The 72,089-nt window shown below is 34.2% G+C and overlaps 1 long non-coding RNA gene across 1 annotated transcript; it reads left to right on the forward strand.

The window, feature by feature from the left end:
* The first annotated feature begins 25,724 nt into the window (after positions 1–25,724).
* On the forward strand, positions 25,725–34,839 carry LOC134808264 (uncharacterized). Its single transcript, XR_010150853.1, has 3 exons — positions 25,725–25,839; positions 26,227–26,303; positions 34,348–34,839. It is a non-coding gene; the product is annotated as an uncharacterized LOC134808264 (long non-coding RNA).
* Positions 34,840–72,089: the final 37,250 nt, after the last annotated feature.

The raw sequence follows: 72,089 nt of genomic DNA on the forward strand, positions 1-72,089 counted from the left end.
GTTTTGTAGCACCTTCTGTTTTTCTTTAAGGAGTCGCAGGCTGTCAGAAATTACCTTAGGTCTTGTCATGTGGGCACTGAGTGGCAACAAGACAGACTAGGGAACAGTCGCAACACGACAGACAACTGAGCAGAAAAAGAAAAACTTACTACAGTCCCCACTGTAAAAATGGATAAACTGAGGCACCATGCAGTTTAAAAATTCATGTTACATAGAGTTGGGCTCCACAGCTCACTCTCTTAACCATCCTATAATTTTGCTGAATCTATGCCCAGTCACTGAAGTACCTGTATGGTACCTCATGGCCCCCTTAGAGCTTAGAACCTGGGTTTCATTCCTGCTCTACAGCTATATAATTTAACAATTTTCCTCTGAATTTGTTGGATTCTAACCCTATATTTCTAAAATTTTATTAATATTAATCTTAAAGGGAGCTGTGATGTCTTTAGTCTTTAGAAATATTAAATCTATCAACAAAGGACTATATGAAGTTAAACTGTATTCAAATTTCTACATGCTTTAAAACTTAGAGGCAACGTATTGAGAAACACACCTAAGAAACTGCAACCAATCTACTCTGGACAAAAACTTAGATACTAACTCTTCAAAATAAGCTACCTAGTGGTATTTATACATATTCTTCCATATACCAACAGTATCTTACATGCTCATAGCCTTAAAAATAACTGAAGTGTCAGAATTATAGGCATTACACATTTCTGTTGGCTTGAAAAATGATACAAAATGCATACACTTCTAGAGTGATCAGTTTAATAAAAGAGTTCATACCAAAGGTAATAATACTAGGAATCAAAGAGGGCTAAACACTGCAGGTTCTTAAAGGTGAAAGTTAATAAAACCTTGTTTTTGGTTGTGAATGTTTGCCTTACAACATTATACACATGATTCTCCCCCCTTCTTTTTCCTCTTACAAAGATGTGATGATGAACCCTTTGTTCATGCAGATGACAATACTCTTGAAAATGGTGGCAGAAAAAAAAAATGAAGGGAATATAGTTCACTTAATCATCTCATAAATTAGAACTTATTACCCCTGTGACTCTTGCATAGCTCCAGAAAAAAATGTGAGAGAGATGAAATGGCTGTTTGCTACCAACATTTTATGTGATGCTTCATTTTTTGATTCCTTGAATAACACAACACATTAGTCCATTTATGCCAGAGGTTGCAATTTTTTGAATTTTTGCATAAGTGAAAAATCAGACCTTTTTGATGACATTTAACAGTAGGATATAAGTAATTTCCACATGCTTAGCATGGAACACTAGGCATAAATGGGTTAACACAATTATGAAAGCATAGCTATTCAAGTAACTAATTATACAACTGATTTTTTTTCCTCATCTCTAAAACATAGTAAGGGATCAGTTATTTAAAAAACACAACAGTGACAAGTATTTTATTTTTAACTCAGTTTTAGTGGTTAAGGCCATTGCTTGGCATAAGAATACAAAAACAGGAGGAGAAACAAGAATACAAACATGAAATAGAAGCAGTAGCAAAAGAAAATGAAGAGGAACAAGAAAATGAGAAGAAAACACACAATGGAAGAAAGGAAAAAGAACAGGTGTGGGAATTAGAAGGCCTATCATATAATACTTTTTATCCCCTCCTCGATTCATAAAATTTGAGTAACTCCAAGAGTATCACAACAAAAAACAAGCAAAAGGATACACAAATAGTCACTAAATTTTGTTAAGAATGAGATAATGCTGCCACTCATGCCTAGCTCAGGCACCAGCAGGAGGAGGGCATACTCCAGAGATTGCAGGAGAAGGGGGAGGAATCCTCTTTGCCCTAGGTGTACCACCACCACTGCCACTGAGACCTTCGTTACAGCACCCACAGGTTCCTCCCCACCCCAGAACGGGATGGGCCCTGCAGTGCTCCTACTCCCCCTTCCCGGCCCCCAGACTTCCTACTGCTACCACCACTAGCACCAATGCCAATATAACCAGTCACCCTCAATGTACCAGCCCACTCTACCAGGCTCCTACCACCAAGCCCCCGTGGGTGCCCTCCTACCGCTCCATTCGAGCTGTGGTCTCCATCTCCACCACCAACTGCATGAGGCAAGCTGCAGAGCCACGTCATCTGCTCAACCGTACCACAGGCGAATCCTCCTTCTCCTCCTTCAGAGTGGCTTGGAGCAGCTGGGCAGGCAAAGCCAGACAAGCCCAAAACAGGACTCAGGGATTGGAACCATTAGAGCCTCACCTCGTTATGCTGGTGACTGGGTGTCAGGGATCAGTTTCATTGAAAGCACTCACACCCACCTTCCAAAGTCCAACCTCTTCTTCTGGCAAAAGCTGGCCAGGAACTGGGGCCTGGGGTGGGAGTGAGTGCCTTCACTGAAACCGGCCCTTGGCCAAGTCCAGCTGGCCAGGAATTGCTGGGCCCACCAAGGCTGTCCTCCTCCGGGAGCCTGCGTAGGAGAAACTCAGACCCAGCCAGCCCTCCCCACCAAAGGGCTGGTTCCCATTCCTGACACCTCCACCAACAGTGCCCTGTCTCCCACTTCCCCCATGGTGCCTACTACTCCCTGCCCGGTAGTCCCAGGTGATCTTCACAACACAAAGCATGAGGGCAGGCTGGGAAACCACAGTGGGTGTGGAGGCCCTACCATGTAATCCAGCTCGAGCGGAAGAAAATCGCCTTCTAGAGTCTGGAGTCCGAGAAGAAGAAAACCATACCTTACTTGGAGGCTACGAGAAGAAGGAGGCCACTGCTGTCACTGCTGCTGCCACCTCATCAGCACGCCAATGCCACTGGCAGTGTAGCCCCCATGGCACCCCTAATCTGCCCCCGCCACTAGCAGTGTAGCCCCCAGATAACACATCCAACACACCCTACAGTTTCAGGCAATGTAACCCCAATAGCCCCCCACAAAAGCACTCCCCCCACACCTCAGGGAGCATACCACCCAATAGTGCCCACAATCTGACCCAGCCACAGGCAGTTCAGCTCCTAATGGTGCACCCCTCCAGTGACAGACAGTGTAGCACCCAACAATGCCCCTAAACCACCCCCCCCCCGCCAGCATTGTAGCCCCGGATAACTCCACCCAACCCACTCCCTGCTGCGGGCAGTGCAGCAGAAAATAGCGCCCCAATCCTTCCCCAGCCACCAGCAATACAAGCTAGTGTACACAATCTGCCTCCCCCCACCACCCCTGCCACCACAGGCAGTATACCCCCAGATAGCCAGGCAACCTGCCCCACCACCAGCAATGCAACCCTGGAGAGTGTCCCCAACCAGACCACTGCCACAGGCATGGTAGCCTCTAGCAATGAGCCCCAATAGGACACCCAACCCTTGCCCCCAGAGGCATACAGGGCAGGCCCGGAAAACTCACCTACCCCATCACATTTCTACCACTGTGGCTGAGCTGCAGTCTCCGATGTCACCATCAACCACAGCGAGGTGAGCCATGGTGGCACGGGTTCCAGCCTCCAGCATGTGGCAGTGCCTCTTCCTTCTAGTCCTCCAGCCTGGCATGAGAAGCTCCTGCTGCTGAACGCTCTCCTACTACTCTATCGCCACCACCAACTGCAGCGAGGTAGTGACCCAGGCTCCAGGCTCCATCCATCCTACACCCTCCAGCAGGCGGAAGGTTGCGGCCTCTTCCAGTCCTCTAAGCTGGGCACAGAGTTGCTCCTCTACTCGACACAGAAGAGCCTGAAATGACCTGACGCCACCTCAGCATGCTTTATATATGAGGTTATGCAAATGCAGTTCCTGGACTACATGTTCTGATTGGACGAGAAAAAAACCTCTAGGCCTACTCTGATTGGACTTTATTTTCATGCTGTGATTGGTTGTGTTAAGACTTGCTCTCATCCAATCAGAACATGATCATAAAGTCCAATCAGAGTAAGCCTGGAGGTTTTTTTTCTCATCCAATCAAGACATGCAGTCCAGGAACCTCCGTGGGCACTACAGCAGTATATAAATGATGCTGAAGTACGGTAACGTTTTTTCAGGTTCCTGTATCTTCATGTCGAGTTGCTCACTGCCCAACGTAGAAGACTAGGAATCAGGATTCGGTGGCTATATGCTGGAGGCTGGAGCCGCGGGAGCGTGGCTCGCCTCACTGCGGTTGTTGGCAGTGATGGAGAGATAGCATCGCGGCTGGAGAGGTAGGAGAAGGAAAACAGTTTTGGGATAGATAGAGGGGAGCAAAGAGGGTAGTTAGGGCCAAAGGGAAAAAAGGATAGCTTAGCCAGAGAACGAGTTTCAAAAAGATGGTGGTGAAAAGATGGTGGGGAAAAAAGGTTTTGGGTAGATAGAGGTGTAATAACAGGGTGGGGAGTGGGAGGGAAGGAAGGTTTTGCAGAAAGATGGTGGGTAAAAGTTTAAGGGTACATGGAGGGGGAAAAGACGGTGGCAAGTGGGCGGAGGAAAGAGAGGGAGGTGATGGGGGAAAACGGGGGTAGCAGTAGGGAGAGAAGGTTTTGTGAAAAGACAGTGGGGAGAAAATGCAGTGGGGGAGAAAAGTTTTTGGGTTGAGCAAAAGAGGGTAGCAAGTGGGAGAAGGAAAAAGAGGGTAGCCAGCAGGAGGAAGACAAAGTTTTGTGAAAAGACAGTGGCAGCAAAGAAAGACAGTGAAGAAAGAAAAGACGGTAAGTGAAAAGTGTTTCGATAGATGGAGGGGGGAAAGAGGGTGACGAGGAGGAAAGAGGGTGGCGAGAGGTAGCAGGGATGGGGGTTGGGAAAACAACAGAAAAATAGTTTGGGGTAGATGGAGGGGAAAAAAGGGTGGCAAGCAGGGTAGGGGAAAAAACAGCACTAGTGGTAAAGGGGGGAGACTTTGAAAAGGTGGTGGGGAAAGTTTTGGTGTGTAGATGGAGGGGGAAAGAGAGAGGTGAATAGGCGTGGGCAGAAGTCTGTGAAAAGACGGGGGAAATGTTTTTGGGTAGATGGAGAAGGGAAAGAGAATGGCAAGGAGGAACGGGGGGAAAGACGATGAAGAAAACAGTTTTTGGTTGGATGAAGCGGGGAAAGAGGGTAGCGAGCAGCAGGAGTGGAGAGAAGGTTTTGGGAAAAGACGGGGGAAAATGTTTTTGCTTAGATAAAGGAGCAAAAGAGGGTGATGAGAGCGGGATGGGGAAAAAGAGGCTGGCCAGGGATAAGGGGAAAAGACAGTGGGAAGAAACTGGGGAAAGGGTTTGGGTAGATGCATGGGGGAAAGGGTGTTGAGCAGGAGAGTAGAGGCAGCTTTGTGAAATGAGGGTGGGCAAAAAATGATGAAGTTTGGGGGCAGATGGTGAAAGAAAAAGGGTGGTGAGAGGGAGGGGGCCAAAGGCCGTCGGGAAAAGAAGGTAGGGAAATAATGGTGGGGGACAAAGGTTTGGGGTATATTTCTTTAATAAGATCATTTGTATGTTTGCTTTTGAGTAGTTTGAGTTCTTTATATATTTTGTGTATGAACCCCTTGCCTGATGCATGGTTTGCAAATATTTGCTTCCATTATCTGGGTTGTTTCATTTTTATTAAATTTTAATTTAATTTAATTTTTTTTAGACAGAGTCTCGGTCTGTCACCCAGATTGGTGTGCAGTGGCACGATCTCCGCTCACTGCAAGCTCTGCCTCCCGGGTTCATGCCATTTTCCTGCCTCGGCCTCCCGAGTAGCTGGGACTACAGGCGCCTGCCACCATGCCTGGACACTTTTTTTGTATTTTTAGTAGAGACGGGGTTTCACCATGTTAGCCAGGATGGTCTTGATCTCCTGGCCTCATGATCGGCGCACCTCAGCCTCCCAAAGTGCTGGTGGGTGTACAGGCGTGAGCCACCGCGCCCGGCCTGTTTTTTCATTCTACTGATTGCTTCCTCTGCTTTGCAGAAGCTTTTTTTTTTTTTTTGAGACGGAGTCTCGCTCTGTCGCCCAGGCTGGAATGCAGTGGCATGGTCTCAGCTCACTGCAAGCTCCGAATCCCGGGTTCACGCCATTCTCCTGCGTCAGCCTCCCGAGTAGCTGGGACTGCAGGCACAGGCAACCAAGCCCGGGTAATTTTTTGTATTTTTAGTAGACACGGGGTTTCACCGTGTTAGCCAGGATGGTCTCAATCTCCTGAACTCGTGATCCCCCCACTTCGGCCTCAAAAAGTGCTGGGATTACAGGCATCAGCCACTGAGCCCGGACTGGAAACGTAACTTTATTTTTTAGTGTTGTATTTGTATATGTACTTTAATAGCCCTGAGTTTTAATAAAGTTGCTTTTAAAATATGTATCTTATTTTTCAGAAATATACCCTAAGGCATGTGATTAGTTGGGTGGCATGTTCTGTAGTTTTTTCAATTGAAGGATTGTCATTCCTTTGTACAAAAAAAAAAAAAAAACCGTGAATTTTTGTCATATACTAGAGGAAAGAAGGCAGATACTAAATAATAAATATCGTATGCTTTCATGTAAATAAAATTTGAAATTATATAAAGACAGAATGCATTAAACCTTTCTGGGGTTGAAGTGGGGAATTCATTGGCAAAGGTCGTGCAGTAAATGTGTAGATGAAGGGAATATTCCATATTTGATTGTGTAGGTGGTTATCTAGCTTTATAAATTTGTAAAGCTGAACTGGACTAAAATGTGTGCCTTATACGCAGATTATTCTATAAAATTGATTAAAACTAGTTAGGAGAGAATCAGTCAAGGGGAAAAGAAAGAAAAGCCACGTGAAAAAATAATGAAAATGAACTAGAATTATCTTTGATGACATTAAATATAGCCTGGTCTTCTCTTAATTCTTTTTAAAATTTTTGTAGGTTTCTCAATCCTTTGATACTTTTTCCTCAACACATCTTATATTCTCATATATGTTAATGTATGGCTACATAAGGGAGGGCTCTCTTACAGTTGGACTGGAACAGCTTGATATTTATATCTAGAGATGCATTGGAAGCATAACACCGACCCGTGAGCAAGATGAAAATGGCATGTGCTAGTGATTCATAATATGTTGCTTTAAGTTTAGTGCCAACTGGTCTACATCGTTGAGAATGTTTAGTTTGATGGTTCACACAACTTGGCTTAAGTATATGACCAACAATGTATGAGGGAGCCTGCTATAAAGACTTTTCTGCACTTCCTTTAAATTATTATAGTAAGCTCAAATCTTGAAGGTTTATAATATACAGATAAAATGTGTCCATGAGACTGAGAAAGGATCTTTAGGGAGAAAGGCTCTGTTCCTGAAAGACAGACTTTCAATGATTTCCTGCATTTTATTTCTGTTGTACTTTACCTTTACCTTTATTAAACACTAATAAGGTGGTTCTTATAGGGCCTCATAGGACTTTTTAGTTTTCCAACCTATTCATACTTGGTGCAAACCTAGTAATTTTTTGCGTGATAGTATTGGGATTTTATTCTGAGGCTAGGCTTCACACTGTAAAAACAGCTTTTTGGAATTGTATCATTTTCAGTCTTTCCATCGTGTTCCACTGTCCCAGCCACACACCAGACATGAAGACTACAAGCAACCTCAAAAGGTAACACATCTATAGTAGATGTTTTTACCTCTTGTAAAATCTAAGGAAAATATACTAAAAATGAAGGCATCAGTAAAATAGTATCATTTTAGGTTGACCTCCAGTATTTCAACATCAGTCTAGCTTCAGAACAATACATATGCAAGGGGCAATGGGGTACTTTTGTGGTTTTTTACACCTGTTATTTCAATTGAAATTGAAAAAAACTAATTTGAACTGTAACCATAAAAAGAAGGTTTTATCAGTATTGAAATAAAATAACAAAATGCATTTGTGGGTCTGACCTCAGGACGGATTTTCAATAGTCAGTACTACCTCTAACTCTCACTCCCCCTTCTCTGAGCATCAGCTTTATTCTTATTCCATCTTACTTAATTTGGCACTGACAGATACAGACTCATTCTTACAACATATACCATCAGAAGTGAAACCTTCACTGTCTCCAACTCTTGAAAAATCTGAGATGCACTTTGACTATTCTCAGATCATGGGTCTATTACTTGGATCAAAAAGTACTGCACAGGGAAGTAGATACTATAATCTCTGACATTACAGTTTCAAGGTTGGAGTGACAAAGGGATAGCTCCCTAATGAGGGAGTATCATAGAAATGATATTTCCATGGTCATACTTTTGTGAACTAGGCAGACATCCCTTCATGTCAACTACATCTCTACTTTGAATAGATAAATATTCATGCATATACAAAATTATACAGTAATATAAGCATGACTTTTCATTAAAATTTTAACGAAAACAGTCTATTTAGGTGAATAAATACCGATACAGGAGATAGTTCTGTTTGAATGATCTTTACCCTTGGGGAGACATAAAGGAAAGAATGTCATACTTTATTATGAAATGACTGTCCAGCATATTTATGAGTAAACTTTCATAATAAATTTCTTTATTGTCTAAAATAAGCACAAAAATCCTTTTAATTAATATCCCTTTTTAATATACAGAATAAATATAAGAAAATAGCACAAATGGTATTATGCCAGCACACAGAAATACTTTCAGTTAAAAGTCAATCCTATATTTTGAGAACTTGACAAAATCATAATTGAAAATAGTGTGTTGTCTTACATGCAGATGTTGTGTAATCAAGGACATCCAAATCAACTTACATCCAAATGTTTCACAATTAATCTTATTCTGTGAAGTATTATAAAGCCATGCCCTCAGGAATATAAAAGCACAAAGGGAGCCAGGACTCCAAATAGCCATTTATTCATTTCCTAAGGTTAGGTACAATGAGGACTGCATTTTCAACATTATCAGGGCCATAGAGACATTGGAGCTCAAGGATAAGATCCAATTTCATACCAATCTGTAGAAGGATAAGCCAGTGTAATGACCCAAATTTTCACCATAATAATTACATCTTGAGTGATGATGCTATGAATACAAAGGAACACTGCATCTCTAAAATAAACTACATTTATGTGACATGAGACCAATTTGATGGAAAGAAGGCAAACTGTGAATGGTAATTTTGTCTTTTTGTTGTTTTCATTGTGTGTACTCATCTGAAAATACAATACCATATAATTAGAAAAGTTATAACAAAATAAGATTAGAAGTCTTAACTTTTTATATCAAATGTTCTGCACACAAATATAGCCTTTTACTGATGATCTATGGCTCCAAAATATTGGTAGCTATAATTATGCTTTGTAAAACAGAAGCTATGAATGCCTTACTACAGAAAGACACAAAGAATCATTTCCTTACTCACTCACTGCTAGTAGACCCTGAGGCGCAGCATTTCCTGCCCAGATACCTGATTATTAATCCAGTTTTTGTTAGGGGTATACTTACTAACGGAGATTGGTGTTTAAACCAGTTAATGTAAAGAAATGCTGTAGGAACTGAAATATTCCTTTTAAATTAACAAAAGTGTTCTTTCTAGATAGACAAAGTTACATGAGGACCCAAATGTATACCAGAAAATCATTTGATGAATATGGAATTAATAAAAGAATGCTTTGTTATATGGTTTTAGTATTTGTTGGTGCCGGGTTAAAGACATGTGGCCCTAGATAGGATAACTCTACAGAAGAGAATTTAATTTGTTTACCTGCTTCACTAGAAATCCAACAATTAAGTCAGTGACTCTATTTTCCAATATTCATTTCCTCCGTTTTCTCATCTCTTTTTGATGGTATCATTTCGTTATTTTATTTTCTTTGAGATGGAATTCATTTTGGCTAAAATGACTTTTTGACTATTTGTGTGTATATATATATGATTTTAAAATCAAGGAACAGTATTATTTTTCTATTTCCAAGATTATCCCTCTATGTTCTCTAAAATCGATACTGTGAAACAGTCCAGATGTGAGTCTAGGAATGGCAGTATGAAATGCTGTAAAACTGGAAGCAACTTAATAGGTAATCAATAGGGAGAATGAAACTCAATATAATTGACTCTAGTTAATGTAATGATGCATTTATTTTACATTTTCTTGCATTCCTGAGATAAGTCCTGCCTGGTTATAGTATATTATATGTTTTATGTTTTGCTGGATTTTGATCATTAGCATTTTGCTGAGGATTTTTTCCATCTATTTTTGTTAAAGATATTGTTCTGTGTTTTTTTCTTTTTTTTTTTTTTTTGATGTTATTGTCTGGTTTTGTTATTAGGGTAATACTAGCTTCATAGAATAAACTGGGAAGTGTATTCTCTTTTTTTTTTTGCAAGAGTTTGTAGATAATTGTATTAATTCAACTTTGAAAGTTTGGTAGAGGCATTCTTGGCTAGAAGATTTTGTTGCTGTTGTCATTGTTTCCTGAGGTGGTAGTTTTGATTACTAACTTAATCTCTTTACTTGATAAGATTTTATATTTCTCCTTGACTCATTTTTGCTAATTTGAATCTTTCTTAGAATTTGTCCAGTTCTTAAAAAATATCTAAATTTTAGATATAATTTTTCGTAGGTACTTTTATAATAATTATTTATTTCTTTAAGTTTAGTGTCCTTTTAAAAATTTCATTAATACTTGAATAGTTTCTCTTTCTTGTTGATCAGTCTGTCTAAATTGTGGCCACTGCTGATGTGTTCAAAGAAACAATTTTTGGCTTTGTTGAAGATCTCTATTGTTTCTCTATTTTCTATTTCACTAATTTGTATATCCCTAATACTTTCTTGTGGTTGCTGTAGTTTTAATTTGCTCTTCTTTTTTCAATGCCTTGTGGTGGCAGGTTAGAGAATGTTATTTTTGAGTATGAGAACTACCTTTATTGCATCACATAAGAGATATTATGCATTCTTAAAGTATTTTATCTTTTTTAAAGTATTTTCTAATTTATCTTATTACTTCTTCTTGGGTCCATTGTTTATTTAATAGCATGTTGTTTAATTTCCACATAATTCTGAGTTTCCCAAATTTTCCTATTGCTAATTTATTATTTTACTCAATTAATGTCTGAAAATATACTTTGTATTATTCCAATGTTTAAATTCATTGAGATCTATTTTAAGGCCTGGGATATGGTATTCCTGGATAATGTTGCATGTGCACTTGAGAATCTACTGTTGTTACAGTGTTCCTTAAATATCTAATCAGTCTAGTTATTTTATAGTATTGTTCAAGTGTTCTATTTCTTTGTTGATCTTCTGCATACTCATTTTATCCATTTGTGAAAGTGAGTATTAAAGGCTGCAAGAAGTATGTTAAATTGTCTAATTAATCTTCATTTTTGGAGGTTTCTACGTCAATGGATTTTGAAGGCTTTTCATCACACACATATATGCTTATAATTATTATTTATTTTTGAGATATTGGACCTTTATTTTTATGAAATATCTCCCTTTACCTCTGTAAACCCTTTTGTTTTAAAGTCTATTTTTTTCTGATATTAATATAACAATTCCAGCTTTCTTGCGGTTACTGCCTGCATCATATAACTTTTCCATCCCTTTTTTCTATGAATTTTCATCTTTGGATCGAAAGTGTGTCTCCTGCAGACAACATGTAGATGGATCTTCTTTATTTAATTTGTTTTTTCTCCAGTCTGACAATCTCTTTTATTTGAATATTTAAATTCATTTTCACATGAAGTTACTAGTACAGTTAGATTTACATCCATCATTTTACTTCAGTTTTCTGTATACCTTATGTCTTTTCATTTCTCTATTCCTCCTTCACTGCTTTCTTTTGAATTAGATATTTTTTATAAAACATTGAATTTGAATTTAATAATATTTTATCTATGTTTTTTCAATGTTTCCCTGAATTGCTACTTTAGGGTTTACTGTAGACATCTTATCACAATCAATTGTAGATGCATAACAACTCTAGTGACATATATGTATATAGAAATTTTACTTTTGTTCACTTTTGTATACTTTGGCTCTCCTTTTTGTGCTATTATGGCTGTACACATTACATCTGTATATGCTATACACCCAATAATTTATTGTTATAACTGTTACTTGATGATATGGTTTGTTGTTTTGTCCTCTCCAAAGTTCACGTGGAAACTTAATTTCAATGTGACAGCATTAAGAGCTGGAACCTTGAGGTTATGATTAGGCTATTAGGGCTCTGTCCTCATGGATGGTATGAGTGTCTTACAGAAGGGCTGGAGGGAATTAGGACCCTTTGACTTTTCATTCTTTTCACCATATGAAAATACAGCATTCATCCCCTCTGGAAGATGCAGTGCTCAAGGCACCTCAGCAGACACCAAACCTGCCAACAAATTGATCTTAAACTTCCAACCTGCAGAACTATGAGAAATAAATTTCTTCTTTACAAATTTCTCAGTCTCTGGTATATGTATGTATCAGCATGAACAGACTAACACACTTGACATAATTTTATGTCTTAAAAAAGATAAAAAGAAACCTACTATGTATTTACAGCTTTTATTATATTAACAGTCTTATTTATTGTTTCAGGTCTTTTCATTTGTTCAGCATTTGAAACTTCTTCCTGACACCAGAGGGGCTCTTCTTAGCTGTCTTTTTCCTGGGTTATTCCTGGTAAACTAGCTGATATTTGTTTCAAAGCATATGTCTCTAATAAAGTGCCAGTCTCTCTTATTTGATTTTTACCATCACTTCATTGTTTTCCAAAGTACCCTTATGGTTGAATTTCCCCAAACTCTTCTTTTGGGAAAAGCTTTACACTCTCTGCTGTATGTTCTGCCCCTTCCTTTGGGCAGAACTTCTGAGCTTTGGCTCTGGTGATTGCAGCAAAGAGAGCAGCATTCTCCTCTTGGAGTGACAGCCCTACTTGGAGACTGGGTCACTGGGATGAGAAGTAGCCATTGGTAATCTCAGCTTGCCACTCCTGGAATGAGAACTTTGCCTTACAGACAAACCAGAAAGAAGGCAATCAGGGCTCAATGTTCTCAGTGTGTTGCACCCAAACAGTCCTCATTCCATGAATTAGAGCTGGTAGGAAGAAGTGACATCCTACTTCTTGGCCACATTCCACAAAAGCTTAATCTCAAGAACAGGTAGTGGCAGTAGGTGGGGGTTGAAATGAAAAATTCTGATGTACTGTTACTCCCAGAAAGATACTATAGCCCCCCAGTGGGGTCTAGTAAAAGTTCTGTGTTCTTGGCTACATTGCCTTGAGTAGAATTTATATCAAGATAGTCTGTGAGAAAGAGAGGTAAGAATGGGTTGTAGATAAAATGCAAAAAAACTCTCACTGTTCTTAGTGAGTTTCAGTAGATTTTCTTGAATAAATACTTCATCATTTTCTATGTACCATTAAGACTTTTCAAGTGACATAGGTGATGGTTGTTGTATAATTTTCAACAATTTTATAAAAGATCCATGGAGCTCTTCACATAGCCATTCTAGAGGCAGAACTTCTGCATTTATTTCTTATTTAAGGAAATTAAGGTTTTCTTTAATTTCTCTCCCTTCTTCTAAAATATGCTTTGGAATCTCATTCTCTACAGCAAATTGGGTCTCAGTATATTTCTTTCTCCAAGAGAAGTCTGCTAGATATGCAAATAATTTTTGTTTTATATTGTTATGTTTGAAAGGTTGTTTTGTTGTTAAAAGACAATAGGAAGATCAACATGAAATCCTCACGCTTATTGTATGAATATTATGTTTTCATTCAGAAAGAGTTACAATATATTTGAGTGCTCATGGAGCTTTAAAAAGAAGTGGATTAAGTAATCAATCTCCCTAGACAGATAAGAAAGCACATGATATTTTGGTATTCCCCAACTTTTATTATTTGACTTTCATGTTCTAGCAAATAACTTTCAACAATTTGTCAACTTACTTGCACAGTCATTTATATTTTATATTATTAATTCCATTATTTATGCATGTGTTGAATAGACTTTAATATATAGAGTAGATGTTGACACACTCAAATTTGTAACAAAATGAAAAATTACTTTGATACATATTTCTTTTTTTCTGACAAAATTCTGAAGTGCTTTTCCATCTCTTCTAAAACAACATAATAGAAAACATGTTTTTTTTCTCATTATTAAATACATGACTTGGAATACAGCAAAATTAATTGGCTGTAAAGCAAACCTTTAAAAGAGAATAGTTTGGTGAAAAATATAAGCATTCTTAGTTATACATAAGATCCCACAGAGCCAATTTAACTTTTTATTCCAGATTTATGTCCCAATTTAAAACTTTAATTCCTACTGTCTAAGCATTGTGGCTAAAACTATGAGATAATTAATTACTCCTGACATCCAACTTTTGTGATCATAGTAGGGACATTCCTTTGAAAAAACTTGAAAATTTTCTGGTAAATGTTATGTTTGTGTATGTGTGTAGAGTTTCATTTTCAAAACAAGCTCTCACATATAAAAGTTAAGTGTTTTAATTATCTTTAAAGACTCTGTCCTTGGATGCTATGCTGTATGCCAATATTTATACATGTTGAATATGCTTTCATTTAACTTACATAGCCATAATGCTTAACTTTAAGCAGAGATTCCTTATTAATTCTGATGAATGTTGCTAGAAAATACGCTGAAAATAAAATATGTTAGAATGATTTTTAATAAAAAGATTAAAGGAAAGCTAGCAGAAGAGCCAGCACCACAGAAAGCAAAGTCACATTCTGGATCTAAGCAATGTTTCCATGAACAAAGAACCAGCAAATTGAATTCACGAGATGGAGCAGAAGCAAGAGAGTGAAGAGGATGTAGACTTTTTTTTTGTTTTTGTTTTTTATTTGTTTTCTCATGAGAAGAGTGTACTAGTAGTAGAAATAACTTCTATGAATGAGACCAGAAAGACATAGGTAGAATAGCTGGACCTTCTGTATAGGGTAGGTAGTTATTGTATTGTGTGTCTGGAGGAAGATTTATATAAATTCAAGTCTACAATATTATCAAGGTCCGTTAAGCAAACATCCATTAGACAGCAAGAAAGACTAAGAGGCTTTCAAACTACCAGTGTCAATAGTTAAATGCGAAGCAAATATATAGACATTTGATACTATGACAAAAAATAATAATGAGAGGTTTATCATAATATAATTTAATATTTTGTTCTCCTGTTTGGTAATTATATAAAGCTACATACTAGTTTTTCAAAACTTAACTAATCCTCTTTAAATATATTTCTATGAAATTTCCTGCTATACTTGGGAAACAGTTTACAGTGTGAACTCATTTTGTAGGATTTTTTTTAAAGAATCATGAAAGAATAGCGATAAATTTAAATAATTTTGCCAGTTGAATCATGTATGTGATAAAAAGGCTTTATATTTCTGATTCCTAAATCAGGGCATGACAGTACGAATCATAAATCAATTATTCTTATGTCCATTGTACAATTATAGAAGAATAATGCCCAAACCTTTTTTGAATGAGGGTATGTCATGAGCATCAAAAGGGGAAAAAAAGTATGAAAATCCCTAAGAGTTTTACTCTGGAGAGTCATATAGATTGTGCGTTCTTTAGCTAACATTTTAAAACAAATATCTGAAATCACTTGCTTAACCCCTTTGAATAATATACTATTGCCCTTAAGAGAGATTCAGTAATCTACTAAAGGTCCTTTTCATATAGCCCTGACTTCTTTCTCCAGTCACGTGCCCTTACTGGTGTCTATGACCCAAACACACTAGTGGTGTCTCAATTTCGCTAAGATGTTCTGCATTCTTCTCACAGCTTTTATGTCTATTGCTGCTTCTTCAAGGCATATTCTCTAGTATTTGCTAGCTACTGTCTATTATGTTGAATCAGTTTAATCGTTTATTTTCGAGGAGACAAGGGCAAATTTTTTGCTGCTCTATATTCCCATAGTATTGTGGTCTTCTCTTTATTAAAAACTCATCAGGCTAAAAATTGTTTGTGATTCCCATTTATTTACCTGCTAGATTCTAAATTCCATGAGGACTGGAAATGCAACCCTTTATTGACCTGTGTATCTCAAACATTGTATTCCTCCTGTGAGATAGTCACGTATTTATTAAAATGAAAGAAATTTTTATGTCTATAGACTGCATTACCAATACCTCTTGCACTATGAAATTTTCCTTAATTTCAAAAAAGCCAAACATTATTTTTTTCTCATTTATATAGTTTGAAATTCTTTTCTGGCAATAATGTTTCACCTATAAAAAGACCTATTAAAATTTATTTAATAATAAGGGGAGGAATAAAATAACTATGCATTTTTTGTTGAAAGCACAATTGTGTCTGATACTTTAATTACACTATCTAATTTAACGTTTCATAAATGCCCAGAATATGAGAATATCATCCAAGATTTAAATACCAATTACCAAAATTTACAGCTATCAAATGGAAGACTCAGGTTTATGTTATGCCACATTTTCTCTTCTTTCCTTTTTGTGATGGTATTCCAAATGGTGGAGAAAGAAAACATTCTATTTGTGATTGCTTCTGCTAGTTATTTCTGCAAAACAAACTACTCAAATTCAGTGGTGTGATGCAATAACCATTTTGTCATCCTCATATATTCTGGGGTCAGGGGGTCGAAAATGCAAAGTGGGGTAACATTTCTGCGGTCTACAGTAATTGAGGCCTCTGAGAATTCCTAGATATCTAGGAATGAATTAAACGTTGGACAATGAAGTCTTCTGAAAGCTTCTTTACATGTTTGGCTCCTGCATTGGTATGACTTAAAGGCTGTGCTCAAAATAATCTCTTAACCAGAGTGTCTGAATATTGCTTCTTCATGTAACTTGAGCTTCCTCACAACATGGAATCATACAGGTAGCTTGCCTGAGTGTTTCAGTTAATGGGTCAATGTATTGCCTTTAATAATCTTGCCTCAGAAGTCACATAGAATTACTTTAATGCTGAGTTGGTTTAAGCAATCACAGCCTGTCTGACTTCAGGGAGAAGAAACTTGATGTCTACCCTTTGATGTGAGGACATTCAAAGTATTCATGGCTATATTTTTAAAAAGCCACAGTTATCTTCTTTTTAAAGAGATGCCATATCCTTATTATCAGCAATAGAATCAGGATTTGAAAATAGTTCTTATGCTACATATGCATTTTTTATAATCATTCTTTCTATTATAATCTTTTTCAGAAAGGGTGAAGGGGTAAGGATTATGTTTCATACTTTCTCAAATTCTGTGCTCTATAAGCATTTTTAATTTTTGTCCATAATAGATTATGGTACAAAGTAACTCAAAACTAGAGTGTATAAACATAAAAACTACAAGTTTTCATATCCAAGCTGTGGATAAGATATTCAAATATAAAAAAGATTTTGAATTTGTTTTAAAAATTAAGTCTTCTAATTTTGTAAAAAGAACAAAGATAATTGTCCACTAATCACTCATTAAATCTCCTCCTTAGTTCTACTTCCACAAAAGCTATTACCATCTATGATTAATTTGGATTTTAGAGGAAGAAAATACAGTTTGAGGAAAATGGATTGTGGAGCAATCTCAATGCTAACTACTATAAAATAGCTAATTACTTGAAAAATGAGGATATTGTATGAATTTTTGCAAGTTAATTGGTAGCAAAAACAACATTTAAGTGATTGTAAATATGTCATATATAAAACTATCTTGTAAAGATGTTACGTACAGAGATATTACATGTTCCTAGCTTCTGCATTCAGAAAAATATCTTAACTGAAACAGGTTTAAGTTGGGTAATTGTAGTGTGTCTAATAATTTTAATACAAGGTAAAAATATTTTCTGTTGAAAATCAGTTTTAATATTGTTAGGTTTTATTTATATTTTGAAAATTTAAGGATTCTTGAATATTCTTAAGTAAATTGCAATTTAATGCAATTGTAGTTATACTCAGTAGTATAGTTACACTTGATTAAAGCCATTATAAAGGAAATGTAATCCCATACTGATTATCTTCACATTTCTTTTGGTTAAAGATCAGTTTATTTCATTGAGATAATAGTTCAGGAGAAAAGTTATTGACTACATGTATCTATAGTATTGTCTAAGCAACAGGAATTTAGTTTGCATGTTTTTTATTTTTGAGAGTACATCAATGTAATGAAATGTATTTAAAATTGTACCCATATATACATAATGGTATATATATATATATATTTTTTTTTAGAGCAGTGTTTTTCCTTGGAGATGATTCAATCAAATTGCAGAAGAGACACTTCTAATTAATTATTGGGAAGTACAAGCTAGGATTATTGTTTTCCTGAACGTTTGTAACTAGCAATGATCTCTTACAGACGTGGGGGTCTGGACACTTGGACCTTAAATTGGAAATGGTTAAAAAATTGTTATCCAAAGAATGACAATGGTTTGTTTGCCAAGTCTTTTTGTTTTGTTGTGTTTTGTTTTTTGAGACGGAATCTGTCACCCAGACTTGAGTGCAGTGGCGTGATCTCGGCTCACTGTAACCTCCACCTCCCGGGTTCAAGCAATTCTCCAGCCTCAGCTTCCTGAGTAGCTGGGATTACAGGCAACCGCCATCATGCCCAGCTAATTTTGTATTTTTAGTAGAGTTGGTGTTTCACTATGTTGGTCAGGCTAGTCTTGAACTCCTGACCTCAATGAATCCATCTGCCTCAGCCTCCCAAAGCGCTGGGATTACAGGTGTATGCCACTGCGCCCAGCTGCCAAGTCTTTTTAATGTTAGTATTGCTATTGAATATATCTGGTGTTTTCATTCAAGAAAATACTTAAAAGCCATTTTAAGGGCCAGGCACGGTGGCTCACGCCTGTAATCCCTGCATTTTGGGAGGCCGAGGCAGGCGGATCACGAGGTCAGGAGATCAAGACCATCCTGGCTAACACGGTGAAACCCCATCTCTACTAAAAATACAAAAACTTAGCCTGGCATAGTGGCGGGCGCCTGTTGTCCTAGCTACTCGGGTGGCTGAGGCAGGAGAATTGCGTGAACCCTGGAGGCAGAGCTTGCAGTCCAGCCTGGGTGACAGAGCCAGACTCAATCTCAAAAAAAACAAAACAAAACAAAACAAACAAAAACAGCCATTTTAGGGTAAAAGAATCTTTCTGATAACTATCACTGTACACATCTTCCTGTTTCACTGATCCCTCTTCTCTCCTTTAGTTTTAACCTTTTGTGATAGCTCTTTATGCATCTTCTCCTTCTGGGGTCATTGAAGATGTGTTCTGTCTTATTGATGTCTGTTACCACTAAGTACTTCTTATCCCTAGACAGGTGGTTTGATTTTATGACCACCCAGACAACTCTAAGTAAGATGCAAGCAATGTGCTACTTTTCCCTACTCTGCACTCATAAACTTCAAACAGTTCCCTCTTGTGTTCTCATCTTCCAATAAGGATATAGACTTAGAACTTTTAAAATCAATAGATAACCACTCTTTACTGCAAGAGTGGAATACTATATTGGACCATGATTATGGGCAAGATCACCTAAACAGAATGGATATCTTTAACTCTACACTGCGTGTAAGTACTCACTAGGCACTCTTCTAGTAGTGTCTCTACTTGATAGAGAAAAGTATTAGAAGAAAAATGAACAGCTTCATTCTCATGATTTCTAATATGTCATCATAAATATGAGGTCCTTCATTTCTGTTAAGTAGAAAACCAATGATGATACTGCTTACAGAAAACCATCTGTCCATGTTCATCTATATCAACAAACTTCCAGGCAATTTGCATGTGTGCAAGCTGTTATTTCTGTCTTTGCCAATGTTTAACAATGTCAGGTGATTCTACTTCTTCCCAGGCAGCATATTCTATAAAATTCTCAATGACATATTTGATACTCTGGAAAGATAATATTTTTATTCTTCACAGGGTAGAATATGCATTACAAATTCTGTAATCAGTAAAATACCTGCAATGAAATTGTTTCAATTTCATGTATGAATAATTATTATGGTTATCTAATAATCGAAAATATTTATATTTCAATTAGTGTTTTACTTAATACTTTGTATTACTTCCTTTTAATCAATCAAAAAGGAGGTATTACCTGTCCAAAGGAAGCTTAGCTATGTATTATGCATTGGAGACTACATTAAGGAATTCACTAGGCAATGAGTTCTAGGTGTTAAAAGGGACATTAATTTAAAAAAGAATATTAAAGATGCAAAATTTTTAAACCCTCTGTCTTAGTTATTTCAGGATTGGTACTGGTAAACTAAAAGACATGTGAATAAAACGTTTAAAGAAGAAAATACTGTGTTGATTGAACAATATTTATTTTTTCCCAAATGACTAAGCTTTCAAATCAGGGACTAATCATGATATAAAATTCCCTAAATGAAAATTATTTTAGATTAAACATGATTTTAATGATCAAGACAACTTTTTTGTTTATAACCAAGTTACATTATATTGCTTATGAAAGTTAGTTTTTTTATATTTTTATTCCATGGATCATGCAAAAAATCATGCTACACAAACAAAGGATATCGTGTTTTCTCCTTTTTGCCTTATTACCGTTTTTTTCTGTGCTTAATTCTGCCTTTGCTATGTAGTTTGGAAATACAAAGAATTACAGGAATTGCTCAGATGTCTTTTTTCAAACCTCCAGGTTGCCAATATATTCACCTCATCACTCTTAAGTGTTTCCCACACATTCCTCTATGATCCTACTGAGCAGTATGTTTATTGTAAAATCTAACAGACCACCCAACTATGGTTTGCAACATCAAACCATCGTGCCTCCTGTACACAATATATTAGAAAGTTGGGTTTTTATATATCAGAGTAGAAATATGTTTCATATATATTTGAGGCATACTGTTATATTTTTAAACAAATTATATTTTATTTAATTGAACCCACATGATTTTTACTATGATGTAATTACTCACTGACCACCAAGTCTACCGACAGCCTCTACCAGAATCAAAATACACATAGGTAAATTATTTTGAATATCTTTTGAAATCTGGCGTGCTCAATTTGGTCCCCTCAGATTACCTTAATTTAGTATACATCTATTGGTCATTGGCATACATTTTAAAATGAGATATAAAATTATACAAATATCTATAAGTTCTCTGCAACATCTTTTCCTAGCAGCATTTTACAGCAGAGGATGTTGCCAGTAGGGAGACAAAACAAAAAATAGAAACACTTCTTAAGCATACTTTTTTTTACCTGTCGTAACATGAATCTACTATCTTTTTTTATTTTTACTTCTGTATTCTGAAAAATTTTAAAATTGGTTATTACCACTGTCTCTCTGTTCTTTCCTAGTAATGTCCTTTTCCTTTATTGTCAGCATTTTAAAAAATATTCTTGATCTCTAACACCTTTCTAGAAAATTCTGCTGACAGGTGGCAACTAGAACAAGAGGAGATTTAAAGAATTGTTGATAATGAAAACAACGAAGTACATATTTGGCATGGGCATGTTGCATGTTGACAGTATATCATTGCATACATCTTTGAAATATTTTTCCCTGTATGAAGTAATTGTCATCAAGATTGAAGCTATTGAATATATTTGCTGTATAACATTTTGTATAAAATATTTATATTGCTTTGAGCTGAACAGATATTTGCAATGAAATTGTCCTTAGCTAGAGATGTTTCGTCCATATTATTTCAATTTTGTCTACTAACTGTCATTGGCAAAAATGTATCTAATACCTTATCTCTTTGTTCTTCTCTTTCCCCAAATCACATACAACTGAAAGATGCTAGATGTTAAGAGTTCTGGTAAAGTAGTTCTCCTTGAAGAGGTCCTTCACGTCCCTTGTAAGTTGGATTCCTAGGTATTTTATTCTGTTTGAAGCAATTGTGAATGGGAGTTCACTCATGATTTGGCTCTCTGTTTGTCTGTTGTTGGTGTATAAGAATGCTTGTGATTTTTGTACATTGATTTTGTATCCTGAGACTTTGCTGAAGTTGCTTATCAGCTTAAGGAGATTTTGGGCTGAGACAATGGGGTTTTCTAGATATACAATCATGTCATCTGCAAACAGGGACAATTTGACTTCCTCTTTTCCTAATTGAATACCCTTTATTTCCTTCTCCTGCCTAATTGCCCTGGCCAGAACTTCCAACACTATGTTGAATAGGAGTGGTGAGAGAGGGCATCCCTGTCTTGTGCCAGTTTTCAAAGGGAATGCTTCCAGTTTTTGCCCATTCAGTATGATATTGGCTGTGGGTTTGTCATAGATAGCTCTTATTATTTTGAAATATGTCCCATCAATACCTAATTTATTGAGAGTTTTTAGCATGAAGGGTTGTTGAATTTTGTCAAAGGCCTTTTCTGCATCTATTGAGATAATCACGTGGTTTTTGTCTTTGGCTCTGTTTATATGCTGGATTACATTTATTGATTTGCGTATATTGAACCAGCCTTGCATCCCAGGGATGAAGCCCACTTGATCATGGTGGATAAGCTTTTTGATGTGCTGCTGGATTCGTTTTGCCAGTATTTTATTGAGGATTTTTGCATCAATGTTCATCAAGGATATTGGTCTAAAATTCTCTTTTTTGGTTGTGTCTCTGCCCGGCTTTGGTATCAGAATGATGCTGGCCTCATAAAATGAGTTAGGGAGGATTCCCTCTTTTTCTATTGATTGGAATAGTTTCAGAAGGAATGGTACCAGTTCCTCCTTGTACCTCTGGTAGAATTCAGCTGTGAATCCATCTGGTCCTGGACTCTTTTTGGTTGGTAAACTATTGATTATTGCCACAATTTCAGCTCCTGTTATTGGTCTATTCAGAGATTCAACTTCTTCCTGGTTTAGTCTTGGGAGAGTGTATGTGTTGAGGAATTTATCCATTTCTTCTAGATTTTCTAGTTTATTTGCGTAGAGTTGTTTGTAGTATTCTCTGATGGTAGTTTGTATTTCTGTGGGATCGGTGGTGATATCCCCTTTATCATTTTTTATTGTGTCTATTTGATTCTTCTCTCTTTTTTTCTTTATTAGTCTTGCTAGTGGTCTATCAATTTTGTTGATCCTTTCAAAAAACCAGCTCCTGGATTCATTGATTTTTTGAAGGGTTTTTTGTGTCTCTATTTCCTTCAGTTCTGCTCTGATTTTAGTTATTTCTTGCCTTCTGCTAGCTTTTGAATGTGTTTGCTCTTGCTTTTCTAGTTCTTTTAATTGTGATGTTAGGGTGTCAATTTTGGATCTTTCCTGCTTTCTCTTGTGGGCATTTAGTGCTATAAATTTCCCTCTACACACTGCTTTGAATGCGTCCCAGAGATTCTAGAACTACAAACCACTGCTCAAGGAAATAAAAGAGGATACAAACAAATGGAAGAACATTCCATGCTCATGGGTAGGAAGAATCAATATCGTGAAAATGGCCATACTGCCCAAGGTAATTTACAGATTCAATGCCATCCCCATCAAGCTACCAATGACTTTCTTCAAAGAATTGGAAAAAACTACTTTAAAGTTCATATGGAACCAAAAAAGAGCCCACATTGCCAAGGCAATCCTAAGCCAAAAGAACAAAGCTGGAGGCATCACACTACCTGATTTCAAACTATACTACAAGGCTACAGTAACCAAAACAGCATGGTACTGGTACCAAAACAGAGATATAGATCAATGGAACAGAACAGAGCCCTCAGAAATAACGCCGCATATCTACAACTATCTGATCTTTGACAAACCTGAGAAAAACAAGCAATGGGGAAAGGATTCCCTATTTAATAAATGGTGCTGGGAAAACTGGCTAGCCATATGTAGAAAGCTGAAACTGGATCCCTTCCTTGCCCCTTATACAAAAATCAATTCAAGATGGATTAAAGATTTAAACGTTAGACCTAAAACCATAAAAACCCTAGAAGAAAACCTAGGCATTACCATTCAGGACATAGGCATGGGCAAGGACTTCATGTCGAAAACACCAAAAGCAATGGCAACAAAAGCCAAAATTGACAAATGGGATCTAATTAAACTGAAGAGCTTCTGCACAGCAAAAGAAACTACCATCAGAGTGAACAGGCAACCTACAAAATGGGAGAAAATTTTCGCAACCTACTCATCTGACAAAGGGCTAATATCCAGAATCTACAATGAACTCCAACAAATTTACAAGAAAAAAACAAACAACCCCATCAAAAAGTGGGCGAAGGACATGAACAGACACTTCTCAAAAGAAGACATTTATGCAGCCAAAAAACACATGAAAAAATGCTCATCATCACTGGCCATCAGAGAAATGCAAATCAAAACCACAATGAGATACCATCTCACACCAGTCAGAATGGCAATCATTAAAAAGTCAGGAAACGACAGGTGCTGGAGAGGATGTGGAGAAATAGGAACACTTTTACACTGTTGGTGGGACTGTAAACTAGTTCAACCATTGTGGAAGTCAGTGTGGCGATTCCTCAGGGATCTAGAACTAGAAATACCATTTGACCCAGCCATCCCATTACTGGGTATATACCCAAATGACTATAAATCATGCTGCTATAAAGACACATGCACACGTATGTTTATTGCGGCATTATTCACAATAGCAAAGACTTGGAACCAACCCAAATGTCCAACAATGATAGACTGGATTAAGAAAATGTGGCACATATACACCATGGAATAGTATGCAGCCGTAAAAAATGATGAGTTTGTGTCCTTTGTAGGGACATGGATGAAAATGGAAATCATTCTCAGTAAACTATCGCAAGAACAAAAAACCAAACACCGCATATTCTCACTCAGAGGTGGGAATTGAACAATGAGATCACATGGACACAGGAAGGGGAATATCACACTCTGGGGACTGTGGTGGGGTGGGGGGAGGAGGGAGGGATAGCACTGGGAGACATACCTAATGCTAGATGACGAGTTAGTGGGTGCAGTGCACCAGCATGGCACATGTATACATATGTAACTAACCTGCACAATGTGCACATGTACCCTAAAACTTAAAGTATAATAAAAAATAAATAAATAAATAAATAATAAAATTTAAAAAAAAAAGTTCTGGTAAAGTATTCTTCTAAAATTCTTTTTCATTTATGTCTAGAGAAAACAAATGTACAAAAATTCAGGACAGATTTTTCTTCAAGGTATCAAGAGTAGAAAATATATATTTTTTCCAATAAATTTCTAAAGCTATATTTTAGAAATCAAAAAAATATTTGCATTAAAACCATTATTCCCTTAAGTTTTTAGAGGATTCTGTTTGACTTTGGCATGAATAAATTCCATTCTCTTATTTGCACTGCTACTAGATATGATGAGTTTTAGCAGAGATCCTGGAACAACTGCTGCCTATCACGGTGTGAAATCAATGACATGGAGTCCTGTAGAAACTATTTACTTTGCTATATCTCCTCAATATATGTATATACAAACAAGATCTTTGGCACTGGCTTGAAATCCACAGCAAGAGGTACACCGGGAAGCATCAAAAACTATTAAGTATATACAAAAATAGTTGAATGCGTACCTCCATTAGCAATGTTAACAGAGTTTGTGTCCCACAACCACTAGATTTTGCTACCCACAATTATCAGACCAAATTAAAGTAATATGAACACAATATCTGCACTCAAGGATGGTATCATTGCAAATATCTGCTCATTTCAAAGCAATATAGATGTTTTATACAAAATGTCACATAGTAAATGTATTTGATAGATTAAATCTTGACGCCAATTACTTCATAAAGGAGCAGATGTCAAATATTTATGTAATGATGTATCATCAATATGCAGCTTGTGTTCCTTTAACATAGTAAATGCTTTCTTCTGAGAGAAAAGGGCCCTTGATTCTTCTATTTACTCATTCTTGCTGGAAAATTTTGCAAATACTGGAAGAAGAATGAATCTAATAATTTTCTTTCTTTTTTTTTTTTGACAGAGTTTTGCTCTTGTTGCCCAGCCTGGAGTGCAATGGCACAATATTGGCTCACTGCAATCTCTGCCTCCTGGGTTCAAGCGATTCTCCTGCCTCAGCCTCCCGAGTAGCTGGGATTATAAGTATGCGCTACCACTCCCGATTAATTTTGTGTTTTTAGTACAGACGGGGTTTCTCCATGTTGGTCAGGCTAGTCTCAAGCTCCTGACCTCAGGTCATCGCCGCTTCGGCCTCCCAAAGTGCTGGGATTACAGGCGTGAACCACTGCGCCCGGCCACACCTAACAATTTTTTAGAACCTCTTTTATGCAAGCCAGACATTGTCCTAAGCATTTTAGAGACACTATCATGTATGTGTTTGAAAAAATTATCTCTATGAAAGCTAATGTTTCTAAACTGTGAAAGATACCTTATTTGCTCCTTCAAATTCATGTGCCACTTTTTCCTTACAATTACCTTTTTTAACGTACATTTTGTCTTCTGGGTCCTCTGACTTTTAAATGGCCTCAGCTCATGGTGAACCCTTAACGGGAGCTGCGAAGGATGAAGAGTTAGACCAATATACTAATTCATCTCGCTTCTTCCCTGTAAGTAGCTACATCTTTAACCACTGATTCAAACAAAGCACAGACCGTACAGTATGTTTTACTTCTGATTATGAGTAATGCACCTTCTCCTTCAGATGTGCTTGTGGTAAGGAAATGGCTGCTAGGAAGTGACAGGTTACTTCGCTATCCTTTGTGGTATCTCTACCCCAACCCTAATCCATCCATTTGTAAATTAACCCTTCAGGAATTACACAAGTCTCCGGGTTCTATGTATACTGCTTATGAACTGACATCCATGTAAACTATTGAGAATTCGAGAAGCTTAACTCAGACAGTGTTTGGACATCTTATGGCAATAGAGGGTGTGTCTCCACATTTCTATGAATATTAAGAGTGTTGATTTTTACTCTGTTGATTTTTAGCTTCTGTGAAGGTAATTTTTATTCTTGTATACTTATTTTTATCATATGACTATTAATTGCTCCCAGGTAATGTGGACTAAAAGGGCTTTCCTGGTTTATGCACACTCATGCACACACATACGCAGATATGTATGCACACATGAAACATTTGCAATTGTAAAACCTACTACGGAGTGAAAAGGAAAGGGCATAGGCAAAATGCCATGGCTTACCTACAACTACAATTTGGGTATCAGATATTTATCTTTTTGTCTTTCTTCATAGAATTGCTTTGACTGCTCAGGCTTTTAGAGGCTCCAAATGAATTTTATAATAGTTTTTTTTTTTTTTTGTAATTCTGTGAAAAATGGTATTCATAGTTTCATAGGGATAGCATTGAATCTGTAGATTGCTTTGGACGATATGGCCATTTTAACAATATTGATTCTTCCAATTCATGAGCATGGAATAATTTTGCATTCGTGTCATATATGAGTTCTTTTACCACTGTTTTACAGTTTTTAGAGATCTTTTGGTATTTTAATGTTTGTAATTATTTTAAATGAGATTATGTTCTTGTTTTCAATGTTACCTTGAACGTTATTGGGGTACACAAATGTGACTGATATTTGTACATTGGTTTTGTATCCTGAAGCTTTCCTGAAATAATATATCAGTTCAGGAGCCTTTTGTAGGAGTCTTTAGGTGTAGAATAATATCAGGTGAAGAGAGATAGTTTTACTTTTTTTTTCCATTTGGATGCCCTTTTTTTTTTTCCTCTTGCTGATTCCTCTGGCTAGCACTTTCAGAACTATGTTGAATAGGAGTGGTGAGAGTGGCCATCCGTATTTTGTTCCAGCTCTTAAGGGAATGCCTCCATTTTTTGCCTGTTCAGTATGATGTCAGCCATGGGTTTGTCATAGATGGCTGTTATTAAGGAGCATGTTTCTTTAATATCTAGTGTCTTGAGAATTTTTATCATGAACAGATGTTGGATTTTATTGAAATATTTTTCTGCATCTCTTGAGATGGTCATTTTTTTTTTGTTTTAAATTCTGTTTATGTGGTAAATCACATTTATTAAATCCCACATGTTGAACCAACCTTGCATCCCAGGAATGAAGCCTACTTGATCTTGGTGAATTAACTGATGTGCTATTCAATTTGTTTTCCTAGTAATTTGAAGATTTTTGCATCTCTATTAATCAGAGATATTGGCCTGTAGTTTTCTTTGTCGTTGTTGTGTCTTTGCCAGGCATTGGTATTAGGGTGATGCTGGCTTTGTAAAATGACCTGTGGGGGAGTCCTTTCTTCTTAGTTTTTTGAAATAGTTTCAGTAGAATTTGTAACAACTCTTCTACATGTATCTGGTAGAATTTGGCTGTGAATCCACTTGGTCCAGAGTTGTTTTGATTAGTGGGTTTTTTTTTTTTTAATCACTGATTCAATTTCAGAACTCAATATTGGTCTGTTCAGTGTTTCAATATCTTTCCGATTCAATCTTGCAAGACTGCATGTTCTCAGGAATTTATTTCTTCTAGATTTTCTAGTTTGTATGCATAGAGGTGCTTATAATAGTCTCTGAGGATCTTTTGTATTTCTGTGCGATTGGTTGTAATGTCACCTCTGTTGTTTCTGTTTGTGCATAATTAGACCTTCCCTCTGTTCTGTTAATCTAGGTAGTGGTCTAACAATCCTGTTTATATTTTCAAAAAATAAACTTTTGGCTTTGTTAATTGTTTGTACGGGTTTTGGGGTCTCAATTTCATTCAGCTCCACAGTGATTTTAGTTACTACTTCTCTTCTGCCATCTTTGGAGTTAGCTTGTTATTCTTTTTCTAGTTCCCCTAGATGGGACGTTAGATCTTTAGTTTGCGATCTTCCTAAATTTTTGAGGTAGGTGTTTAGCTATAAACTTTCCTCTTAACATTGCTTTCACCATATCCCAGAAATTTTAATATGTTGTGTCTCTCTTCACTTATTTCAAAGAATATTTTTCATTTCTGCCTATATTTTGTTGTTTTCCTGAAAGTTATTCAGGAGCAAGTTGTTTAATTTCCTTGCAATTTTGTGATTTTAAGATATCTTCTTGGCATTGATTTATATTTTTTCCTCTGTGTTCTGAGAATGTGGTTGGTATGACTTCTATATATTTAATTTATTGAGACTTGCTTTATGGCTGAGCATGTGGTCCATCTTGAAGTATGTTCTATATACAGATGAGAAAAATGTGTATTTTGTCGTTGATGAATGGAAAATTCTGTACATGTCTATTAGGTCCAGCTGACCAAATGTCAATCTTAAGTCCAGAATTTCTTTGTTAGTTCTCTGCCTTGATGATTTGTCTAATACTGTTGGTGAGTTGTTGAAGTTTCCCACAATTATTGTGTGGGCTATCTAGGGCTCCTTGTAGATCTAGAAGTACGTGTTTTATGAATATGGGTGCTCCAATATTGGGTGCATATGTAATTAAGATAGTTTAGTCTTCTTGTTGAATTGAACACTTTATCATTATGTAATGCCTTTCTTTGCTCTTTTTTACCTTTTATTGGTTTGAAGTCTGTTTTATCTGATGTAGGAACAGTGACTTCTGCACTTTTATATTTTCCATGTGTGTGGTAGATCTTTCTCCAACCCTTTACTTAGAGCTTATGGATGCCATTACATGTGAGATGGGTCTCTTGAAGACATCAGATAGATGGGTCTTGTTTTTTTTTTTTAATGTTGATCATATTTTAGGAAGGTATTGAGAAAATTTGTCTTCCTGACAAATGTCATACTTTAGTAAGTAACAACTTGAGATTCACATCACAGAATTTGCCTTAGAGGTTGAGCAATAATAGCCTTTTTTTGAGTAGTCTTGTAGCTTCTCTAAAAATTCAGAATTTGGCCAGGTGCTATGACTCACACCTGTAATCCCTGCATTTTGGGAGGCTGAGGCAGGTGGATCATAAAGTCAGGAGATAGAGACCATCCTGGCTAACACAGTGAAACCTCGTTTCTACTAAAAAAATACAACAAATCAGCCAGGCGTGGTGGTGGGCACCTGTGGTCCCAGCTACTCAGGAGGCTGAGGCAGGAGAATGGCATGAACCTGGGAGCTGGAGCTTGCAGCGAGCCGAGATTGTGCCACTGCACTCCAGCCTGGGTGATAGAGTGAGACTCCGTCTCAAAAAAAAAAAAAAAAAAAAAAATCAACACCTAAAAATTTACTTTCTTCTAGTCAATTTATTTCGACGTGCATCATAAATTAATAACAAAAGGGGTAGATATTTTATTGAGCTATGGTTCCTGAATCAAAACCACAATCTGGAGGTTTCCGTCTCTTCATAAAAGAAGTTAAAACTCAGCGCATGTTGCTAGACGTCATTTAAATGATCTTCATTCTTCTCTGTCCAAGAGCAATGTGAAATATTAGGCCAGAAAGAGAGAGATAAATAATCTTTTCCCATGCACCCCATGCTGGTCACAGAAGCTGGCTCTTTAAAGTTTGAGTAACTGTCACTTTGTCAGTCATGGTTATAAAGTTTCCAGAAAGAACTAGTAAGGAGCGTTAGTATCAGATTTCCCCAGATGCCAATTTTGTTTTCTGCTGTATCTCACTCCTCTTTGAATTTCCTCATACAATTTTCCATTTAAAATGGAGAATTCCGCTTTCTTGATCCTATAATAAACACATTTGTCTTTATTTGATACAACTTCTCTTGGCAAGCATATTGATTTTTTTTTCTTTTCTTTTACAAATAGTCTGGCATTTTATAAAAAAGACACATTAAAATATCTTTATGGATAGGCACATGATCTGATATCTGAGCTTTAGCAGTTAACTCTTTAATATTTAATGTATATCATTCAACAGGTATTACCCACTTCCTACTTGGAAATTAAACACTTTTCTGCTACATATCTCATCTCAATTAATAAATCTAATTGTGCATGCTAAGGTTTATTACTTGCAACACTCCTTTAACAAGTACAACTGACTCAGGAACATATGGTAAAAATACTACTTAACTCTCTTAATAACTAGCTTATAACCAGTGTGAGCAAGTAAATATTTGAGAATCATCTCTCCACCAGGCGCCGTGGCTCACACCTGTAATCCCAGCACTTTGGGAGGCTGAGGTGGGTGGATCACGAGGTCAGGAGATCGAGACCATCCTGGCTAACACGGTGAAATCCCGTCTCTACTAAAAACACACACAAAAAATTAGTTGGGCATGGTGGTGGGCGCCTGCAATCCCAGCTACTCAGGAGGCTGGGGCAGGAGAATGGTGTGAACACGGGAGGCGGAGCTTGCAGTGAGCCGAGACTGTGCCACTGCACTCCAGCCTGGGCGACAGAGCGAGACTCCATCTCAGAAAAAAAAAAAAAGAAAGAATTATCTCTCAAAAAAGTTTTATATGCAACTTTTTAAATGTTTTACTAATATAAAGACGCATAGCATATAACGCACAAGTAATAAAATATTAGTTCCCTTTTCAGGGGGAGTTTTTGTTAATTTTTGCCAAACTCTTAAATCCATAGATAACTGACTGCAATTAGCAAATGAATAGAGTTTCAATATGAATATTGGTTACTATTTTTATGTACATTAGTGGTAAGATAAAAGTAAAATTAATTAAAACCTTGTTCACCAATGATAGACTCACTTTTCTGAGAATCATGATTTTTTAATACAAGGATATGTCCTTGTATGTTGGGGCTGTTCACAATGTAATGGTTACAGGCACAATTTAAAAAATAATTTGCATTATTAGAATACTTTTATTCATTCTTTATTTTTACTAATTACTTTTATTAATTCTACACAATCAAAATATTAAATCTAACCCTGATATGCAGTGTTAATTTTCATGCTGTAAATATTCTCTTCATGACTGAATTACAAGGTACAACCTAAGGCCACTAATAGGAAGCTGGAGAGATGCACATTAGCTTGCCATTATATAATGTTGCCATGATACAAACATCATCTATGTAAATATTTTCGGTAGCATAAATCACAGCAAAATATAGCAAAATACTTAAGAAGTGATGAATTTAATTTATTTTCCTTATTTTTAATATAATTTAATTATAAATTAACATGTTTAATAATTTCTGTGTCTTAAAATGACCTCAAAAATTTTCTAAAAATTTAATAGTTGGATCTCACAAGTTGATATGAGATAGCTCTCAAACACAATTGTGTATAACTAAAAAGTCTAGAATTATAGCTAATTTTAGAGTCAGGAAATAAAATGATGTCGGAATTTTATTTCTCTCATCTAGGGAACAGCTAAGATTTAATTTTATGTCTAGATTGGGTCACATGTTCATATCTGGACAAATCAATTACAACCATCCAGTTGGAATCCCCTGGTCAGAACTGGGTCATGGACAAATTCTAGAATTTGCAGATTTACTAGGTTCACCCTAAACCTCGTTGATTCAAACTTGAAAACATTATTCCATCAAAGAAAATTGGTGAAAAGAATTGCTAAACATTTATTGCATACTCTTTCCAAAAATATATACTTACAGTATAAAATACTAACTAGTAATGAGAATGTTTATTGAAAATTTACTATATTTCAAACACTCTGCTAAAAACTTACGTATTATCTCATTAGATAAAATAATACAATTTTATCATTCATATTATTTATCTCCGTTTTAAATATAATTAAGTCTCTAGTTATATCTTCCCATTTAAGATCACGTATGGAAAGTATTAGCATGGTGCAAAAGTAATTGCGGTTTTGCCACTAAAAGCAATGGCAGATTACTTTATTTGTAACGGTAGATTGTAACGTGTTAAAATCTGTATTCCAATCTTGACTCCAAAACTTGCATTTTACATATAGAATGCAACTCACTTAGTGAACCCCACATTCTCATCATTAAGAGTCCATTCACTTTTGTTCATGGCACTTTCGATCATAGTGTCATAGAATATTTTTGCTGCAGAACAAAGCTACCCATTGCCTAGAACATGAAAATAAGTGAGAGGTACTATCAATCTAGGATGAAAACAGTAGAACATGGTTCTAATGTATGAAGAATGTCTTCTTTAGGAGATCAATAGTTGATCAGACAAAAACATGTGATTGACTAAGTTTGAATAATGAAAAAAGAAAGAGAAGACTAGAATGGCAAGTAATGAGCTGAAGCTGGGGACACATGAAAAAGTAGTAGAAAAAACTTCCCGAAGGAAAAGTTGCAAATGCCATTATTTTTGTTTATTTTAGGTCTATATGGCTTGATTAAGCTTTTCTTCTCAAATCCATATATTCCAGGTAGATACAGTGAACTTCATTAGATTTGCTTCCAACAGTTTGTAGTCATTGTTTAATTGGGGATTTTTCTGCTACTCCAAATATCATATGGAATCCCAGTCATCTCTTAGTGTCTTTTTTAAAAATGAATTTGCCAATATTTTATAGGTAATATAAGTCCAGAATAGTAAAATTATCCAATAAAAGCAAGCCAACTAATCAATTAATCTGAAAATAAAATTGTCTCCTGAAATTCTACTATGTAGGGGTCATTGCTGTTAAACATTAGGGCCCTCCACTATTGTTGGGCCAATTTAGTTCTATACACTTTCTGATACTCTCGACTGTGTCACTACAACATGTATCCCTTGTCCTGAACACCAAGTCTTTTTCTGGTTCTTCTACTCTCTCAAATTCTTAAAATTAGACCAAATATTGTCTGAAGGAAGAACTTGGGGCTGGGAATTAGGATGTTATCAATGAAAATGATGTAATCTAAAGGACACTGGATATCTTTAGATATATATTAACATAGATGAAATATGGCTAGCAACATAGAAGCATAAGATATTGTGAACAGAAAAGAAGATGAAACTATCTAAAATCAGAAGTATAAAAAAATCAAGGACATCGGAAGTGAGCCTAGGGTAGCAAAGTTTACTCTATTTTTTAAATAATAATTTTCTTTCATTTAATAAAATATTCTTTAGAAATTATAAGGCTAGGTATTAAAGCTTGTGATGTCAGTGTGCTCAAATTATGTCTACCTATTGGAGATTCTCACTTCTATCTTTTCAATTTGTGTTTTAGAAAAATTACTTGTCCCTGTTTAAATGTATATTCATCCCAATATAAAATACACAAATAAAATGATATACTAGACTCAATACTTTAAGAAAAAAACTTAAATTCTAACATTCTGTAGTTCTACCACATCTCATTTGTAAAACAAATAACTGGTTTTTAAATTAATGCCCCATAAACAGGTTAAATTTATTTTTAAATTTGCCCTGCAGAGAAAGGGGTTGTAGCATTTTATTTTCAACATATAAAATCAATCTAGATATTGAAATAACCTTGTCATTAGCAGATATTTTAACAGATCATCTAACCACTAATTTTTGCCTATGATTTATTGCAATTTTTTATTTGAATCTGTAGGATCTAAAATACTTTTTACGCTGAGCATGTCACCAAACAGTGCAAGACTAAGCTAAAAGTAGCTAGGAAATGTACAGGGACTCTTAAGGTGTTTGAAACAAAGATTTTATGAGGCTTATCCTCTGCTGAAAGAAAAAAAATCATGTATTCATTTCCGATAATGTCAGAATAGATAGGCCATTGTTGCACACATAACTGAGTCTGACTGTAAGAATGAATTATCCCAGGTGAAATCCTCTAAATGCTTACTTAACGTTATAGGATGAAAATTTACAAGCAAGAAAAGTTGCAAAGCAAGCCTTGGGGGAAGGAAGAGAGTATCAACATCACAATGAAATCTGCATTTGCCATTTTAAGTCAGATCGTGTAACAGGAATTAGAGAAGCCTGCTGTGTTTAAAAATCATCTTTTGCCCTTGTGTGTGTGTGTTTCAGCATTGAAATAATCAGTCGTCTTTCAAATATGATTTAATAGCATAATTAAAGTACCCACTAGCACAACTTTCGAAGCTAAGCTTTTCCTTTTTCTAGTGCACTTAGAAATTTTTTCACTTGTGTTTGATAGCCCAGACCAATTGACTTAGAATTCCCTGCCTGATATTGTAAAGAATTTACTTCTATTTATGTCTTTTAACACATAAAATGTTCTAAACTGTCACCTGTAGTTATGGTAGCATGTAGGCAATGAAGCTTAACAGGACATCTGACTAAACTAGATGTGACATGTTAGTATCACTATACATCAAATTTGATATAATGCCCTTTTTTCACTTTATATTATAAAATATTTGATTTTGCTTTTTCGTATTTTTTGCTTTTCTTTTCAGATTCAGTAATATATAAAAATATCAAGTTTTAAAATTTAGTGAACCCACGACCTAACGCCTTGAAGTAATTAACAAATAAGACAACATGTGTTTGCCTGTGCATATGCATGTAAACATACTTATTAATACAGTCATGTTGGAGGGCGTGATTTCCACAGCATCTTTTAGATATTCAGAGGTTACTTTGGAGCAGCCTATACTTTTGATTTTTAGCAATGTTCTTGCAAACCAGTCATTCAATTCTACTGGAATGAGATTTAAACAGTCCAAGTATGGCTGTGTATTCATATGCTTCTCCTTGTGTCCCTCTCCCCTCCCACCACCCCAAGGCTCTGGTAAAGACATTTTATTTTTGTTCTCCAGACTCCTTATATAGGTCTAATCTATTACTCTTTATTCACCAATGTCTGTATATTGCAGTGACTAATTTCTTATTATTCCTCTACCGAGACTCTTCTGCAAAATTCTTGGGAAAATGAATTCATTAAGTCTTCTTACATTCTGGTTGCAGTTTATGGTTGGCCCTTAGATTTTGGGATTCAGGTCTACCATTCACAGCCTAGAGAGACAAACATGATAGCAGTTGTTTTCTTTTGGATAAAGGAGTTAAGATTTTTTCCATATAAACAGTTGGGGAAAAAGCAGATATATTTATTAGGCCTTATTTAAGAGTTTATTGATTCTGTTTAAGAAAATCATTAAAAACATCAAAAAAAAAAAAAAACAGTGTGGAAGGAACTTTCAATGCTGAACTTTGAACATTGAAACTTGAACATTAAAGCATGAACATTGGCTTTCAAACACACCAACAAAACAATTATTATATATATGTAACTTTCACTGTATGAATTTACATGCCAACTTGTGGACTTCTCTTTGTAGAAAAGAAAACATGAAAGATTAATATATTGTTTTATAGGCCATTAACAAGTGCTGTATTTTATCTAGCAGTCTTATTTTAACATTTCTCCCCACATTATCTTTATATGCTAGTTCCACGAAATGTATTTTAAACCAGTTTTACCTTCTTTTCGGTTCCTTCATTAATGAGTTCTATATAATCTTAAAATATGTTTATCCTAGGTTTGTGTGAGAATCATCTTTTTAATATTAAACTTCTAAATTTTGGTTATGTCCCAGATAAAAGATGAAAAGAAGTGATTATACTTTTGAGGCATTTTTTATTCCAATTAATGTCTGTAATAAATCTATTAAATTTAGTTCAAGAAATATTTATGGAATGACTACTTATACAGGTAATGTGATAGCACCTGAAAGGGGAAAGATTTCCTTGTCCACCTTGAAGGGCATGTGACAGGGGAAGTGGCTTGCTTCTTCAGTGTCCTGCTGCTCAGATCTCTCAGGGAGGATACAGATGGGCAGGCTGTGGGGCTCCGACCCCACGGCAGTGTCCAGGGGTGAATGTTTACAGCTCCTGAAGCCCCAGTGGGTGAGTGATATAGGGTGCTCTTTTAGTTTTGCCATCTATAGGCTTGTGTTAACCACCTCAATTACAACCCCTACCTTGTTGCAAGGAGAGAGGGCTTTCTGTACCCCAGATTCTTGCTTTGATGTACTGGAAGAATTGGCTCACATCTGGGCTTGGAGAATTAGTACAAGGTTTTATTTAGTGGCAGTCTCTCTCAGCAGATGAGGGAGCCAGAAGGGAGACGGTTTTTCCCTGATGTGGGGCTGTGGAGCTTCTCCAACTGCTCTGGCCAAATTTTGCATCATTCTGCTGGCTGATGGCCTGCTGACCTGCCGGTATCTTCCACCTGCGTGCTCCTCTTGACATCCTCTTTACGTATAGCTGCTTGTGTGTCTGCCTGCTAGGGTCTCAGGGATTTTTACAGACACAGGATGGGGCATAGTGGCTGAGGGTGGTCTTAGGAAATGCAACATTTGGGCAGAAGGCAGGTGAAGCCCTAGCCAGGGACCATGCCCTCCTTTACCCAGCACTTCCCTTCCCCACTTCTGTATCATTTAAAGGGACCGTGACTTTCCCTTCCCAGCACTCCCACGTCACAGCTACTCATAAAGAGTGGCTACCATCTGGTCACTTCACTCCAAGAGATCCATATAAGAAAATTTAAAAGAAGATATAAAGATAATAAATGATAAACATTTATAGATAGTCATAATAAAGTGGATCATAAGAAAGGTGAAATGCTGTAGAAACTGATTAAATAAAAATAACTATCTACAAATTCAGAGGATATACCATTCCTACTAAAAATTAAGTACATATTCAACTTATGTTAAAAATGACACTGTAACCACTCTTCTACTCTTGATGAAATCAACTTTTCTGTCAAATTTAAAGGATGGTACTGTACAGCATTTCTCACTAACCATACTTTTTCAACTTTTTTCTTTCTATTCTAACAACCCTTTAATTTTCTCAACATTCTTGGGTGATGCCTCTTACTTAATGCACCAAGTATTCAACAGTCAGCTACTTGGAACGTGACTGATATGGTGGATATGGATGTTTCCGCTGCCATTAAGAACATCAATTGTAACTGAACAGTAACCACAGACAAAAAGCCTTATGAGAAAATAACTAGTTCTCCACAATTTAACACTCTCAGTAAAAACCACCCATGACTTCATTATGTAGCATTCTTTGTTTTGGTATAAATATGAAAAAAATCAGATTCATAACACATTTGTCTTGAAATTTTTTTGCTCATAAAGAAGAATTTTATCAGGAATGCTCACCACTTCTACTGCCTGAGCTTTCTATTAGGCATGATTTTAGATGCAAAAATGTTTCTTAAATGAGGTTTTATATTGATCTCCCATTATACTCAAGCACTCCCTAACATAAAAAACCTCACAAGTACATAGTAAGTTTGAAGATAACAGATTTATAATTTTGATTTTCAATAAAAAGTACTTTATCCTATTTTACTTAGAAGAGAATAGCATATTTAGAAATGAAAAAGTTTTCACTTTTTAATGCAACTAGTTAAAAATAGTTAACTTTATTTTGTAGTACTTAAGACAAAAATGATATACTTGTAAATATTACAGATACATTTTTAAGTTGACAAAGTATTCTCAGCCATTTTAAGTTATAATCTGTCAAAGACAAAATATGCCACTACAGAGGATCCAAGATGATAGGTCTGATCTGTCGGTCATGAAGGTTTATAACAAATAGTATAGATTGAAGCAGATCAAGCATGAAGTCCAAGAAAATCATCTAATGCTCTGTTGTGTTGGCAAATTCCAAAGGTGTGGAGATTATAAAATTAGAAAGTGGCAAGTCAATAGTTTGAGAGACAGTGGGCTCATCAATGGAGACATGACATAAACAACAGAATCACTTTACAAAACGAAAATGGACATTTTTCAGAGACTATCATCCCACTTATAATTGCTTTAGTGCACAAATGACTTCGTAAGATGACAGGTATCAATCTTTCATCAACCTTTTTCTGCAGTGATGCATAGAACAGATGGTGTTAAGGTATCCAATGGAAGTGTCAGGGTCCATAACATAGGATATAATAAAATAAAATCACTGCAATACTTATTCCACTGTTAGAAAAAAAGATAACAAAAAATAACATACCAGATTACTGGCGTTGAGGTTGAGCATGACTTTGCAGGAATGACCAGGGCCTAAAATATGCCTCTCATTTATTGCAATGGGTATTTATGAGGCCAAAACTCTGTTCATATATTAGAAAAGGTGTTGGAGAAAAAAGAATGAGAAAAAGAGAGGTGTGGTCCCTCCCTGCTGTCACAAAGTTTACTCAAGTAACATGTACTCAAGCAAGCAAGCAACATAGCATGTTGCAATAGTATTTCAACAGGAAAATACAAGTTAACTGCAGCAGCACATTTAGGAGAAAACAATTTTCCAGGAAGGATTTTCGGAGACATAGTTATTACTCATCATACTTAATACATATATACATTTATAATAGGTTGTACCTTTGTATACTACAATTCAAACGTACCAACTTATTTTCTTTAGTCTATACAAGTTTCTTTAGTCTATACGAGTTTATCTTGTCCCAACTCCTATTATTTAAAAAAGAAGAAAAATACATACATACATATGCATATACACATCTATATGTATATGATAACTCTTATCTCTACTGATTTAAAAATAGTTAATAATAATCAATTCAAATGTTCTCTCAAAGTCAACCAAAATTAATAGCCCCTGCTCAGAAATCATATATAAATCTAAAGTCTTCACGCTTATGCTGTACCTTCATGAATTTTTGTTTATGGAAATCAATATTTTATGCCAAAAATAGAATGCTTCTTAGAAAATAATTGAAAGAAAGAAATTCATTGTATAACAGAAGAGTAGCAGTTGATTGAGACAAAGAGATTGTTTATATGCATGAGTTAAAATGCTTAATTGTGTTTGGATCCTATATCAGAACTAATTTCCTCTCTTTTTAGGTTAGCATTGAGGTGAATCCCTTGATGATAAAGCCATATCATCACCTGTTTTACTCTAAACAAAGACATTTATAAAAATGGTAAACCTGATTATATTTCATAGTATTAAGAAAGATTCTTGTGTAAGATTGTTATTAATTTTTACAATGCTCCTGATGTCAGCTGAGGTAAAATTAATTAGAACAACCGTATCTTAGGAAAATAGAGTCAATGAGCAGAAATTATCACATATTTAAAGGAAATAGAGCAGATGAAAGCTGTTACTGAGGAACGAAGTAAAGAGAGTTTGAGACAGTGGAAGATGGAACAGGAAGAAAAAAATAAGATGGTGACATCTCTTAAAATCGTTTTGGAAGAGTCGTTTACACACTATGAATGAATAGCAATTTATTCCTGGAAAATGCTTGTTGCCCAGGTTGTGCAAATTGTCAGTTATGGATAGATTTAGTTATTGATCAGTCATACTGCTTTCAAGAATTTTAATCTGTTTTGATTTCTTAAAAAGTTCCCATGTACATAAACAAAGTCCATTTACTTGATGGCATTATATTAACCTTAGGATATTTGGAGGACTTTGCATACGTGGAGACAAGGGCATTCCAGATGTCAGATGTTTTCAGGACAACCCTCTCACCTAGTGAAACAGATTGTATGTTTTTTCCACTGTGGCTTGCTCCTATTTATTTCTATTTCCTTCAGCCCAGAAAGGATTATTGTAATATTGATATGTTGATGTATTATTGATGTATAATTATGATATATTGATGTAATATTGATTTATTACATCAGCATTTTTTAAATTCTTACATTAATCTATTTAAATTGAGGTCCTATTTTACCTCAAAGATATCTATTACCTATATTTATCTATCCAATCGAGTTCTTGCCACATATATTTTTTTTAATTCTGCAATTCCTCTGAAGATTTTAAGAGATCTTTTCTTGCTGGTTAGAATAATCCTCAAGTTTTTCTAATCATAGCACTTTTATTTTCTCATTCTTCCAATTAAAATTCTATCCTTTTCATTTAAAAAGGTGAATATATTTGGAACTGTCATCTCCAATGAATGAAAAGCAATTAGAAACTCTAGAAAAGATATTTGAAATAATTATTACAAACCATTTTAAAATTTGTTAATTTTTCCAGATTTCTATAAAAAGCAAATGCAAATAGGAAAGAAACAAGAACTGGGCTTTCATGGGCTTTCATATATTTTCCAATCTGAGCTGGCTTCAAGACTTGAAGATTATCTAGTGGTAAATGAGAAAATTTAAAATAAGGAGGATAATAAATGTAGAAGTTATCAAAGATTACAATTTTTTAAAATCTCAAAGCTTTTGTTTAAAGAGATTCCCATCAAAGGAATTTGTATCAAAAAGAAAATGAATATGAAATGTAATTAGAATCAATAAGAAAATATCAGAGCTGGAAGAACATTAATAAATCCTTAGTAAAAATAGCATTATACAGATGAAAAAAGAGTCAGGGGTCAAGAAACTTAATTGATTTGTCTAAGGTCATGTTACTTGTCAATTCATTTCCAAGACCAGTGTTTCTCCAAATAGAGATTAATGAAAAGAAGAAAGAAAAAGAAGAAAAAGTAGATCTCCACTTTTTTTTTTTTCACCTGGAGGTCCTGATTTATTTGGTGTGGAATGGAGCATTCAAATTTCCTGTTTCCTAGGCTAACAGCAGAAAACTATTAAATGGAAGAAAATAAGATGTGAACTGAAGTGGTAGAAAAAAGTAAATGAAAAAAAAAAAAAAAAACAGAACAGGAGACTTTGTTTTCGGCAGTTTTTTAATTATACATATAGCTCCCTCAGCAGCCACATGAGGAGGGCCAGCTGGGTCTTTTTCCATTCTTTGGCCGAGTATATTTCAAAATATGCTTAAGAGACTATCACATCCAAATCACCAGAGAGGAGATCGTAGCTAGTCCCAGGCTTTTTTCAATGTAACTTAGTAAAAATCTCTGCGAATAGTTCCCCAAATTCTGCATTTTTAACAAGCTCCCTGCTTATGGAGCTGTCTCCTTGAGTGCAGGAAGGACAGGCTGTTCTACTTTATAACTGGGACACCAAGTACAGATCCTGGTTCATAGGAGGTGCCTAGAAAACACATGATGGGTAAATAGTTAAATTGAATTAATAACTACAATAAGCAGTAAAACTTAATAATTGCTAGTATTTTTTTAAGTTGTATATATCTACTACTAGATATAAATTTTGGTTGGTGGTGGTCTTCATTTACCAACGTTTTGGTTTTTACACTTTTCCAAAAAATGTCAATTGCTATTCTGTACTCTATACAATCAGAAGGAAGTCAGTTTGAGCACATAAAAATGACATAATATTCTGCAGTATCTAGAATACACAGCTTGATACTTCAGATTTATTTTTATCTTTGAAAGATATTAATAAAATAAGTAATTTATAAAAATGGAGAGATTTTAATAATTGAAACAAAAATACTAATTATGATAAGACTAAACATGTAATGTAGCTGTAGGTTGAAATAAACTTGAAACACTCTAGTTGTCTGCATACCTTTTGCTTTCCCCAAGAACTATTTCTGCAAAATATTCACTAGCCTGCAGAGATAACCCACATAGACTATGTTATTAATATGCAATCTTCCTTCCTGAAACAGTTTACATACACAGTAAACAGCATCTGGACCTTGTAATGGAATTTCTAAAGTTTGCTGTGATTTGGGAGCTGCATATGGGTCAGTAATCATTATCCAGACACCATCATTTATAGTACACATACATAAGAATGGGTGTGAAGCAGTGATAAGAACAAGTTTTGAGTGATCCAAAATATAATCCACCTGACTTAATACTTGTTACATGAGTATTTGGTGAGTGAAAAAACTGTTAGGAAAATGTGGAACTTTTAAATAATATGACTCTCATACCTCATTGAACATTTTGGATTTTTTTAGAAGAGGGAAGAGCATTAATTTTATAGTCAGCAACAACACATTGCGTGCCTCCTGCAAATTGAGCATCATAATATTATCTGGAGAAAAATAAATGTCATGAGCCTTAATTTGTAATTTCTAGGAAACTACTTGGCCCGTGTTCTCATTTGTCAATACCTGTAGTCTCCAACCTTAATTATGTACTGTTCAATAACCTGCTTACTTGCTTACTTTAGTATAGTGTCTTATCTAAAGTTTCATCCTCTGGGTGTTAATCTATCACTGGCAACAGTTTCAACCGTAATTTTTTGACTCTTGATCACAACTCACTCATATGACCCAGTGAAACATTACAGTGTTCTCTCTGCATTGATTTGACTTCCGGGCCTTTGTAAATCTTACTTCTCTAATTAGGCTGTAAAAAGAAACTGCAATATATAGATTCATGAAATAGAATCAGGACAGGGGAAACATTTTTAACAGTTTTGAAGCCCAAGGGGATTTTAGAACTGTCACTGTGATGTGTTGGGTTTAAAAATTCAACAGTCTATATTAAAATAAATAGGCTTATGACAACACAGTTCCTGCTCTAGGCATCTCAGAGTCACCATAGTTTTGTATATTTGGAAATGCTTAAATATACTGGAAATAAAAAATTATATTACATTTTCATATTACAATATTAAACATTGTATTTTCATTCCTACAACTACTGTTCCATTTCATGTCCTAATCATTGCTTGTCTGTGTAATTTCAATAATTTCTCAAATGGTTTCTATTACTAGGAATCCGTCCTTTGTCAGATGACTTTCCTAGAAAACAATATCTATTTTATGTGACTTTAGTATTTCAGAATCACATGGTTTCCTCATATCTACTCAGTTGTTTTAAAACTAGTGAATGTATTCATTCTACAAAGGCAGTATCACATAAAACTTTGTTATATTTTAAGAAGCATGGAGATTTCTACTTATTGCCATGATGGAATAATTGGTACTGGAATAACCCTCCATGGAAGAACAAATATTAAACTGAATGATTGAACAACCACTGGACTATTTGTAAAGATATAAAATATTGTGCCACTTTCTGATAAAATGTGCATTTACATATATATTATTCTTCAGAAATGTATCTATTAATAGCATTTTTCCTTGAGTATGTGTAAATAAAATGTTAGCTATTTTCTAGTTTAAAAAATGATTTGTATAACTAGTGATTATTTATTTATTTTATATTTAATTGTAACGAAATTTCCATTTATTCCTAAATGTTGATTATTTTAATCCCTCCAAATATAAGTTTCCTAAAAACAGCCATCTTGATTGTCTTGTATTCTTATATATTCTCATAACGTCGTCCAATACTTGGCATTTTTTACATACTCAAAACATATATGCTGAGTTTTTGAAAGGATGCATACTTATTAATTTTTTTGTCAAATACTCATCCATGTTACAGGTTAAATAGCTTTCCTTTGAAGATTTTCAATAAATGCATTAATCAAAATCACCATATTTGCATACATATTTTACAGTAGACATGATAGAAATTGTAAATGGCTTGGTCATACATTAAAGAAAGCTATGTTAGCCTTCAGTTACTTTGCATCGTCTTCTGGTAAGATAAGTGGCAAAATATTTAAATCAAGTAAATGGAGAAAAGACACTAACATTATTTTATAGAAGGATACACTTGACAGATGCAAGTTAAGCAAAATAAGATTTGAGATTTGGTGAAGGGTCTTTAAAATGATAATGGAAAAAAGCATACTATGAAAAAATACTCATGAATTTCAAAACTTTTGCATAGTAATAAACTTGTACTTTTTATAACATGTTTGAACAGTATCTAGTTTGAGGCATTAAGAAGAAAAAGGTATCAGTTTGAAAAGAGCCCTTAGAAAAGTAACATGTATTCTATTCAAATGAAGGAAGAACCAATATCAAATTTATGGTGAAGATTGTGTAGAAAAATAATGAATCATTGATGCTTTATGAAAAGTTTAGGAGGACAATAACCTAGAGAAATGAACAGTGTACAAGTGGTTAACTTGTTTTAAGAAGGGACAAGACAATGTTGAAGCCCACAGCATCAGAACATCTACATCAATTTGCTAGAAATAAAATATCTTGTTCACGCCCTAATTGAAGAACAACAACAATTAACAGCAGAAACAGTACACAACACCACAGACATCTCAACTGGTTAACCTTACACAATTCTGACTACTAAAAAATTAAAGTTGTGCCAACTTTCCATTTAATAGATCCCAAAACTTGTGCCTGGGTCAGCTGCAGACAAAAGCAAAACATTCAATGAAAATTTTAAAGAAGTGAGATCAAGATCCTAAAGGCTTTCTTAAGAGAATTGTAACAGGAGATAAAACATAGCTATGCCAATATTATCCTGAAGACAAAGCACAAATAAACTAGTGGCTATCAAGAGCTGGAAGTGGTCCAGTCAAAGTAAAAGTGGACTGATCAAGAGCAAAGGCATGGCATCATTTTTGGGATGCTCGTGGCTCTTTGCTTATTCTCTGGAAGTTCAAAAACTATAAATCCTGCTTATTATGAGTGTTTGAGAAAGTTAGTCAATGCTTTAACACACAAACACCCAGCCAAACTTCATCAGAGAGTTCCTCTCTGCCATAACAATGCTTCTGCTCATTACTCTCACTAACAAGGGCAATTTTGTGAGAGTTTTAATGGAAAATCATTAGGCATCCCCCTTAGGGTTCTGATTTGGCTGCTTCTGACTTCGTTTCTTTCCTAATTTGAAAAACATCTGTAAAGGGCATGAATTTTCTTTAATTAATAATGTAAAAAAGACTACCTTGACATGGTTAAATTCTTAGGACCATCATTTATTTAGAGACGAACTAAATCGTTGCTGTCATTGCTTACAAGAGCGTCTTAGCTCATAGTAAGAAATAAAGTTCATACTTATATTTTTATTTTTTAAGTTTAATTTCTTGGTGAAGTTTTTGAAGTCCCCTCATATATGAAACCTTTTCCTATAATACATACAAATAAATGTATTAGATTTTACAGCAGCATTCATTAAACAAATATTGTGAGTACCCATTACATGTCTTTAACCATAGAAGGAATTTGGATGGTATCTGTGAACAAAGCATAAAAAATCACTGTCGTCATGAAACTTAACTCCTGCTAATGGAAAATATGCAATAAATGATAATCAAATAGATATAATAAATTACATATTATGCTGAGGATGCTAAGTATTTTGGGGGAAATGAAACAAGGAAAGTGAGTTTAGAAATAATAGGAAAGTTACAATTATAAAGAGGATTGGGAGGTAGAGTGATATTTTAACCATAAGAAGATAGTTTATTAAGAGATTGAAGATGATTTTGGTCACATGGTTCTTTTGGTAAGGGGCATTTAAGCAAAGGAAAAAAACCTGTGCAAAGCCCTATGACACAGCTAATTTGACATGTTCAAGGATCAGTAAGAAGGCCCGGGAGGGTATAAGGCAGTGAGGGAGGAACAGAGGAGTAGATTAGAAGAGAAAAATATTGATATTTAACAAAGATATTTCATATTTGATCATGTTTGTCATATGTTTCACAAAGAATCATGTACAGACTATAGTCTCTAGATTTTGTAATTCAAATCTAAAAGAATACATTATTACAATTAAGAAAAATTAATTTCACAATAATAATAATGGAAGGTGCAGTGTGTCTTGTTCAGTTGACAAATTCAGAACCAAAAGAAAATGGAAAAATTCAGGTATTCTCTTTCACATTTTATGTAAGAGAACTTCATCTCATAGCTTTTAATGACAAAATAAGATGTTACCATAATATAGCACTTTTTAGGGGTTTTTAAAAGAAGTATATTCTATCCATGACACTAATAGCCCACAACTCACAATTGGTAGCAGAAGGTAGAACGTTGCTTTTTTTTAAAATCCAAATCTCTAATCTCTCAGGGTATTTCTAAAAGAAGAGCAATTTGATTCTTTAGTTTTGTGAAAGTGAGAGCCCCATAACATTTTATGGACCAAGTGGTTCATCACATTTGATCTGTTGAGCTATAAAAGCATGAAACTTCAATATGAACATGACACAGAACTCTTACCATTTATTCTTTTGTTCCATGTGGCCACAGCTTTCAGCTCTCAAAAGCACTTCTTTTACATCATTTTTTGAAGTTGGTACCTTTAATGAAAATGTTTTCTCAATGTCCATGAATTTTGCAACTACTATACATCAGGTGACAGCTTAACAGTAAAGAGCTTTAAAAACATTGCCTCACTTCATTTTCCATAAAATTTAAGTATACAGAACAAAATAAAAACACTATTATAGCGAAGGCACCAGAAAAAGACTATCAGTACTTGAATATCTATGATATAATCAGTAATATGTAAAATACATAACATATATGTACATATATATTTATATTCAGCAGCTAGTTTACACTACCTCTCTATCAATCCCTCCACCCACCTCTCCCTCTTTCAAGTTGTTTCATATTTTGCAGCTCTATTGCTTGGTGCATAAACATTTAGGATAGCTATGTTTTTTGAAGGACTGTCCCATTTATATTAATATAATATCCCTCAATACCTCTGGTAATTTTATTTGCTATGAAGACTACTTTTTCTGATATGAATATATCCACTCCTGTTTTAAAAACTTATTATTTGTGTGATATATGTTTCATCATTTCACTTTCAACCTTCCTATATTTCCATATTTGAAGTGCTTTTCTCAGGGGCATGTAGTTGGGATATGTGTTTAAATTGACTTTGCTAATTACTTTTAATTGGTGTATTTAGAACATTTACATATAGTTATTAATATTTTAGGGCTTACTTTTGCCTTTTTGTTTGTGTTGCTGTTTGTTTCATAGTTTTCTTCTGATTTCATTTACCTATCTAGTTCTGGGTTATTTGAACATTTGTTAAATTTTAATTTTGATTTATTTGTAGTGTTTATGAGAGTATGTATTTATTTCTATAGGTTTTCCTTTTAGTCATATTTATGTAGCTTATTACAATCTACTGCTATTCATTTTACTGGATCAATTGAAATACCAAAATCTTACTTCTCTTTATGTCTCTTAACCTTCTCTAATTTATAATATTGTTGTGTTAAATTTTTCTTCTGTATTCTACAGTTACTGTAGAGAATTCTATGGGAGTTTTGAATGTAGATCTTTTTCTTTTTTCTTCTAGAAATGTTACTGTTTTCTTTCATGCACTGAATTCTCATCATTATGAATGTTTTCTGAGGTATAACTTTTATACATGTAATGTATAGAATGTATAGATATAATAGTTTATGTATAAAAGTTACATATATAATATGTATTATATAATATGTATTATGTATGTATTATATATTATTATATATGTGTGCTTGTGTGTGTGTGTGTGTATGTATATAATAGGGTCCCAGTGGCCTCATCAACCTGGCAACTATGCAACTTTTTAAAAAAATGTCAATGATGTTTAACCCTGTTTTTACAAGTATCTCATTTTAGGGCTCTTAAACATGGGTAAGTTCTTTACTGCTTTGAATGAAATACAATGAAAGTGACATTTGCCAATATCAGGCATCTGGCCTTCCACCGGCACTTTCCACGTTCTAACTTTCTAGGAACACTCACTCATAGGGAATCTATGTTATTCTGTTATCACACTGCTGTAAGGAACTACCTGAGACTGAGTAACTTATGAAGAAAAGAGGTTTAATTGACTCACACTTCTACAGGCTGTACAGGAAGGCTGGGGAACCTCAGAAAACTTACAATCAGGGAGGAAGGCAAAGGGGAAGCAAGCACATCTTACCATGGCATAGCAGGAGAGAGAGTGAAGGGGGAAGTGCTACCACTTTTAAACAAGCAGATCTCTTGAGAATTCCATCATGAGAACAGCAAGGGCAGGTCCTCCCCCGTGATTCAGTCACCTTCCACCAGCCCCCTCCTTCAACATGAGAGGATTACAATTCACCATGAGATTTGGGTGGGGACGTAGAGCCAAACCATATCAGAAGCCAACCAACAAGTACCAAATCCAGCTTTCCTGAAGTTAACAAGTTTGACAAAGACTAAGTGTAGTAAAAAGTACAGCAAAATTGAAAAGATTATCAGATGCAATGATAAGATTAACATCCTCAGATTACATATTCATGTAACTCTTATTCATCAAAAAATGTTTAATTAGAGAAAATAGGATAGCATTAAAATTTTATATTATAATTTGTGGAAATGTTGCTGTGTTAGAATAATACCTAGATAATGAATGAAAAATACAGGTTATGGCTATGAAGCCTTTATTTTGCAATAATCTATTTGAAATAAACAGCAAAATTCTTCCTCATTTTCTTTATCATAAGAGCATTCATTATTCTGTGTGAAAAAGATTTTTCTTTCATTAGTATTGTAAATGATAACTTTATTTTTTCTAGTATATTTATGATTTTGGTTTACTTGTGCTATTTTATTTTTTAAATTAATATGTTTCTAGATAAATTTAATTTTAGGTTTTTTGATACTGATTACTTTTTTAATATTTCATGATTTTTATAAGTGTATATAGAAATAATAGTCACCTTACATTTTACTTCACAATACTTTATTATTGGTTTATTATTCTTTACAATTGTATGCCTTGCAACTGTTTTTATTAAATGCTCTTTTATTTGTATTAAAAACATATAATTTATCTGCAGTATACAAAGGTTTATGTGTATATACATAGTTTTAATCCTGCTGATAACTTTACTCAAATCCATTACATCATTGCTAATTGACATATTTTGTCTTTGTCAAATTGTTTATATGGTCACATATGAAAGTAGACACATCAAATATTTTAAATATGATTTATGCTTTTAAAGTTCTTATTTTATGAGTATTAACTTCAGCTAATTCAATACGATATCCTTTGGTATGTTAAGTTTATATTGTTATAAATTAAGGATGAATTATTCTGTTTATAATTACATAATACTCACATCCTTGCTTTAGTAATTAATAACCTTTGCTCTATATGAATGCCCTCATACTAATCCATTTTAACTGTTTTATTACATAATATGTATACATGAAAAAATCTATGCAACACACATGTGAACCTTAAAGCACAATAATTAAAAAAAAAAAAAGTTTCAGGAATCAACTACTCAACCCATCAAGCAGAAGGCCAATTGTATTGCTATATGGATTTTTGTTTCTTTTTACTGTATCCTAAGGTTTTCCTCCATCCCAGGTTAACCAATAACCTGAATATATACATATGTATATATGTACATATATATATGCAGAAATTTTTTAGATTTAAAAATGTTTAATCACAAATGTAAAATTCCTAAAATGCATAATATATATGCATATGGGTATATTCATCTGCATTTATTTGTGTACATATTTAGGTGTTTATTTTTTTAATAATTTTGCTGACAATAAAAGTTATGCTATAAAGAGTCTTACAGCATTCTTTTTCATTCATATATTTTATTTCTGAGATGTGTTATATAACCGTATTTTCTCTGATCTATAGTATTTCATTGGCAAATATACTACATTGTATACAGCCAGTCAGTCTTCTGAACCGTTTTTTTCTCTCCCACTTAACTACAATCCCATTCTTATGGAAACACTGGTGGTGACGTACAAGAGTTCTCAAAGATATATGACTCTAACAGTGAAATTACTGCTTTTTGGAGTTTATGGGTATTTAACTTTATATGGCTGTCACGTTGTTAATGTACTTGTATCAATTTAAAAGCCTAGTAAGAGCAATAAAACTGTCTACTGATGAAAATTGTTACTAATGCTTGATATTTATTAGTAAGCTTCTTAATTGTTGTCAATTTGATATGAAACGTCTCATTTTGGTCCTAATTTACATTTTCATGATTACTAATTATATTTATATAAGTCATTCCTAATTACTTTTCTATGAAAACCTGTTGCCTATAATTTTGAAGTTGTCTATAGTTTTCTTAGGAATAATTAACACTTATCTATATATTATTGCGATTTTTTGTTTTTAGAATTCAAATAACTTTCCCAGATTATGAATTCTCTTTCATTCTCTGTGGGATTTTTTTCTTCTAATTTTTACTTCTAATTTTTTCTTCAAATTTTTATTGTGGAGATATTTCATACACACCAAGTTAGATGTTTACTAAGACTCATGTGCCTATGCCTTACTTGCAATATTCTCAACATTTTGCCAATAGTGTTTCATTTTACTCTGTAGTTTTTTATGTTTACTTTGAAGATCATAAATCACTGCAATGCTGCAATACGGTAAATAGCTCACTTATCATCTCTGAAGAAGGATTTGTTTTTATGATTACCACATTGCCATTGTGAAACCACAGCAAATTAAGAATTTTTTTTTTTTTTTGGTGTCACCTACTAGCCACTAATTATGCTCTTTTGCTGCCAGTATTTTTTCTTTTGGTATGCAGTTGGTTCCTGCAAAACTTCACCCAATCATCACCTGGCAAATTATGATACACATTTCAAAGTAGATATTAATTACACTGAGAATAAATCCCTTGGCTCCAAAATCATGTTAGGTGCCCTTTCTATACAGTGTAATAGCAATACCCACTTCTTCCTTTGCATATATATTCCCAGCCTGCAACTGTCTTGTTACATATGTATCTTTGGAAGTGCACTATAAAAGCTTTATTTACCAATTTATTGCTTATTCTTAGTGGAGAAATTGCATACGGTCATTACTCAATATGAATGAATAAAACACATAAAATAATTAATATTTTTGGAAAACTTTTAATCATAGATACTATTTTTTCATGTTTCCACGGTGCCAAACACAGTTCTTAGCTCTTTCTATATCAGAAAAAATAAACAAGCTTTTCAATTCTTCACTTTTTATAATATAGGAAAATATTTTAACATCTCTAATGTTAAATATTTTGACCAAAGTTAAGCATGCATCTCGCGGAACATACAATTAATATTTATGTTCCTATGAAAATACTTTGTTGGCCAAAATGTCAACTATAATAAGCACATATAACTGCAACAGTTATAAATGGAATATATTTTAGTTTGGCTCAGCATTCAGATTTAACATTTGCAAGTGTTGTGAACATGGTAGCTTGCTTAAGAACTGGAAACTATGCAATAATATATCCCTTACTTATCTTCAGGTATGCAGTATGTCCAAATGCTCTCAGGGAACCTCACAAAATTTACTTCCCTTTGCCCCAGGGTAATACCTTTCATTTATGTGTATATATATATATTTATATTTATGTATATATTTTGTGTATATATTTTATATATTTATATACATATTTATGTATATATATTTATATATTATGTGTATATATATTTATGAATATTTATGTATATATGTATATATATTTATATTCCATCTATGTTCACTTAAGTAGGTAGTATTTCATTCTTACCTCTAAATATTTTATTTACACAAGACTTTATGATAACTTAGGCAACAGAAATGAAACAAAAACAGCTTACAGTGTTTTTCCCAAGGCAAGCAGAAGACTCATAATATTGTGAAAGCAGTAAACTTTAAAAAGAGGATAATTTCTGTGTGTGTGTATGTAAGCAGCTCATGTAAATGATTGTTTTCACCTTTGAATTAAACTGGCCCTAATCCCAACTCATCTAGCAATTAGTTGAGATAAACGTAAAATAGGTTTTTTTTTGTTTGTTTTTTTCTTTTTTTTGTTTTTCGTTTTTTGTTTTTCACCCAGGCTGGAGTGCTGTGGCATGATCTCGGCTCACTGAACCTCCACCTCCCGGGTTCAAGCGATTCTCCTGCCTTAGCCTCCCAAGTAGCTGGAACTACAAGCACATGCCACCACACCTGGCTAATTTTTTATATTTTTAGTAGAGACGGGGTTTCAGCGTGTTAGCCAGGTTGGTCTCGATCTCCTGACCTCGTGATCCGCCCGCCTCGGCCTCCCAAAGTGCTAGGATTACAGGCGTGAGCCATGGCACCCAGCGTTTTATGTTGTTGTTTGTTTGTTTCTAGGCTTCACCATTCTTGGAGTAAAAATAGGTAACTAAAAACAATTACAAAAAAAGTATTTATTAGACTCCAATCTATTACTGTGAAAATTCAGCCTTACATAAATTCCACACTGATAACACTAAGAGTACCCAAAGAACATTCCCCACATGTATGTTTGTTTGTTTTGGTGAGCCCTCGTAGAAGACTAAACATGTTCTGAGGACTGACAATTGGGACACTCTTTTCACCAACTATTTGCATTTTGTACTAATGCAAATGATTAGTAGCTCTCTATTCTACCTGACACCTGAAGTAGCATTTAACATCCTCTGTTCTTCTCAACGATACTCTACAATTGATACCCAAATAAAGATTATTTATCTTTTTTTTCCTGTGGATTTCACTGGTGTTGCAGAAGTTACTGTTACATATATTAATGAGTTGTATCATCACACAGTATTCTGCCACATAATGTATTTTCATGTTACTCATTTTAGAAAGACCTCCTTGCTCTAGACGTATTTAAGCTCAAGTGTATAAAACTATTAGAGTCACTCCTGGTGGCTCGGGGAAAGAAAAAGAGGAGATATGGAAATGCTGAAGTTGACAGACACTATATATTATATTTAGAGAATGAACAGGACAAATCTGCTGTAAAATGCACACATACTTTTTAAATACCGAAATTGTGCCAGTACTGTTAAGAGAAAAATATGTTTTTAAGAACTCAACAAACATTAATCAAATGCCACTGTATTCTAGATAATATGGTATAGACTCAGTCATTTCTGTTGTATCCACATCATGTCCTTCAAGAATCCGACAAAGTTATACTCTCAAAGAAGCATTAGATAATATCAAATGAAAATACACTCTTTATTCAACAGGATCAACTAAAGGGGTGTGGGAGAAAGGGGTTGATCTGTTCAGTGTATGCAACAGTGAAGCAGTTGGAATTTCATAGAATATACTCCCAGGGCAGAAGGAGATTTGAATTTCGTATCTACAAAGGAGAAAGTCTTATGATGGCAGGCTTGCAGGCTTTGTTACATTGAGAATATAAAAAGGAACAAATTTAAAAGTTTTAGTCAAACTGCCTTAGAAAAATAGAGATACTGTGGCCTGTACTTAATGTAACACTTCTTGACATCCCTCAAAATTTTGGTAAGATATCTAAATCTCTCAAATCTTAGTGACTGAAATTATCATAAAAATTAGAGCACAAGAGAGTCATGATGTCTTATGGTGATCAGCAGGACACATATCGGGAAGCTCATTGTTAAGGAGAGTCCTTCAGAGAAGATAGGCAAAAAAGAAGTACACAGCAGATAAAATCTTTTCAGTAGAGCAAAACTCGGGGAAAATTGAAGTAAATGAAAATTGATCCGTGCCTTAAGTTTTTAAAAAATTAGTATTGAACAAATTAATAGATCGTTTTCTGACTTTTCTGATTTCTCTTCGATATTTGATAACCTATTCTTCTTGAAAATTGCTCTCTTCTTGATTTCCATAATACTGATCTCCACTAGTTTTTCTCCTTTGTTATTACTTTTTATTGGCAGAAGGAGCTGTTGAGACTCTGGATTTGATAGTAGATGAGACAAAAAAAAAAGGCAGAGTACCTGAATTGTTTGGTTTCTTGGTTGCTGGTAGAAAAAAGTGTAATGAGCTCCCACCCTACACAAAATCTGTTGGACAGCCTGGACCAGCTTCTTACATTTCCTTTCCTCTGTCCGCACCATAAATACTAGTATTCTTCAGTGTTTGGCTATATTCTCTTTTCTTCTATATTTTATACTTCACTGGGCAATTGTATCAATTTTAATTTAGTTGACCCCACTATTATATTAATAGTAACTCCTAAATCTTCCTTACTAGCACAGATGGCATCTTTTTATTCGTACACACCCAAACAATAATAGATCTTGACAATCAGATGTTGTACAGGACGCTGATATTTAACACGCCTAAAATTCAGTTCATAAATTTCTTCTGAGAAAGTTGTAATAAAAATGCTAAGAAAAGTTAAAACTATTGATATTGGATTAGGAGAATTTTATGGGGAAGTATTTTTGTGGTTTCTCCATGTATTACAACTGTACATATGCTAATTGATTTTTTGTGTACCAGGTAATTATCTTAGTAGGAATATAAGGTGCAGAAATGACAGAGTCCTTACAGAGCTGGCATTCTTATCAGCACAAAAATAACTTATCTAGAAACAAATAAGTATACAACAAATTTCTAAGAGTAAAAGATAATGTGTGTTAGGGATAGGGAAGTAGAGTTGGGACAGGGATATTTTAGATGGCATTATCCAGAAGGAACTCTCCGAGATCTTTTGAAATGAGAAATGGGTAAGGTAAAGAAGAAAATTATGTCAAGCTTCACAGGAAGAGTAAGGCACATTTTCCTAAGTAAATGCATTTTCCAATTTAGTAGTAAAATTATATGTTGTCTAGATAATTCTTTTTAATAAATACGGAGAAATACTGCGCATGAGTGTTTTACTCTGAGGACATATGCACTGTATTTAAGGTTAAGGAAACACTGGCTCAAAAATAGATATATACTCACATGGAAAAAAAGTAAAATAGATTTGAGACAATGAATTGTTTAACTTTTATCACAATTAGATAATCACATTTGCACATCTTAATGAAGATAAACATTCACCTTTAAATAAAAGTTTTGTTTTTTTAAAAAAATTAATAAATATAGTGCAAAAAAATTGTGGACTTGAAAGTGAATTAGGTTTCAATTTTGACATCACAGGAAACTTCCTTTGTCATTTTTTAGTGTTGTGTTTATATAGCTTACACATTTCCTGCAAATACATTAGACTCAAATATTGACATTAATTGTCATATTCAACACGGTCAACTTATGAGATACAGGATAAATATTTTATGTGAGTCAATAACTATGTTCATTTCCCAGTGCTTGAGAAAAAAATTCAGGCACCAGTTATTACCTATTACAGTGGATGACGTGAAAACCTAAAGAAAATTCTTCTGTAGTACAAACTTTTTGAAAGTTTATCAAGATTATCTCTAAAATGATACAATGATAATTTTCTTCATGGAAGAATAACAATATTTAAATTAACAAGGAAGCTTGAAAATTTTAAGTACAGATAGATTATCAGTTATAAATTGTGTGAACTGATAAATGTTATTTGTATAAAACCAGAAACAATAAAGCATTTTTATCTTCTGTAATAAAATCTCAAAATTCATGGAAGTCAACTCTTATTTTAAAACAATATGTGTATACAGTCCTAATATTTTGCATATGCATATTTTAGGTTGACAGCCTATGGAAATGCTTACTTACGCATAGTATATGAATTTCTAGTAATCATTTATTATAAAGAAATATGAATAAGTGTGCATTAGGTGCAAAACTGACGTTTACCTCCAAATAATTTATATTAGTAATTTGCTCCAGAATGGTTCACCTATTTTTGCTAAGAGAACGTTTAGATCTAGTTTTCTAATTACAAATAAGTCAATATTACACTCTCACCTTATATTTAATGTTTGTGTTTAAAATTTTTCCTTATCCTTGAAGATAGATAATCCAATTATGAATATAATCTTTACAATATATCTGGAATGCTCACTTTATTTACATTTGGAAGCAATGTCTTTTAAAATGACACAATCATGTATAAAATGATCTGAAAATTAATTGGAATTGATAATGCACTTAAAAATTTTAATTACATGCTACTATCTTATTAAAAATTAAACTTATGATTATGTAAAAGTGAATAAACCCTTCACAAACTCAAGACCATGTGAATATTATTTCAGGCAGGTTGGATAAAGAAATTTCTTATGATTGTATGTCTTTCATTAGTACACGACCCAAAAATTAAAAATATATATTTTCATACATTATGTTTTCAGTTTTAAATCAGGAATAATACATGATGAATGACAAATAGTTAGGTATTTTTGATATATTTAAAAATCAGCAAATTCTATATTGTAGTAGATGTGCTAAATATTCCTTTTAGTCAATCTGATGTATTCAAGACAATGGAAATTTTGAATTATAACATCAAAATGTCACTTTTATCATTTTAATATTTTTACTGAAGTGTCAAAATAAAAAATTATTGGGAGATGAAAAGTTTTAATATAATTAAAATGATTCATGCAATAATATTTAATACTTTGTGCCACCACATATAATGTATGATTGCATAAGTTTAAATATTCCAAAGCTTTATACAATTATGTAAATTAGATGTGACATTATTTTATCATTAATAAAAACATATAGTGAATTTTAAATTTCAGTGCCTTCAAGCTATTAAGTGGCAGAATCTGTAAACAAGGTATAACTTTCTCATTAAATTTACTCTATATCACATTGAATCTGAGATCAGATTATATAAAAAACACAAAATAATACCATAACTTTCAAGTCAAAACAGTATTTCAACTTTATAAAGATGATGTACAAGAAGAGAAAACTCCTTAAAATTATATATCAAACATCTAATGTTTAGATTTTATTCAACACTAAGGAGACTTTTTTATTTTTTAGTATTTGTGATTTCACTTTATTTTCAGAAATTTTTCATACATAAATGAAATAATTTTACTTTATAAGAGAAAATTTGTTATCTCCTTTTTTCAAATATATGCTTAGATTAATACTGTTTGATATATAAAGCTTGATATCCATAGAATGTTTCAAGAAGATTGCCTCTTGATATAAATGAAGTACATATAAAATGTATATCAAACTACTGGCTTCCAAAAACAAATATAATGGTTGTAATATAAAAACATAATTTTGAATCCTGAAATTCTGGAAACAATTTATAATTTATTTTTAGTACAATTAGTTCCTCAGCTGTAAATTAAAATAATAATTGATAAATTATAAATAATTATAAATTATAACTAAATTGATACATTTTAAAGCAAATATCCAGTTTATTTGACAACATTTACATTGGGTAATTAACAAAATTTTTTCACTGTAATATGAAGCCATTTTCTCAAAATTATAAATGAGATCTCAATACACCCAGTTTGCATTTTATTACCTCCTTCTTTAGAGTATTTCCCAATATATAGCTCTTTACAATTTTATAATATTTTGACATGTCTTTTTATGGTGTAGTTGGATGAGTCCACTATTTGTTTATGTACAAAGAGTTCAGCATGCAGTTTCTGCCACTTAATAACTGTTTAATCTTAAACTAGTTTTTGTGCTTTCACCTCAATAAGTATTATGGGAAAAATAATTTCTAGGGGAGGTTTGTTAAAATGTTAACAATGCATTATTATATTGGCCCTCCTATGTTTGTGTATATAGGCATTGCATACATAGGAGAAGGATAACATGAAAATTCAAAACAAACATATAAAAAGACATGGTAAATATCTAGCTTACAAAAAAAGAACTTGTCATGTTTTTGAATTTCTATATGCAAAAAGTTACGACATATTTAAAGTCTAAACAAATATTAGAGACATAGGATGGCTTAAGAAAACCAAAACGCTTACCTGAATAGATAAAAATAAAGGCCATAAATCATAATAACAATAAAAAACACAAATGCAGAGAAGTAAGATAGTACTGTAACTGGTATTAACACTGAGAACAACTGTTGAATACTTTTGGCCTAGAACTGAATCTTAGTGGGTATATATATATATTTTTCCTTTTCTTTTTTTTTTTTTTTTTTTTTGCACAAATTTAGAGATAAACTACCAAACCTGGAACCTATAAAGGGTGAAAGTTTAGTTTAGAGACGAGACCCCACAGGGAATGATCTCCTGAGTGCACAAAAATGCCCACTTGTTAACAAAAACAAAAGATAACGTATTTGCCCATATTGACAATAATATTGAGTAGAAATCGAAAATAAAAGCTAAAAGTCTCCACTAAGTTTCTAGAGACACAATCTAATTGTTAACCGTGGAGCGTGTCCGGATCCTTGGCGTTTTGAACAAAGAACTGGACAAAATGCACAAACAAAGCAAGGAAAGAATGAAGCAACAAAAGCAGAGATTTACTGAAAATGAAAGTACACTCTACAGGGTAGGAGCTGGCTTGAGAAAAGGTGCTCAAGAGCCCGATTACAGAGTTTTCTGAGGAAACCCTCTAGTGGTTTCCCATTGGTTACTTGGTGTACACCCTATGTAAATGAAGTCGAAGCCCACATCAGAATGATTGTTTCTCAGAATTGTTGAAAAACGCCAATCCTCAGATTTGGGGCTGGGGCCAAATAAATTAAAAACCAACCTATAACTATCACTCTAAAATAAGTCAAAATTTAAAAAATAAACAATATGAAAATTGATGTAAAATAAAGCAAAACATAAAATTATAGAAATAGATGAAAATATTAACCATTTTAAAAATATTAATGGTAAAATGCCTTAAAAATTCCCTCTAAGAAAAAAAAATTGCCAGTCGAGTTTCATGCCTAAAGACAGTTTCACAGCTGAAGACTATGAGACAGGCTAAGGTAAGAGAATTGCCTGAGCCCAGAAGGTTATGCCCAACCTGGACAATCTAGCAAGACCCTGTCTCTAAAATAAACAAAAAAATTATCGGACTAAATAAAAAAATCCAAATTTACACTATTTAAAAAAAACACTTTCTAATGCTTAAAGATGGTCAAAAGTAAAATAAGTTTAAGGCAAAACAATTATGAAAACAAACCAAAACAAAACCTGTAACTCAAGATCAAGACCAATACAGACTCAAAAAGTTTTAGTACATATTAGATATATTTGTTTTAAATTTACAGTAATAAAAGAGCTTAAAATATACAAAGCAAAAATGATAGAACAAGGATAGCTATGTCAATGACAGACTAAATGCATATATAGTTCAATATATGTATAAAAATTTTAACAACAAAATTAATACGTTTAAGCTGAATAAAATACATAGAATGCAGCCTGTATTAGTCTGTTTTCACAATACTACAAAGAACTATCTGAGATTGGGTAATTTATGAAGAAAAGAGGTTTAACTGACTCACAGTTTTGCATGGCTGGGGAGGCCTCAGGAAACCTACAATGGTGGTGGAAGGCAAAGGGGAAGCAAGGCACATCTTCCCACAGAGGCAGGAGAAAGAGAAAGAGTGAAGGGGGAAGTGCCACACTTCTAAACCATCAGATCTCCTGAGAACTCACTCACTATCAGGAGAACAGCAAAGGGCAAATCTCCCCCCATGGTCCAATCACCTCCCACTTGGTCCCTCCCTCAACACCTGGGGATACAATTAGAGATGAGATTTGGGTGGGGACACAGAGCCAAACCATATCACAGCCCTTCCAAACTAAAGCATATACATTGTTTCAAAAACCCATGATATATTTGGATAAGTAATCATGTGTTGGTCATATCTTATTAAAAAATTAGTATCATAGGCCTTATTTTTCAGCCATATTGTTATCACTATAGACATTAGTAACAATAGTAAAATAACAAAAGACCCTTTGGACATAAAAATTTAATGAGCACATACAAAAATAATAATACAAATAAAATTCCTTAGAACTCAGTATGTAAATATTACTTCTTGAAACTTGTGAAAGGCAGCTAAAGCAGTACGTCTAAATTTGTATTACACAATATATGGTAATTAATTATAACAGATGGGATGAAAAAAATCATCATTACTAAGATGTCAAATTCCCCAGATTAATCTGTCAAATTTTACTGTATTTGGTGGAATATCATTATGTCATATCTCATTAAATGTCAATGACTTTCAACAAGATAAGTTCTTGTTGATAGATTGATCATCCAATAGGCAGCCTTAGTACTCCAGTTTTTCTTAGCGATTCACTGGCTACTTATTTTGGGCTGGGGATTACTATGATGAAGCTATATGGCCCTGGAAAGAAACAGATAACTATTTGAAAAACATGGTAGCATTTTATCCTGTTCAGCATTTTTCAAATTGTAATATTTTTATATAATATTAAAATGTAGTCTTCTCAAAAGTTAACATAACATTCTAAAAGCCATTAAAATATCCTAATTTGGAAAACCAGATTAGTTTTAATTACCCATACAATTCTAAGGTTTATGACCTCTGAAGTAATATTCCACAACTGTTTTGTAATCAATCTGTAATTATTTTTGTGATGTCATAGGTAGAGTAGCTGATCCCCCTCCAAAAAATAAACAGCTTTCAAAACATTTGTTATTATTTATCATTGTCTATGCATGTATTCATTTTGTGCTGCTATTATGGAATACCTGAGACTATGTAAATTATAAAGCACAGAAATTTATTTCTCACCATTCTAGAGACCAGGAAGTCCAAGTTGAAAGGGCTGGTAAAACTTTCAAGGGCCTTCTTGATGCATAATGCCATGGCAGAAAGCAAAAGGGTGAAGAAAGCTGGGTGCGGTGGCTCACACCTGTAATCCTAGCACTTTGTGAGGCTGAGGTGGGCAGATCACAAGGTCAGGAGATCGAGACCATCCTGGCCAAAATGGTGAATCCCTGTCTCTTCTAAAAATAGAAAAATTAACTGGGTGTGGTGTCGCGTGCCTGTAATTCCAGAAACTTGGGAGGCTGAGGCAGGAGAATCACTTGAACCAGGGAGTCAGAGGTTGCAGTGAGCCGATATCGTGCCACTGCACTCCAGCCTGGTGACAGAGTGAGACTCTGTCCCAAAAAAAAAAAAGGTGAAGAAAATAAATCCAAATTATTCTGTGTGTCATATTTAGTTAGATCTATCCTACTGTCCATATGATAAAAGAGCTGTAAGTAAAATTAAATCTAAATAAAACATGGTTTAAATAAATTTGACATTTTATTTTTCTTAAGTGAAAGTATGCCAGTATATTTAGAACAGTTCCATGAGTATAAAACCCTTACACTCTCCATAAAATTATATTCAACCACCATTTGACTGCAGTTTGTTGCTTCATAGTCTGAGAAAGGCTCTTCCACTTAAATATTGCACCTATTTTCTAGACCTGGGAAAAATAGTACATGCCAGTCAATTAGGTATATTTAAAAGAGTATTCTAAAAATGCTTATCCAGTGCTTTTCGTTTATATTTCATTGGTATAACTATGTCTCTTAGTATTCTTGGCTACAATGGGCCCTGAGAGACACATTTTTTTAAGCTGGAAGATGGTTTTCTTTATGATAATTATGGTTATTTTACAGAAGACAAAAATGCAACTTAGGCTATTATCTGTGAATGTCACATGAATCCAGTGCATTTATTTGCCATTTCTTATTTACTGGTATAGGTCCTAACCTTGTGACTTACTCCTCTATACCAAAGTGAACAGTGAAGATGTTCTATACCAAATCTCTCCATGGGAAACATTTATATTCTTATCCTACTTTAGTAACATCCCTTTTTGGAATAAACACACTCTGCAGAATAAAACGGAAGCCCTGCTAGATCTTTTTTTTCTTTACCTTAAAACAATCATAGTCAATTTTAAGGACTATGTTAGGGTTCTCTAAGTGGACTTGATGATGAAGGGCTACTAGTAATGCCTGTCTTTATACTTTGTGGATCAGATAATGTCATACTGACTGAGAGAAATAAATATTCTGGTTACATGGGTTCCATGATACTTATATTAGTACCAAGGGCTGTTTCTCGAAAAGATCTAAAAAAGAATAGAGATTTCTTCAAAAATTTGATATACAGGCCAGGCGCAGTGGCTCACTCCTGTAATCCTAGCACTTTGGGAGGCTGAGGTGGGCAGATCATGAAGTCAGGAGATGGAGACCATCCTGTCCAACGTGGTGAAACCTTGTCTCCACTAAAAATGCAAAAAAAAAATTATCTGGGAGTGGTGGCGCGCCCTGTACTCCAAGCTACTTGGGAGGCTGAGGCAGGAGAATCACTTGAACCCGGGAGGAGGAGGTTGCAGTGAGCTGAGATGGCGCAACTACACTCCAGCCTGGGTGACAGAGCAAGACTCTGCATCAAAAAAAAAAAAAAAAAAAAAAAAAAAATCCTATATACAATGTCTATGCTCATTAATAAAATTCAAACTATTTCTAAACCATTGAATCACTTGCCCCAGCTACAAAGTCCCATATGAAAGAATCGAATGGCCAAATTTAAAGCAGAGGAACTTGCCCTGGATTTTAAGAATGTGGATTTTTTTTTTTTTTTTGAGATGGAGTCTCACTCTGTCACCCAGGCTGGAATGCAGTGGCACAGTCTTGGCTCACTGCAACCTCTGCCTCCCAGGTTGACACAATTCTCTTCCTCAGCCTCTCAAGTAGCTGGGATTAGAGGTGCCTGCCACCACGCCTGGATAATTTTTGTCTTTTTAGAAGAGATGGGGTTTCACCATTTTGTCCATGCTGGTCTTGAACTTCTGACCTCATGATCCACCCGCCTCTGCCTCCCAAAGTGCTGGGATTACAGGCATGAGCCACCAAGCCCGGTGGAATTTTTCTAAAAATGACTTTCTTAACTCACAATATATAAGTCCCTTAACCTCATAGGTAAGTCTTATTTTCCAGATATAAATGAAATTTCAATGTTGAAAAACAAAGGAGCATGACATATGCCAAGTGTACAAGAATAGCTATCGAATTCATGCAAGATGAAATTTAGAGCAGAATATTATATAATTATTTTAAATAAAAGTAAAGGATATGACTTAGGGTGGTGGTCCATGGTACTTGATGAGTTGAGAGGTATTATTAACACTCTTCAACTGTGATCGATTTTTCAGTAGGTTAATGACCAGTTTGAAGTATTTGAAGAATTAATTTCTCTTTGTAGTCTACAAGGAAAAAATTCAAGTGAAAATATTCTCACTTGAATTTTTTCAAATATGTCAAGTTAAAACTAATTTCATACATCCAGAAATGGAATCTGCTAAGATGGTTTACAAATATTGGTGGTAAAAATGTATGTGCATCAAAAAGTACGTAATTGGAAAAATTTATAGTATGTGAAAATGCAAGGTATATAAAATCTTTTGTTATTCCCTATTACCAGCATATAGTTGAAGAAAATGTTTGAATCTATCACGTGAATTTCATTCATTCTTGTCTATGTAACCATTGTCAATTCTATAAATATTTTTATGGAAAATTGAAGAATCCTAACCTACCTGCATAATAATTAGGTCGTTTAGCAGTGGTAACATTTTATACTAATTATTTGGACAGATCGACATGATTGAAATTTTTCTAAAGAAGAATCACCCCAATCACTTCATTGAAAGGCTTTGAAATTAGCTTTTAGTGTAAATATTTGTAGATATTTATCAAAACTAATTCAAAAATTACAAAGCAAAATAGTGCTTATATGAAAAGTGTTGACTACTATAATGTAATTTCAACAACTAAACAATAAATCATTTCGCAAAATGCCAATCTGCTGTACATTCTCTCTGTGCTTTCATAACTTATAACAAAAAGGTTGTTCTTCATTCCCATGCAAATTTGCAGTAAAATGTATTTTCTCTGAGTTCAAACTACAATTTCAGGACTGGTATTTGAAAATTGATGTAGCTATAAAAGAAAATTTAATATTTCAAAATGAATGTAATTATACAATTGAGAAACTGCTACCTAACCTTTAACTGGAAGTGACAACTGCAATATAATAATATAATGATACACTAAAAGGCAAATATCAAGAGAAGAATCTAGTAGAATACCTTCCAAATGTTTTATGTGCTCAATTAAAATAATATGCTTATGAACTGATGTCAATATTTGGCGGTATCTCTGTGTTAAAAACAATATCAGGCCGGGCACAGTGGCTCATTCCTGTAATCCTAGCACTTTGGGAGGCCAAGGTAGGTGGATCACCTGAGGTCAGGAGTTTGAGACCAGCCTGGCCAGCATGGTGTAGACCCGTCTCTACTACAAATACAAAAATTACCTGGGTGTAGTGGTGCATGCCTGTAATCTCAGCTGCTCTGGAAGCTGAGGCAGGAGAATTACTGGAACCCGGGAGGCAGAGGCTGTAGTGAGTCGAAATTACACCACGGTACTCCAGCCTGGGCAACAGAGTAAGACTCCATGTCAAAAAAAAAAAAAAATCAAAGATAAAATATGTGAAATTTCATTATAGATGAGTATTAACAGATGAGCATTTGCAATCAATTTTGATGATAGGTAAAATAAACCCTGAATCTCAATTAAACAAAATGCTATTTCCCAGTAAAGAATTCAGTTGTTTTTATCAGTAGATTCATATTATAAGTCTAATTATTGTTATGTTTTTATTTTGGTCAACAAAAATATGGAAAAGTGTCTTCTTGTTTGATATATAAGCAGACATATGATATCCTCAATTTTGCCTTTTGGCCAATGAAGCCTAAAACTTTTACTATCTGATATTTTACCAAAATAGTTTGCACCCTGCTTTGTCATTGACTGTTTGTCATAAATTATCAACTCGAGTGTTCTTGAGTAGAAAAAGATTTACCTATCTTCTACTTAGGTACAAGCCAGTGAGGCTCTGTAGAGTGCTTAACACCTTCGCTGATAACTTATACACTATCATTTCCACATTGCTCTTTGATCTTCCCTTTAAACACTCTTGTCATTCATCCTTGCCTTAGAGCCTCTGCCCTAGATAATCTTTCTGTCTAAATCCTTTGTCTTCTAACGTCTGTCTCTTTCTCACCATTTAAATCTCATAAATAACATTAGCTCTTCAGAAAGACCTTCTCTAAGCACTATATACAATGCTGCCCATCCCACCAGACCCCGTAATAGCTCTATATTTAAATTTTCTTCAAAATATGTAATACTATATTAATAAATGTGTTCATTTATATGTGTATTTATTAAAAGTTGGTCTCCCAGTTTTCTCTATGATAGTATTTTATATGAAAACAATGATTTTTTTCCCAATTAATGAATGACTTAAGTAGATTATACTTTGTGACTGTAGGAACTATGACATAATCTTAGCACAGTGGTTAATACGTTTTTAATAATGCAATATGAATGATTAATTAGATTCTACTTGTTGCTAAAAATTTCTAGTCAGAAATAAAGGAACTAACACTTCTGTACTCATAAATTAATAAAAAGTCACTTTGAATTGACTCATAGTTTTCATTTATCATGCACTCTTCTAATTTTCCTTCCCATTTTGTTTTTTATTCTGACTTAATTCATTTTTTTAATCAATCCTGCTCAACAAATCATATATGTGATAGGAAGATAACAGGTTCTCACAGGTCCTGAGAATAACCTTGTACAAAAATAGATTTTTGATTTAAATTGCCTATAACCATAGAGTCAAAATATGTTTTTGTAAATCTATAATCTGACAGTTGTGACTCTGCTCTATTTGAACTTAACTAGTTCAAGTAACACTATAACTGGTATTTTGCTTTAAATTTAGCTACCTCAGACTTGTCCTTATTTTTAATAATTATTTATCTAACCTGCCAAGACCATGACTAATGACCCCAGGGTATACTGTGATTGAATGTGAAATTTCTGCAGTGAGAAGAATCCCCCTAGGCAATGTTAAGAAAGACACCAGAAACCTCTGACCATTCAATTTAAGTCTAGTTGGTTTCCCATTAATCCAGAAGTCCTAAAATAAAGAAGAAATGTGCCACCTTTATACATGCAGATGCATACACAGGATATGCCAATAAATGGAGCATCTAGTATTGCGCATCAGATGCAAAATAACTAGGGGGAAAAAAAAGCAAAGCACATGCTGCTTTTTAAAATAAAATGTTTTACAATATGTAGAATTATGTTTTCTTCTTCTTCTTTTTTTTTTTTTTTTGAGATGGAGTCTCGCTCTGTTGCCCAGGCTGGAGTGCAGTGGCGGGATCTCGGGTCACTGCAAGCTCCGCCTCCCGGGTTCATGCCATTCTCCTGCTTCAGCCTCCAGAGTAGCTGAGACTGCAGGCACCCGCCACCGCGCCCAGCTAATTTTTTGTATTTTTAGTAGAGATAGGGTTTCACCGTGGTGTCGATCCCCTGACCTCGTGATCCACCCGCCTCGGCCTCCCAAAGTGCTGGGATTACAGGCATGAGCACTGCGCCCAGCCTGTAGAATTATATTTTCAAAGGTGCATGGGTATATGTCAACTCAATTAAAGAATAGAAAAATTACTTTCATTAACTATACACCTTTTAAAATGTGGTTCCCTCATTGATTTTTAAAGTAAAATATATTTGTACAGATGCCTTTTTGTATGATTTTTCTTTTTGGTTCCCCAAATATATATACATTTTAGCTTTTTTATAATATATATTATAAAATATATATATGTTATATATATTTTATTTTATATATAGCTATAAATAATGAATTTATATACATTCAGCTTTATTGAGGTAGAATTGAAAAGTAAAACTTGTACATATTTAAGGCTGAAAATGTGAGGATTTATGTAGGTATACATTGTGAAGTGATTATCACAAGCTAAGTAGCATAGATAGATATAGATATAGATATAGATCTTAGAATATTTTTAAAATAGAATATTGGTATTTTCAAATGTCGATTTAGAGTATTAACTGGTGTTAGGCATTTCTGTTTTATTGTTTGTAAAATATTGGTCCCCTCCGCAAAATTAAATCAGCTGAGACAAAACATGTAAAATTAAAATGAATTTGTGTTAGATAGAATTTTTTGCATAATTGTATTTGAGACAAAACTTACACAATAATTGCATTATAAGTGAAATTAATATGTTAATGATATAATATTGGCATGATGAAATGCACACAATCTGTGCTAATAGTCTTTTTTATATTTTGTTACATAAAATAAAATTATTAAGTAGTATCAACATTTGATTCTGATATTATATATTAGATAAAACAGACACTCAGGAAAATGACATGTTTCAAGTTATATTTAAAATTAAATTTTATATATGGTTCTCTTAGAAGTTTTAGGAGATGCAGGACAGTTTATGAATTTTTGATTGTAAAATTAAATTCAGACAGCTTGGGATCAAAACTCTTCAAGTACTAATTTATGATTTTAGGCAAATTACTTAACATTTTGTGCAACAGTTTCCTTATTTTGAAAATAACAATAATATTTATATTGTCTTTAGTAATATTGTGAAGAATAAATGAGTTAATTAATGTATAATACATAATAAGTACTTTAAAATTGTCAGGATTTTTTTTTTAGGTATTATTAGTTTAATTCAGTCATTGACAATCTTTCCTAATTCAAGGTGCTAAGATTCATACACATTAAAAAGCAATGTAATTATCAAACGATGTCTTCTAACTTGATTAAAAATTTTTGGCTTTATTCTCCTGTGAGAAATAAATGCTGTAAACAAATGACAAACTTAGATGGTGGTTGGAATTACTATCAGCTCTGACAATGAGGCACAGAGCCACCTACACTGAGGAAAGCTGTCTAGATATAAAATAGGTTCAAACTAATAAAATGTAGAACCACTGCAGACAATTTCTTGAAATAAATTATGAAGATACTCTTAATGACATCACCCCATTAAAGATTATAATTAGAATGAAAAATACTAAGGTCCTTGTATACATGTATCAAAATATTGTTATGTACCCCATAAATATGTGTAATTATTGCATGTCAACTAAAACTATAATTAAAAAGCAGAAATACAAAAAAAATTCTGTAGAAAACTCAATAATGTTATACTGTCTTCAGGGTTTTATCTAGAAAAAATCCTTTTTACTATCTATATGTGTATCAAAATCATCATTATTTACATCATATATATATATACAATAATGTTTTTAAAACAAAGTTCATGTTAATAAAATGTAGAACTACCACAGAAAATTTCTTAAAATAAATTATAAAGATTATTTTGACTATGTCCTTTCCAACAAGGACTATGCTTAGTGAGAATAAAAAATACTGAGGACAATTATATTTTTCTTCTCTATATCCTGGCATATCCCCGCTGTTACTGAAGGCTGAAGTTAATAGGTTGGGGTCATCACCATTGCTATTCAGTTATTAGTTTCATATCCCATAGAGTTATTAAAAAGTTTGTTATGTGGGAAAAAATCAACAAAGACTATCTACAAATGTTGAGAGTCTAAAAGTCGTCATCTTGAGAAGTCAGTGCCGTGAAAAAACAAATAAAATATTTATAGCATGTGGTTCTCAGTCAATTACAAACCACAAGATGATAAAGTCATGCTGGTTTGCTAGGCTGGCAGTGTTGATCTGCCTTTAGGCATGAGCTGATGCTGATGTACATAGTAGTCATGACCAAGAGGATGTTAGTATTTATTCCCCTCAGCTTCAAAAACTTTATACAGGCTTGTTCCTGCTCTAGGCAGTGCACTGACCTTCCTTTTTGTATACCATTTGATTTAGAACTCTTGAAACTATACATTCTTTCTCTGTCCCTTTGAGATGTAAATATTTTTGCAGTCTCTTAACAGTTTAACAACCCAGGGGTATTTTTCTCAAGGAACTGAGCCCCAACCCTTTCAAATGTAATCATCAAGTTGAGTACCCCTATCTACCAGTTTCTATGGGAGGGTAAAACCTACATTAGTACTGGTGCCTTGAGCCAAGTTGTGAAACTACCTCATGTCATAAAAATATTAAAATGTCCATTTTTCCTTTCAGTAAAGCCAATTAGCAAACACATGTGGCCTATGATCCTCTTACCTTACATCTTAAAAATGCTTTAGTTCTTTGTGTAGAGTAGAGCCCAGATTGAATGCTGGCCTCTCTCCACAATTGCAATACCCTTGGATAAAGTATTCTCTGCTGTTTAACTTTGTCTAGTGAAATATTTGCCTTGACACTGCTCATTTGGATAAAAGTTCAAATTCAAAAAGAGACCTAATTCAAAATTTGGCCTTTTAGTAACTAGAAATGTGCCTTTGTTTATAGATGTTCTATTGAGCCTCAAATTTAGGCTCATCAATACCCTCCCAAAATGGTATTCTATTCCTTTGTCTCCTTTTGCAACTATCTTGACATAAAATTTAGAACAGTCTAGAGTTACTAGACATTTAGAGCTAGTGTTATCAGAATCTATGTTTCATTAAAAAAAAGCAATAAATTCTGAAAGTAACTTCTCTGCCCAGCAATATCACCAAGGGGTCACAATTCTAGAAAACATTTACAAACATGCATTTAGGATGATAACCCTTTAGTTTTAGCCTTGTGTTTTCAAATCTCTATGCAAATGGCATAAGACTTTTTTGTAATCAGATATTAGTCCCATATACAGCCAATATGATACAGTGAAACCATGAAATTCAGGCATACAATAAATGTAACTGTTTTTATTCTCCCTTGTAAAACATGGGTTCTGTCTCTGGATCATATATGTATGTGCTTTTCTCTTTTTCACCAATTTCAAATTTAACCTTGTTAGTTAAGGTGTCTCTCCTTTCTACAAAATTATTTTGTGTTAATTCTACGTGGGGGCAGAATGTGGTGTGGTGTTTGACTTTTACGGTGCTCTGGCAACACTTGACAACATTCTTCTCTTTCTGATGTTTTTCATATCTTCACATTGATTGAGATGGTCCCAGTGGTTAGGAACAGTGAAATCAGTCAGTCATTTATTTGTTCAACAAATATTTGTTTATTTATTCAACAAATGCTTATTAAACACCATGTCTTGCTTGGGATGGCAAAATAAACAATATTTCCCTAACCTCATAGCACATACCTTTTCACATTGAAAGAGAAACCACTGAAGTTTTGAAAGTATGTGTCATGTTTTTTGTGAGGAACAAAAAACAGGAACAGATAATTAGGAGTGTTAAGGGCTTTAATTTTAAATAGGGTGGTAAGGAAATACCTTCATAAAAATGCTGCTGACTAAAAAATGGAATGTGTCGAGGGAATGAGCCATATTCATGTTGTGAGGAAGAACATTTTAATTCAGCAACACAATAGGTAGAACACAACAGAATAATCACAAGTTGACTATTAGCTTCAAAGAACTAGGTCTGTGAATGAATGAGAAACAAGAAATGTGATTACATAAATAATGAGGATGTGGTGAGAGTGCATCTCATAGGCCTGGTAAGCCATTGTGATGATCTTGAATTTCACTGTGGATGAGTTGGGAAGTCATCAGGAAGTGTTGGACATAGTAGTAACACGATGTAACATAATTTGAAGGACACTTTAGCCCTTGAATTGAGAGTATGTTCTTGGAGTCAAGTGTGATAAATAAAAATCAATTAGGAGAAACTTACTATAATTCAGGAAAGGAACAATACAGAGTTTCATCATCTCTGCTGATGAAAACAGCAGAGATAGAGAGAATTGGTCAAATTTCAGATATGTTGTTAGAACCCACTTTTTTTTTTGAGGAATTAGGAATTAAATTGTAATGTGAGAAGATGTTAAACACTATGGATGACTCAAAGAATTTGGCCTAAGTAACAGAATGGATGTGTCACTAACTGAAATGAGAAAGAGTATAAGAAGCACACATTCTAGGGTTGAATAGAAGAATCATATTGGCATTTTGTATGCCTAGTAAGCATCTGAGAAGTAACATTGAATAGGCACCTGTGCCTGAGAGTCTGTAACTCAAAGGAGATTGCAAAGCTGAATTTATAAATTTGGGAGTTCTAAGTGTACAGATTTTACTCAAAAGTATATATAAAAAAAGAAACATAGCAACATCATGAACGTGACTATAAATAGAAGAGTTTGAAACTTGGGACACTTTTTAAGATGTTACAGAGAGGAGTAGAATTAGAAATAAAGTAGAAGGAAAATCTGAAGGTAGAAACATGAAGATAATTGGAGACCAGGACAAGAGCAGTTTCTCTGGGGTAGTAGCAGCAAAAAAATGGTGGGAGTGGATTCAATGAAGTCACATATGAAAAATTAGATGCAGATAAACTTTATGTTTTGCATAAATATTGCTGTAAATGAAAAAAGAGAAAAGGGTTGTGAGCATTTTGTTTCTTTCCTAATATATGCTAATTTGGGGAATTTGAGCATTAAACTGAGGTGGAAATTAGAGAAAGAAAGAAAAATAAAATTAAAAAGAGAAAGAAATAAGCTTTCTGTATTAGACTGATCATCCCAAAGGCAGCGACAGGCAAAACCCAGACCCAGGCAAAAGTTCCAATAATGTTATCTAAGAAACCATGGCTCAAAGGAATGTGCTCTGGAGACTCTCCCAGCACTCCCTCAACATAGGGAGAAGAAAAAACAAATTTTCCCTTCTCTTATGATGTGAGTAAACCTACGAGTTTATGGATTTCTATTCTCTGTAACTAGTACCTCCAAGTATTCTGTTTTATCTAGGCAGCACAGTGAAGGTCATGAGAAGCCTGAGCAGGCCTGAACTACAGCCACCTGGGCACCATAACAAATGTTATGAGATAAGCCCGTGCAAGGCACTTGAGTAAAACCCAGGTAACAGCCATCTGAGCTACATAGCAAGATGTCATATGTAATCCTGAGTTATGCACCTGTCACAATTTGATTAACTGTCTTTGTTCTGCTTCGTTCTGCATGCTTGCTTTTGCGCCACTACGCTTCATGCCACTGTAAGCTTGCTTCAAACTAACCAACCCCCTTTTTGAAGTGTGTATAAAAGCCAAGACCTGTCTTTTTTCTTGGCTCAGTTTTTGGATGTTAATCTGCTGGGCCTGACTGCACTCAATAAAAATCTTCTTTCTCACCCTGTGGTCTCTCCAGTCCTTCATTCCTGCAACAAAACAAGATAGCCAAAACATATATGTGCTTTCCTGGAGTTTGTAATGTGGGACATACAATAGCAAATAATGACAAATTATAAGTGAGAGACAGAAAATAATGATTAGTTCAAATTAGCTAATACATCAAACTGTGATAAATGTTTTTGCATTATTTACTGGTA

This window comes from Pan troglodytes, chromosome 15 (assembly GCF_028858775.2).
Source record: "Pan troglodytes isolate AG18354 chromosome 15, NHGRI_mPanTro3-v2.0_pri, whole genome shotgun sequence".
In the NCBI taxonomy this organism is placed as follows: Eukaryota; Metazoa; Chordata; class Mammalia; order Primates; family Hominidae; genus Pan; species Pan troglodytes.